Here is a 72,089-nt window from a genome sequence, read left to right on the forward strand (position 1 = left end):
GCTTCAATTTCGACCAGTTTCAGGCATTAAAATGACTCTAAACACACCTATTTAAGTTCCAAAAGTGATAATTCACATACAATAGTCGTTTACAGTCAAAATATTTAACATTAAAAAATTGCCATTTCTGACCATCTGGAGAAAGTTCGACAGGTCACGGGTCATCGTTTTTCATCAGAAAATTGATTTTTTGGACTGTAGAACAATTGATTCAAAATGTCATTTGGATTGTGCCTCATGTTGAATAACTACTTTTTGAAGCCTCAATGTGACCAAAATAGCCATTTTTACAGCCTTTTTCTACTACTCAGAAGCTTCTATTTTGACCAATTTCAGGCATTAAAATGACTCTAAACACACTTATTTTAGTTTCATAAGTGATAATTTGCACGCAATAGTCATTTACAGTCAAAATATTTAACATAAAAAAATTACTATTTCTGACGATCTGGAGAAAGTTCGACAGGTCACGGGTCATCGTTTTTCACCAGAAAATTGATTTTTGGGACTGTAGAAAAATTGATTCAAAATGTCATTTGGATTGTACCTCATGTTGAATAACTACTTTTTTAAGCCTCAATGTGACCAAAATTGCCACTTTTACAGACTTTTTCTACTACTCAGAAGCTTCAATTTCGACCAATTTCATGCATTAAAATAACTCTAAACACACTTACTTTAGTTCCAAAAGTGATAATTCACATGCAATGGTCATTTACAATCAAAAAATTAAACATTAAAAAAATACCATTTCTGACCATCTGGAGAAAGTTCTACAAGTCACGGGTCATCGTTTTTCATCAGAAAATCGATTTTTTGGTCTGTTGAAAAATTGATTCAAAATGTGATTTGGATTGTGCCTCATGTTGCATAACTACTTTTTTAAGCCTCAATGTGACCAAAATTGCCACTTTTACAGACTTTCTCTCCTACTAAAAGCTTCAATTTCGACCAATTTCAGGCATTAAAATGACTCTAAACACACTTATTTGAGTTCCAAAAGTGATAATTCACATGCAATAGTCATTTACAGTCAAAAAACTTAAACATTAAAAAACTTACCATTTCTGACTATCTGGAGAAAGGTTCGACAGGTCACGGGTCATCGTTTTTTATCAGAAAATTGCTATTTGGACTAGAAAAATTGATTCAAAATGTCATTTGGATTGTGCCTCTTGTTGAATAACTACTTTTTAAAGCCTCAATGTGACCAAAATTGCCATTTTTACAGACTTTTTCTCCTACTCAGAAGCTTCAAATTCGACCAATTTCAGGCAATATAATGACTCTAAACACAGTTATTTTAGTTCCAAAAGTGATAATTCACATGCAATGGTCATTTACAGTCAAAAAATTAAACATTACAAAATAACCACCTCTGACCATCTGGAGAAAGTTCGACAAGTCACAGGTCATCTTTTTTCATCAGAAAATGGATTTTTTGGTCCGTAGAAAAATTGATTCAAAATGTGATTTGGATTGTGCCTCGTGTTGCATAACTACTTTTTGAAGCCTCAATGTGACCAAAAGTGCCACTTTTACAGACTTTTTCTACTACTCAGAAGCTTCCATTTTGACCAATTTCAGGCATTAAAATGACTCTAAACACACTTATTATAGTTCAAAAAGTAATAATTCACATGCAATTGTCATTTACAGTCAAAATATTCAACATTAAAAAATTACCATTTCTGACCAGCTGGAGAAAGTTCGACAGGTCACCGGTCATCGTTTTTCATCAGAAAATTGATTTTTTGGAATGTAGAAAAATTGATTCAAAATGTCATTTGGATTGTACCTCATGTTGAATAATTACTTTTTAAAGCCTCAATGTGACCAAAATTGCCATTTTTACAGACTTTTTCTCCTACTCAGAAGCTTCAATTTAGACCAGTATCAGCCATCAAAATGACTCTAAACACACTTATTTTAGTTCCAAAAGTGATAATTCACATGCAATAGTCATTTACAGTCAATATATTTAACATTAACAAATTACCATTTCTGACCATCTGGAGAAAGTTCGACAGGTCACGGGTCATCGTTTTTAATCAGAAAATTGATTTTTTGGACTGTAGAAAAATGTATTCAAAATGTCATTTGGATTGTGCCTCATGTTGAATAACTACTTTTTAAAGCGTCAATGTGACCAAAATTGCCGTTTTTACAGACTTTTTCTCCTACTCAGAAGCTTCTATTTCAACCAATTTCAGGCATTAAAATGACTCTAAACACACTTATTATAGTTCCAAAAGTAATAATTCACATGCAATTATAATTTACAGTCAAAATATTGAACATTAAAAAATTACCATTTCTGACCAGCTGGAGAAAGTTCGACAGGTCACCGGTCATCGTTTTTCATCAGAAAATTGATTTTTTGCACTGTAGAAAAATTGATTCAAAATGTCATTTGGATTGTACCTCATGTTGAATAACTACTTTTTAAAGCCTCAATGTGACCAAAATTGCCATTTTTACAGACTTTTTCTCCTACTCAGAAGCTTCAATTTCGACCAGTTTCAGGCATTAAAATGACTCTAAACACACCTATTTAAGTTCCAAAAGTGATAATTCACATACAATAGTCGTTTACAGTCAAAATATTTAACATTAAAAAATTGCCATTTCTGACCATCTGGAGAAAGTTCGACAGGTCACGGGTCATCGTTTTTCATCAGAAAATTGATTTTTTGGACTCTAGAACAATTGATTCAAAATGTCATTTGGATTGTGCCTCATGTTGAATAACTACTTTTTGAAGCCTCAATGTGACCAAAATAGCCATTTTTACAGCCTTTTTCTACTACTCAGAAGCTTCTATTTTGACCAATTTCAGGCATTAAAATGACTCTAAACACACTTATTTTAGTTTCATAAGTGATAATTTGCACGCAATAGTCATTTACAGTCAAAATATTTAACATAAAAAAATTACTATTTCTGACGATCTGGAGAAAGTTCGACAGGTCACGGGTCATCGTTTTTCACCAGAAAATTGATTTTTGGGACTGTAGAAAAATTGATTCAAAATGTCATTTGGATTGTACCTCATGTTGAATAACTACTTTTTTAAGCCTCAATGTGACCAAAATTGCCACTTTTACAGACTTTTTCTACTACTCAGAAGCTTCAATTTCGACCAATTTCATGCATTAAAATAACTCTAAACACACTTACTTTAGTTCCAAAAGTGATAATTCACATGCAATGGTCATTTACAATCAAAAAATTAAACATTAAAAAAATACCATTTCTGACCATCTGGAGAAAGTTCTACAAGTCACGGGTCATCGTTTTTCATCAGAAAATCGATTTTTTGGTCTGTTGAAAAATTGATTCAAAATGTGATTTGGATTGTGCCTCATGTTGCATAACTACTTTTTTAAGCCTCAATGTGACCAAAATTGCCACTTTTACAGACTTTCTCTCCTACTAAAAGCTTCAATTTCGACCAATTTCAGGCATTAAAATGACTCTAAACACACTTATTTGAGTTCCAAAAGTGATAATTCACATGCAATAGTCATTTACAGTCAAAAAACTTAAACATTAAAAAACTTACCATTTCTGACTATCTGGAGAAAGGTTCGACAGGTCACGGGTCATCGTTTTTTATCAGAAAATTGCTATTTGGACTAGAAAAATTGATTCAAAATGTCATTTGGATTGTGCCTCTTGTTGAATAACTACTTTTTAAAGCCTCAATGTGACCAAAATTGCCATTTTTACAGACTTTTTCTCCTACTCAGAAGCTTCAAATTCGACCAATTTCAGGCAATATAATGACTCTAAACACAGTTATTTTAGTTCCAAAAGTGATAATTCACATGCAATGGTCATTTACAGTCAAAAAATTAAACATTACAAAATAACCACCTCTGACCATCTGGAGAAAGTTCGACAAGTCACAGGTCATCTTTTTTCATCAGAAAATGGATTTTTTGGTCCGTAGAAAAATTGATTCAAAATGTGATTTGGATTGTGCCTCGTGTTGCATAACTACTTTTTGAAGCCTCAATGTGACCAAAAGTGCCACTTTTACAGACTTTTTCTACTACTCAGAAGCTTCCATTTTGACCAATTTCAGGCATTAAAATGACTCTAAACACACTTATTATAGTTCAAAAAGTAATAATTCACATGCAATTGTCATTTACAGTCAAAATATTCAACATTAAAAAATTACCATTTCTGACCAGCTGGAGAAAGTTCGACAGGTCACCGGTCATCGTTTTTCATCAGAAAATTGATTTTTTGGAATGTAGAAAAATTGATTCAAAATGTCATTTGGATTGTACCTCATGTTGAATAATTACTTTTTAAAGCCTCAATGTGACCAAAATTGCCATTTTTACAGACTTTTTCTCCTACTCAGAAGCTTCAATTTAGACCAGTATCAGCCATCAAAATGACTCTAAACACACTTATTTTAGTTCCAAAAGTGATAATTCACATGCAATAGTCATTTACAGTCAATATATTTAACATTAACAAATTACCATTTCTGACCATCTGGAGAAAGTTCGACAGGTCACGGGTCATCGTTTTTAATCAGAAAATTGATTTTTTGGACTGTAGAAAAATGTATTCAAAATGTCATTTGGATTGTGCCTCATGTTGAATAACTACTTTTTAAAGCGTCAATGTGACCAAAATTGCCGTTTTTACAGACTTTTTCTCCTACTCAGAAGCTTCTATTTCAACCAATTTCAGGCATTAAAATGACTCTAAACACACTTATTATAGTTCCAAAAGTAATAATTCACATGCAATTATAATTTACAGTCAAAATATTGAACATTAAAAAATTACCATTTCTGACCAGCTGGAGAAAGTTCGACAGGTCACCGGTCATCGTTTTTCATCAGAAAATTGATTTTTTGCACTGTAGAAAAATTGATTCAAAATGTCATTTGGATTGTACCTCATGTTGAATAACTACTTTTTAAAGCCTCAATGTGACCAAAATTGCCATTTTTACAGACTTTTTCTCCTACTCAGAAGCTTCAATTTCGACCAGTTTCAGGCATTAAAATGACTCTAAACACACCTATTTAAGTTCCAAAAGTGATAATTCACATACAATAGTCGTTTACAGTCAAAATATTTAACATTAAAAAATTGCCATTTCTGACAATCTGGAGAAAGTTCGACAGGTCACGGGTCGTTTTTCATCAGAAAATTGATTTTTTGGACTGTAGAAAAATTGATTCAAAATGTCATTTGGATTGTGCCTCATGTTGAATAACTACTTTTTGAAGCCTCAATGTGACTAAAATAGCCATTTTTACAGACTTTTTCTACTACTCAGAAGCTTCTATTTTGACCAATTTCAGGCATTAAAATGACTCTAAACACACTTATTTTAGTTTCATAAGTGATAATTTGCACGCAATAGTCATTTACAGTCAAAATATTTAACATAAAAAAATTACTATTTCTGACGATCTGGAGAAAGTTCGACAGGTCACGGGTCATCGTTTTTCACCAGAAAATTGATTTTTGGGACTGTAGAAAAATTCATTCAAAATGTCATTTGGATTGTCCCTGATGTTGAATAACTACTTTTTAAACCTCAATGTGACCAAAATTGTCACTATTACAGACTTTTTCTCCTACTCAGAATCTTCAATTTCGACCAGTTTCAGGCATTAAAATGACTCTAAACACACTTATTTTAGTTCCAAAAGTGATAATTCACATGCAATAGTCATTTACAGTAAAAAAATTTAACAATAAAAAATTACCATTTCTGACCATCTGGAGAAAGTTTGACAAGTCACGGGTCATCGTTTTTCATCAGAAAATCGATTTTTTGGACTGTAGAAAAACTTGATTCAAAATGTCATTTGGATTGTGCCTCGTGTTGCATAACTACTTTTTGAAGCCTCAATGTGACCAAAATTGCCACTTTTACAGACTTTTTCTCCTACTCAGAAGCTTCCATTTTGACCAATTTCAGGCATTAAAATGACTCTAAACACACTGATTATAGTTCCAAAAGTAATAATTCACATGCAATTGTCATTTACAGTCAAAATATTTAACATTAAAAAATTACCATTTCTGACCATCTGGAGAAAGTTCGACAAGTCACGGGTCATCGTTTTTCATCAGAAAATCTATTTTTTGGTCTGTAGAAAAATTGATTCAAAATGTGATTTGGATTGTGCCTCATGTTGCATAACTACTTTTTTAAGCCTCAATGTGACCAAAATTGCCACTTTTACAGACTTTCTCTCCTACTGAGAAGCTCCAATTTCGACCAATTTCAGGCATTAAAATGACTCTAAACACACTTATTTGAGTTCCAAAAGTGATAATTCACATGCAATAGTCATTTACAGTCAAAAAACTTAAACATTAAAAATTGCCATTTCTGACCATCTGGAGAAAGTTCGACAGGTCACGGGTCATCGTTTTTCATCAGAAAATTGATTTTTTGGACTGTAGAAAAATTGATTCAAAACGTCATTTGGATTGTGCCTCATGTTGAATAAATACTTTTTGAAGCCTCAATGTGACCAAAATAGCCATTTTTACAGACTTTTTCTACTACTCAGAAGCTTCTATTTTGACCAATTTCAGGCATTAAAATGACTCTAAACACACTTATTTTAGTTTCATAAGTGATAATTTGCATGCAATAGTCATTTACAGTCAAACTTTTTAACATAAAAAAATTACTATTTCTGACGATCTGGAGAAAGTTCGACAGGTCACGGGTCATCGTTTTTCACCAGAAAATTGATTTTTGGGACTGTAGAAAAATTCATTCAAAATGTCATTTGGATTGTCCCTGATGTTGAATAACTACTTTTTGAAGCCTCAATGTGACCAAAATAGCCATTTTTACAGACTTTTTCAACTACTCAGAAGCTTCTATTTTGACCAATTTCAGGCATTAAAATGACTCTAAACACACTTATTTTAGTTTCATAAGTGATAATTTGCACGCAATAGTCATTTACAGTCAAAATATTTAACATAAAAAAATACTATTTCTGACGATCTGGAGAAAGTTCGACAGGTCACGGGTCATCGTTTTTCACCAGAAAATTGATTTTTGGGACTGTAGAAAAATTCATTCAAAATGTCATTTGGATTGTCCCTGATGTTGAATAACTACTTTTTAAACCTCAATGTGACCAAAATTGCCACTTTTACAGACTTTTTCTACTACTCAGAAGCTTCAATTTCGACCAATTTCATGCATTAAAATAACTCTAAACACACTTACTTTAGTTCCAAAAGTGATAATTCACATGCAATGGTCATTTACAATCAAAAAATTAAACATTAAAAAATGACCATTTCTGACCATCTGGAGAAAGTTCGACAAGTCACGGGTCATCGTTTTTCATCAGAAAATCGATTTTTTGGTCTGTTGAAAAATTGATTCAAAATGTGATTTGGATTGTGCCTCATGTTGCATAACTACTTTTTTAAGCCTCAATGTGACCAAAATTGCCACTTTTACAGACTTTCTCTCCTACTAAGAAGCTTCAATTTCGACCAATTTCAGGCAATAAAATGACTCTAAACACACTTATTTGAGTTCCAAAAGTGATAATTCACATGCAATTGTCATTTAAAGTCAAAAAACTTAAACATTAAAAAACTTACCATTTCTGACCATCTGGAGAAAGGTTCGACAGGTCACGGGTCATCGTTTTTTATCAGAAAAATGCTATTTGGACTAGAAAAATTGATTCAAAATGTCATTTGGATTGTGCCTCTTGTTGAATAACTACTTTTTAAAGCCTCAATGTGACCAAAATTGCCATTTTTACAGACTTTTTCTCCAACTCAGAAGCTTCAATTTCGACCAATTTCAGGCAATAAAATGACTCTAAACACAGTTATTTTAGTTCCAAAAGTGATAATTCACATGCAATGGTCATTTACAGTCAAAAAATTAAACATTACAAAATAACCACTTCTGACCATCTGGAGAAAGTTCGACAAGTCACAGGTCATCTTTTTTCATCAGAAAATGGATTTTTTGGTCCGTAGAAAAATTGATTCAAAATGTGATTTGGATTGTGCCTCGTGTTGCATAACTACTTTTTGAAGCCTCAATGTGACCAAAATTGCCACTTTTACAGACTTTTTCTCCTACTCAGAAGCTTCCATTTTGACCAATTTCAGGCATTAAAATGACTCTAAACACACTTATTATAGTTCAAAAAGTAATAATTCACATGCAATTGTCATTTACAGTCAAAATATTCAACATTAAAAAATTACCATTTCTGACCAGCTGGAGGAAGTTCGACAGGTCACCGGTCATCGTTTTTCATCAGAAAATTGATTTTTTGGAATGTAGAAAAATTGATTCAAAATGTCATTTGGATTGTACCTCATGTTGAATAACTACTTTTTAAAGCCTCAATGTGACCAAAATTGCCATTTTTACAGACTTTTTCTCCTACTCAGAAGCTTCAATTTAGACCAGTTTCAGCCATCAAAATGACTCTAAACACACTTATTTTAGTTCCAAAAGTGATAATTCACATGCAATAGTCATTTACAGTCAATATATTTAACATTAACAAATTACCATTTCTGACCATCTGGAGAAAGTTCGACAGGTCACGGGTCATCGTTTTTAATCAGAAAATTGATTTTTTGGACTGTAGAAAAATGTATTCAAAATGTCATTTGGATTGTGCCTCATGTTGAATAACTACTTTTTAAAGCGTCAATGTGACCAAAATTGCCATTTTTACAGACTTTTTCTCCTACTCAGAAGCTTCAATTTCGACCAGTTTCAGGCATTAAAATGACTCTAAACACACCTATTTAAGTTCCAAAAGTGATAATTCACATACAATAGTCGTTTACAGTCAAAATATTTAACATTAAAAAATTGCCATTTCTGACCATCTGGAGAAAGTTCGACAGGTCACGGGTCATCGTTTTTCATCAGAAAATTGATTTTTTGGACTGTAGAAAAATTGATTCAAAATGTCATTTGGATTGTGCCTCATGTTGAATAACTACTTTTTGAAGCCTCAATGTGACCAAATTAGCCATTTTTACAGACTTTTTCTACTACTCAGAAGCTTCTATTTTGACCAATTTCAGGCATTAAAATGACTCTAAACACACTTATTTTAGTTTCATAAGTGATAATTTGCACGCAATAGTCATTTACAGTCAAAATATTTAAAATAAAAAAATTACTATTTCTGACGATCTGGAGAAAGTTCGACAGGTCACGGGTCATCGTTTTTCACCAGAAAATTGATTTTTGGGACTGTAGAAAAATTCATTCAAAATGTCATTTGGATTGTCCCTGATGTTGAATAACTACTTTTTAAACCTCAATGTGACCAAAATTGTAACTATTACAGACTTTTTCTCCTACTCAGAATCTTCAATTTCGACCAGTTTCAGGCATTAAAATGACTCTAAACACACTTATTTTAGTTCCAAAAGTGATAATTCACATGCAATAGTCATTTACAGTAAAAAAATGTAACAATAAAAAATTACCATTTCTGACCATCTGGAGAAAGTTCGACAAGTCACGGGTCATCGTTTTTCATCAGAAAATCTATTTTTTGGTCTGTAGAAAAATTGATTCAAAATGTGATTTGGATTGTGCCTCATGTTGCATAACTACTTTTTTAAGCCTCAATGTGACCAAAATTGCCACTTTTACAGACTTTCTCTCCTACTAAGAAGCTTCAATTTCGACCAATTTCAGGCATTAAAAGGACTCTAAACACACTTATTTGAGTTCCAAAAGTGATAATTGACATGCAATAGTCATTTACAGTCAAAAAACTTAAACATTAAAAAATTGCCATTTCTGACCATCTGGAGAAAGTTCGACAGGTCACGGGTCATCGTTTTTCATCAGAAAATTGATTTTTTGGACTGTAGAAAAATTGATTCAAAACGTCATTTGGATTGTGCCTTATGTTGAATAACTAATTTTTGAAGCCTCAATGTGACCAAAATAGCCATTTTTACAGACTTTTTCTACTACTCAGAAGCTTCTATTTTGACCAATTTCAGGCATTAAAATGACTCTAAACACACTTATTTTAGTTTCATAAGTGATAATTTGCATGCAATAGTCATTTACAGTCAAACTTTTTAACATAAAAAAATTACTATTTCTGACGATCTGGAGAAAGTTCGACAGGTCACGGGTCATCGTTTTTCACCAGAAAATTGATTTTTGGGACTGTAGAAAAATTCATTCAAAATGTCATTTGGATTGTCCCTGATGTTGAATAACTACTTTTTAAACCTCAATGTGACCAAAATTGTCACTATTACAGACTTTTTCTCCTACTCAGAATCTTCAATTTCGACCAGTTTCAGGCATTAAAATGACTCTAAACACACTTGTTTTAGTTCCAAAAGTGATAATTCACTTGCTATAGTCATTTACAGTCAAAAAATTTAACAATAAAAAATTACCATTTCTGACCATCTGGAGAAAGTTTGACAAGTCACGGGTCATTGTTTTTCATCAGAAAATCGATTTTTTGGACTGTAGAAAAACTTGATTCAAAATGTCATTTGGATTGTGCCTCGTGTTGCATAACTACTTTTTGAAGCCTCAATGTGACCAAAATTGCCACTTTTACAGACTTTTTCTCCTACTCAGAAGCTTCCATTTTGACCAATTTCAGGCATTAAAATGACTCTAAACACACTTATTATAGTTCCAAAAGTAATAATTCACATGCAATTGTCATTTACAGTCAAAATATTTAACATTAAAAAATTACCATTTCTGACCAGCTGGAGAAAGTTCGACAGGTCACCGGTCATCGTTTTTCATCAGAAAATTGATTTTTTGCACTGTAGAAAAATTGATTCAAAATGTCATTTGGATTGTACCTCATGTTGAATAACTACTTTTTAAAGCCTCAATGTGACCAAAATTGCCATTTTTACAGACTTTTTCTCCTACTCAGAAGCTTCAATTTCGACCAGTTTCAGGCATTAAAATGACTCTAAACACACTTATTTGAGTTCCAAAAGTGATAATTCACATGCAATAGTCATTTACAGTCACAAAACTTAAACATTAAAAAATTGCCATTTCTGACCATCTGGAGAAAGTTCGACAGGTCAAGGGTCATCGTTTTTCATCAAAAAATTGATTTTTTGGACTGTAGACAAATTGATTCAAAATGTCATTTGGATTGTGCCTCATGTTGAATAACTACTTTTTGAAGCCTCAATGTGACCAAAATAGCCATTTTTACAGACTTTTTCTACTACTCAGAAGCTTCTATTTTGACCAATTTCAGGCATTAAAATGACTCTAAACACACTTATTTTAGTTTCATAAGTGATAATTTGCATGCAATAGTCATTTACAGTCAAAATATTTAACATAAAAAAATTACTATTTCTGACGATCTGGAGAAAGTTCGACAGGTCACGGGTCATCGTTTTTCACCAGAAAATTGATTTTTGGGACTGTAGAAAAATTCATTCAAAATGTCATTTGGATTGTCCCTGATGTTGAATAACTACTTTTTAAACCTCAATGTGACCAAAATTGTCACTATTACAGACTTTTTCTCCTACTCAGAATCTTCAATTTCGACCAGTTTCAGGCATTAAAATGACTCTAAACACACTTATTTGAGTTCCAAAAGTGATAATTCACATGCAATAGTCATTTACAGTCAAAAAATTTAACAATAAAAAATTACCATTTCTGACCATCTGGAGAAAGTTCGACAAGTCACGGGTCATCGTTTTTCATCAGAAAATCGATTTTTTGGACTGTAGAAAAACTTGATTCAAAATGTCATTTGGATTGTGCCTCGTGTTGCATAACTACTTTTTGAAGCCTCAATGTGACCAAAATTGCCACTTTTACAGACTTTTTCTCCTACTCAGAAGCTTCCATTTTGACCAATTTCAGGCATTAAAATGACTCTAAACACACTTATTATAGTTCCAAAAGTAATAATTCACATGCAATTGTCATTTACAGTCAAAATATTTAACATTAAAAAATTACCATTTCTGACCATCTGGAGAAAGTTCGACAAGTCACGGGTCATCGTTTTTCATCAGAAAATCTATTTTTTGGTCTGTAGAAAAATTGATTCAAAATGTGATTTGGATTGTGCCTCATGTTGCATAACTACTTTTTTAAGCCTTAATGTGACCAAAATTGCCACTTTTACAGACTTTCTCTCCTACTAAGAAGCTTCAATTTCGACCAATTTCAGGCATTAAAATGACTCTAAACACACTTATTTGAGTTCCAAAAGTGATAATTCACATGCAATAGTCATTTACAGTCAAAAAATTTAAACATTAAAAAACTTACCATTTCTGACCATCTGGAGAAAGTTCGACAGGTCACGGGTCATCGTTTTTTATCAGAAAATTGATATTTGGACTAGAAAAATTGATTCAAAATGTCATTTGGATTGTGCCTCTTGTTGAATAACTACTTTTTAAAGCCTCAATGTGACCAAAACTGCCATTTTTACAGACTTTTTCTCCTACTCAGAAGCTTCAATTTCGACCAATTTCAGGCAATAAAATGACTCTAAACACAATTATTTTAGTTCCAAAAGTGATAATTCACATGCAATGGTCATCTACAGTCAAAAAATTAAACATTACAAAATATCCATTTCTGACCATCTGGAGAAAGTTCGACAAGTCACGGGTCATCTTTTTTCATCAGAAAATGGATTTTTTGGTCTGTAGAAAAATTGATTCAAAATGTGATTTGGATTGTGCCTCGTGTTGCATAACTACTTTTTGAAGCCTCAATGTGACCAAAATTGCCACTTTTACAGACTTTTTCTCCTACTCAGAAGCTTCCATTTTGACCAATTTCAGGCATTACAATGACTCTAAACACACTTATTATAGTTCCAAAAGTGATAATTCACATGCAATAGTCATTAACAGTCAATATATTTAACATAAAAAAATTACCATTTCTGACCATCTGGAGAAAGTTCGACAGGTCACGGGTCATCGTTTTTCATCAGAAAATGGATTTTTGGGACTGTAGAAAAATGTATTCAAAATGTCATTTGGATTGTGCCTCATGTTAAATAACTACTTTTTAAAGCCTTAATGTGACCAAAATTGCCACTTTTACAGACTTTTTCTCCTACTCAGAAGCTTCCATTTTGACCAATTTCAGGCATTAAAATGACTCTAAACACACTTATTTTAGTTCCAAAAGTGATAATTCACATACAATAGTCATTTACAGTGAAAATATTTAACATTAAAAAATTACCATTTCTGACCATCTGGACAAAGTTCGACAGGTCACGGGTCATCGTTTTTCATCAGAAAATTTATTTTTTGGACTTTAGAAAAATTGATTCAAAATGTCATTTGTATTGTGCCTCATGTTGAATAACTACTTTTTAAAGCCTCAATGTTACCAAAATTGCCATTTTTACAGACTTTTTCTCCTACTCAGAGGCTTCTATTTCGACCAATTTCAGGCATTAAAATGACTCTAAACACACTTATTTTAGTTTCAGAAGTGATAATTCACATGCAATAGGCATTTACAGTCCAAAAATTAAACATTAAAAAATTACCATTTCTGACCATCTGGACAAAGTTTGACAGGTCACGGATCATCGTTTTTCATCAGAAAATAGATTTTTTGGACTGTAGAAAAATTGATTCAAAATGTCATTTGGATTGTGCCTCATGTTGAAAAATTACTTTTTAAAGCCTCAATGTGACCAAAATTGCCATTTTTACAGACTTTTTCTCCTACTCGGAAGCTTCTATTTCAACCAATTTCAGGCATTAAAATGACACTAAACACACTTATTTTAGTTCCAAAAGTGATCATTCACATGCAATAGTCATTTACAGTCAAAATATTTAACATTAAAAAATTACCATTTCTGACCATCTGGACAAAGTTCGACAGGTCACGGGTCATCGTTTTTCATCAGAAAATAGATTTTTTGGACTGTAGAAAAATTGATTCAAAATGTCATTTGTATTGTGCCTCATGTTGAATAACTACTTTTTAAAGCCTCAATGTGACCAAAATTGCAATTTTTACAGACTTTTTCTCCTACTCAGAAGCTTCTATTTCGCCAATTTCAGGCATTAAAATGACTCTAAACACACCTATTTTAGTTCCAAAAGTTATAACTCACATGCAATAGTCATTTACAGTCCAAAAATTAAACATTAAAAAATTGCCTTTTCTGACCATCTGGAGAAAGTTCGACAGGTCACGGATCATCGTTTTTCATCAGAAAATGTATTTTTTGGACTGTAGAAAAATTGATTCAAAATGTCATTTGGATTGTGCCTCATGTTGAAAAATTACTTTTTAAAGCCTCAATGTGACCAAAAATGCCATTTTTACAGACTTTTTCTCCTACTCAGAAGCTTCTATTTCGACCAATTTCAGGCATTAAAATAACTCTAAAAACACTTATTTTAGTTCCAGAAGTGATAATTCACATGCAATAGTCATTTACAGTCATAATATTTAACATTAAAAAATTACCATTTCTGACCATCTGGACAAAGTTCGACAGGTCACGGATCATCGTTTTTCATCAGAAAATTGATTTTTTGGACTGTAGAAAAATTGATTCAAAATGTCATTTGTATTGTGCCTCATGTTGAATAACTACTTTTTAAAGCCTCAATGTGACCAAAATTGCAATTTTTACAAACTTTTTCTCCTACTCAGAGGCTTCTATTTCGACCAATTTCAGGCATTAAAATGACTCTAAACACACTTATTTTAGTTTCAGAAGTGATAATTCACATGCAATAGTCATTTACAGTCATAATATTTAACATTAAAAAATTACCATTTCTGACCATCTGGACAAAGTTCGACAGGTCACGGATCATCGTTTTTCATCAGAAAATTGATTTTTTGGACTGTAGAAAAATTGATTCAAAATGTCATTTGTATTGTGCCTCATGTTGAATAACTACTTTTTAAAGCCTCAATGTGACCAAAACTGCCATTTTTACAGACTTTTTCTCCTACTCAGAGGCTTCTATTTCGACCAATTTCAGGCATTAAAATGACTCTAAACACACTTATTTTAGTTTCAGAAGTGATAATTCACATGCAATAGTCATTTACAGTCAAAATATTTAACATTAAAAAATTACCCCATTTCTGACCATTTGGACAAAGTTCGACAGCTCACGGATCATCGTTTTTCATTAGAAAATAGATTTTTTGGACTGTAGAAAAATTGATTCAAAATGTCATTTGGATTGTGCCTCATGTTGAAAAATTACTTTTTAAAGCCTCAATGTGACCAAAATTGCCATTTTTACAGACTTTTTCTCCTACTCAGAAGCTTCTCTTTCGACCAATTTCAGCCATTAAAATGACTCTAAACACACTTATTTAAGTTCCAAAAGTGATAATTCACATGCAATAGTCATTTACAATCAAAATATTTAGCATTAACAAATTACCATTTCTGACCATCTGGAGAAAGTTCGACAGGTCACGGGTCATCGTTTTTCATCAGAAAATAGATTTTTTGGACTGTAGAAAAATTGATTCAAAATGTCATTTGTATTGTGCCTCATGTTGAATAACTACTTTTTAAAGCCTCAATGTGACCAAAATTGCCATTTTTACAGACTTTTTCTCCTACTCAGAAGCTTCTATTTCGCCAATTTCAGGTTTTAAAATGACTCTAAACACACTTATTTTAGTTCCAAAAGTTATAACTCACATGCAATAGTCATTTACAGTCCAAAAATTAAACATTAAAAAATTACCATTTCTGACCATCTGGAGAAAGTTCGACAGGTCACGGATCATCGTTTTTCATCAGAAAATAGATTTTTTGGACTTTACAAAAATTGATTCAAAATGTCATTTGTATTGTGCCTCATGTTGAATAACGACTTTTTAAAGCCTCAATGTGACCAAAATTGCAATTTTTACAGACTTTTTCTCCTACTCAGAAGCTTCTATTTCGCCAATTTCAGGTTTTAAAATGACTCTAAACACACTTATTTTAGTTTCAGAAGTGATAACTCACATGCAATAGTCATTGACAGTCAAAATATTTAACATTAAAAAATTCCCATTTCTGAACATCTGGACAAAGTTAGACAGGTCACGGATCATCGTTTTTCATCCGAAAATGTATTTTTTGGACTGTAGAAAAATTGATTCAAAATGTCATTTGGATTGTGCCTCATGTTGAAAAATTACTTTTTAAAGCCTCAATGTGACCAAAAATGCCATTTTTACAGACTTTTTCTCCTACTCAGAGGCTTCTATTTCGACCAATTTCAGGCATTAAAATCACTCTAAACACACTTATTTTAGTTTCAGAAGTGATAATTCACATGCAATAGTCATTTACAGTCAAAATATTTAACATTAAAAAATTACCCCATTTCTGACCATTTGGACAAAGTTCGACAGCTCACGGATCATCGTTTTTCATTAGAAAATAGATTTTTTGGACTGTAGAAAAATTGATTCAAAATGTCATTTGGATTGTGCCTCATGTTGAAAAATTACTTTTTAAATCCTCAATGTGACCAAAATTGCTATTTTTACAGACTTTTTCTCCTACTCAGAAGCTTCTCTTTCGACCAATTTCAGCCATTAAAATGACTCTAAACACACTTATTTAAGTTCCAAAAGTGATAATTCACATGCAATAGTCGTTTACAATCAAAATATTTAACATTAACAAATTACCATTTCTGACCATCTGGAGAAAGTTCGACAGGTCACGGGTCATCGTTTTTCATCAGAAAATGTATTTTTTGGACTTTAGAAAAATTGATTCAAAATGTCATTTGTATTGTGCCTCATGTTGAATAACTACTTTTTAAAGCCTCAATGTGACCAAAATTGCCATTTTTACAGACTATTCTCCTACTCAGAGGCTTCAATTTCGACCAATTTCAGGCATTAAAATGACTCTAAACACACTTATTTTAGTTTCAGAAGTGATAATTCACATGCAATAGTCATTTACAGTCATAATATTTAACATTAAAAAATTACCATTTCTGACCATCTGGAGAAAGTTCGACAGGTCACGGATCATCGTTTTTCATCAGAAAATAGATTTTTTGGACTTTACAAAAATTGATTCAAAATGTCATTTGTATTGTGCCTCATGTTGAATAACTACTTTTTAAAGCCTCAATGTGACCAAAATTGCCATTTTTACAGACTTTTTCTCCTACTCAGAAGCTTCTATTTCGCCAATTTCAGGTTTTAAAATGACTCTAAACACACTTATTTTAGTTCCAAAAGTTATAACTCACATGCAATAGTCATTTACAGTCCAAAAATTCAACATTAAAAAATTACCATTTCTGACCATCTGGAGAAAGTTCAACAGGTCACGGATCATCGTTTTTCATCAGAAAATAGATTTTTTGGACTTTACAAAAATTGATTGAAAATGTCATTTGTATTGTGCCTCATGTTGAATAACTACTTTTTAAAGCCTCAATGTGACCAAAATTGCCATTTTTACAGACTTTTTCTCTTACTCGGAAGCTTCTATTTCAACCAATTTCAGGCATTAAAATGACTCTAAACACACTTATTTTAGTTTCATAAGTGATAATTTGCATGCAATAGTCATTTACAGTCAAAATATTTAACATAAAAAAATTACTATTTCTGACGATCTGGAGAAAGTTCGACAGGTCACGGGTCATCGTTTTTCACCAGAAAATTGATTTTTGGGACTGTAGAAAAATTCATTCAAAATGTCATTTGGATTGTCCCTGATGTTGAATAACTACTTTTTAAACCTCAATGTGACCAAAATTGTCACTATTACAGACTTTTTCTCCTACTCAGAATCTTCAATTTCGACCAGTTTCAGGCATTAAAATGACTCTAAACACACTTATTTGAGTTCCAAAAGTGATAATTCACATGCAATAGTCATTTACAGTCAAAAAATTTAACAATAAAAAATTACCATTTCTGACCATCTGGAGAAAGTTTGACAAGTCACGGGTCATCGTTTTTCATCAGAAAATCGATTTTTTGGACTGTAGAAAAACTTGATTGAAAATGTCATTTGGATTGTGCCTCGTGTTGCATAACTACTTTTTGAAGCCTCAATGTGACCAAAATTGCCACTTTTATAGACTTTTTCTCCTACTCAGAAGCTTCCATTTTGACCAATTTCAGGCATTAAAATGACTCTAAAAACACTTATTATAGTTCCAAAAGTAATAATTCACATGCAATTGTCATTTACAGTCAAAATATTTAACATTAAAAAATTACCATTTCTGACCATCTGGAGAAAGTTCGACAAGTCACGGGTCATCGTTTTTCATCAGAAAATCTATTTTTTGGTCTGTAGAAAAATTGATTCAAAATGTGATTTGGATTGTGCCTCATGTTGCATAACTACTTTTTTAAGCCTTAATGTGACCAAAATTGCCACTTTTACAGACTTTCTCTCCTACTAAGAAGCTTCAATTTCGACCAATTTCTGGCATTAAAATGACTCTAAACACACTTATTTGAGTTCCAAAAGTGATAATTCACATGCAATAGTCATTTACAGTCAAAAAACTTAAACATTAAAAAACTTACCATTTCTGACCATCTGGAGAAAGTTCGACAGGTCACGGGTCATCGTTTTTCATCAGAAAATTTATTTTTTGGACTTTAGAAAAATTGATTCAAAATGTCATTTGTATTGTGCCTCATGTTGAATAACTACTTTTTAAAGCCTCAATGTGACCAAAATTGCCATTTTTACAGACTATTCTCCTACTCAGAGGCTTCAATTTCGACCAATTTCAGGCATTAAAATGACTCTAAACACACTTATCTTAGTTTCAGAAGTGATAATTCACATGCAATAGTCATTTACAGTCATAATATTTAACATTAAAAAATTACCATTTCTGACCATCTGGAGAAAGTTCGACAGGTCACGGATCATCGTTTTTCATCAGAAAATAGATTTTTTGGACTTTACAAAAATTGATTCAAAATGTCATTTGTATTGTGCCTCATGTTGAATAACTACTTTTTAAAGCCTCAATGTGACCAAAATTGCCATTTTTACAGACTTTTTCTCCTACTCAGAAGCTTCTATTTCGCCAATTTCAGGTTTTAAAATGACTCTAAACACACTTATTTTAGTTCCAAAAGTTATAACTCACATGCAATAGTCATTTACAGCCCAAAAACTAAACATTAAAAAATTACCTTTTCTGACCATCTGGAGAAATTTCGACAGTTCACGGATCATCGTTTTTCATCAGAAAATAGATTTTTTGGACTGTAGAAAAATTGATTCAAAATGTCATTTGGATTGTGCCTCATGTTGAAAAATTACTTTTTAAAGCCTCAATGTGACCAAAAATGCCATTTTTACAGACTTTTTCTCCTACTCAGAGGCTTCTATTTCGACCAATTTTCAGGCATTAAAATGACTCTAAACACACTTATTTTAGTTTCAGAAGTGATAATTCACATGCAATAGTCATTTACAGTCAAAATATTTAACATTAAAAAATTACCCCATTTCTGACCATTTGGACAAAGTTCGACAGCTCACGGATCATCGTTTTTCATTAGAAAATAGATTTTTTGGACTGTAGAAAAATTGATTCAAAATGTCATTTGGATTGTGCCTCATGTTGAAAAATTACTTTTTAAAGCCTCAATGTGACCAAAATTGCCATTTTTACAGACTTTTTCTCCTACTCAGAGGCTTCAATTTCGACCAATTTCAGGCATTAAAATGACTCTAAACACACTTATTTTAGTTTCAGAAGTGATAATTCACATGCAATAGTCATTTACAGTCATAATATTTAACATAAAAAAATTACCATTTCTGACCATCTGGACAAAGTTCGACAGGTCACGGATCATCGTTTTTCATCAGAAAATTGATTTTTTGGACTGTAGAAAAATTGATTCAAAATGTCATTTGTATTGTGCCTCATGTTGAATAACTACTTTTTAAAGCCTCAATGTGACCAAAATTGCCATTTTTACAGACTTTTTCTCCCACTCAGAGGCATCTATTTCGACCAATTTCAGGCATTAAAATGACTCTAAACACACTTATTTTAGTTCCAAAAGTGATAATTCACATGCAATAGTCATTTACAGACAAAGTATTTAACATTAAAAAATTCCCATTTCTGACCATCTGGACAAAGTTCGACAGGTCACAGATCATCGTTTTTCATCAGAAAATAGATTTTTTGGACTGTAGAAAAATTGATTCAAAATGTCATTTGTATTGTGCCTCATGTTGATTAACTACTTTTTAAATCCTCAATGTGACCAAAATTGCCATTTTTACAGACTTTTTCTCTTACTCGGAAGCTTGTATTTCAACCAATTTCAGGCATTAAAATGACTCTAAACACACTTATTTTAGTTCCAAAAGTTATAATTCACATGCAATAGTCATTTACAGTCAAAATATTTAACATTAAAAAATTACCATTTCTGACCATCTGGAGAAAGTTCGACAGGTCACGGATCATCGTTTTTCATCAGAAAATAGATTTTTTGGACTTTACAAAAATTGATTCAAAATGTCATTTGTATTGTGCCTCATGTTGAATAACTACTTTTTAAAGCCTCAATGTGACCAAAATTGCCATTTTTACAGACTTTTTCTCCTACTCATTAGCTTCTATTTCGCCAATTTCAGGTTTTAAAATGACTCTAAACACACTTATTTTAGTTCCAAAAGTTATAACTCACATGCAATAGTCATTTACAGTCCAAAAATTAAACATTAAAAAATTACCATTTCTGACCATCTGGAGAAAGTTCGACAGGTCACGGATCATCGTTTTTCATCAGAAAATGTATTTTTTGGACTGTAGAAAAATTGATTCAAAATGTCATTTGGATTGTGCCTCATGTTGCATAACTACTTTTTTAAGCCTTAATGTGACCAAAATTGCCACTTTTACAGACTTTCTCTCCTACTAAGAAGCTTCAATTTCGACCAATTTCTGGCATTAAAATGACTCTAAACACACTTATTTGAGTTCCAAAAGTGATAATTCACATGCAATAGTCATTTACAGTCAAAAAACTTAAACATTAAAAAACTTACCATTTCTGACCATCTGGAGAAAGTTCGACAGGTCACGGGTCATCGTTTTTTATCAGAAAATTGATATTTGGACTAGAAAAATTGATTCAAAATGTCATTTGGATTGTGCCTCTTGTTGAATAACTATTTTTTAAAGCCTCAATGTGACCAAAATTGCCATTTTTACAGACTTTTTCTCCTACTCAGAAGCTTCAATTTCGACCAATTTCAGGCAATAAAATGACTCTAAACACAATTATTTTAGTTCCAAAAGTGATAATTCACATGCAATGGTCATCTACAGTCAAAAAATTAAACATTACAAAATATCCATTTCTGACCATCTGGAGAAAGTTCGACAAGTCACGGGTCATCTTTTTTCATCAGAAAATTGATTTTTTGGTCTGTAGAAAAATTGATTCAAAATGTGATTTGGATTGTGCCTCGTGTTGCATAACTACTTTTTGAAGCCTCAATGTGACCAAAATTACCACTTTTACAGACTTTTTCTCCTACTCAGAAGCTTCCATTTTGACCAATTTCAGGCATTAAAATGACTCTAAACACACTTATTATAGTTCCAAAAGTGATAATTCACATGCAATAGTCATTAACAGTCAATATATTTAACATAAAAAAATTACCATTTCTGACCATCTGGAGAAAGTTTGACAGGTCACGGGTCATCGTTTTTCATCAGAAAATGGATTTTTGGGACTGTAGAAAAATGTATTCAAAATGTCATTTGGATTGTGCCTCATGTTAAATAACTACTTTTTAAAGCCTTAATGTGACCAAAATTGCCACTTTTACAGACTTTTTCTCCTACTCAGAAGCTTCCATTTTGACCAATTTCAGGCATTAAAATGACTCTAAACACACTTATTTTAGTTCCAAAAGTGATAATTCACATACAATAGTCATTTACAGTGAAAATATTTAACATTAAAAAATTACCATTTCTGACCATCTGGACAAAGTTCGACAGGTCACGGGTCATCGTTTTTCATCAGAAAATTTATTTTTGGGACTTTAGAAAAATTGATTCAAAATGTCATTTGTATTGTGCCTCATGTTGAATAACTACTTTTTAAAGCCTCAATGTGACCAAAATTGCCATTTTTACAGACTTTTTCTCCTACTCAGAGGCTTCTATTTCGACCAATTTCAGGCATTAAAATGACTCTAAACACACTTATTTTAGTTTCAGAAGTGATAATTCACATACAATAGGCATTTACAGTCCAAAAATTAAACATTAAAAAATTACCATTTCTGACCATCTGGAGAAAGTTCAACAGGTCACGGATCATCGTTTTTCATCAGAAAATAGATTTTTTGGACTTTACAAAAATTGATTCAAAATGTCATTTGTATTGTGCCTCATGTTGAATAACTACTTTTTAAAGCCTCAATGTGACCAAAATTGCCATTTTTACAGACTTTTTCTCCTACTCAGAAGCTTCTATTTCGCCAATTTCAGGCATTAAAATGACTCTAAACACACTTATTTTAGTTCCAAAAGTTATAACTCACATGCAATAGTCATTTACAGTCCAAAAATTAAACATTAAAAAATTACCTTTTCTGACCATCTGGAGAAAGTTCGACAGGTCACGGATCATCGTTTTTCATCAGAAAATGTATTTTTTGGACTGTAGAAAAATTGATTCAAAATGTCATTTGGATTGTGCCTCATGTTGAATAACTACTTTTTAAAGCCTCAATGTGACCAAAATTGCCATTTTTACAGACTTTTTCTCTTACTCGGAAGCTTCTATTTCAACCAATTTCAGGCATTAAAATGACTCTAAACACACTTATTTTAGTTCCAAAACTTATAACTCACATGCAATAGTCATTTACAGCCCAAAAATTAAACATTAAAAAATTACCTTTTCTGACCATCTGGAGAAAGTTCGACAGGTCACGGATCATCGTTTTTCATCAGAAAATAGATTTTTTGGACTGTAGAAAAATTGATTCAAAATGTCATTTGGATTGTGCCTCATATTGAAAAATTACTTTTTAAAGCCTCAATGTGACCAAAAATGCCATTTTTACAGACTTTTTCTCCTACTCAGAGGCTTCTATTTCGACCAATTTTCAGGCATTAAAATGACTCTAAACACACTTATTTTAGTTTCAGAAGTGATAATTCACATGCAATAGTCATTTACAGTCAAAATATTTAACATTAAAAAATTACCCCATTTCTGACCATTTGGACAAAGTTCGACAGCTCACGGATCATCGTTTTTCATTAGAAAATAGATTTTTTGGACTGTAGAAAAATTGATTCAAAATGTCATTTGGATTGTGCCTCATGTTGAAAAATTACTTTTTAAAGCCTCAATGTGACCAAAATTGCCATTTTTACAGACTTTTTCTCCTACTCAGAGGCTTCAATTTCGACCAATTTCAGGCATTAAAATGACTCTAAACACACTTATTTTAGTTTCAGAAGTGATAATTCACATGCAATAGTCATTTACAGTCATAATATTTAACATAAAAAAATTACCATTTCTGACCATCTGGACAAAGTTCGACAGGTCACGGATCATCGTTTTTCATCAGAAAATTGATTTTTTGGACTGTAGAAAAATTGATTCAAAATGTCATTTGTATTGTGCCTCATGTTGAATAACTACTTTTTAAAGCCTCAATGTGACCAAAATTGCCATTTTTACAGACTTTTTCTCTTACTCGGAAGCTTCTATTTCAACCAATTTCAGGCATTAAAATGACTCTAAACACACTTACTTTAGTTCCAAAACTTATAACTCACATGCAATAGTCATTTACAGCCCAAAAATTAAACATTAAAAAATTACCTTTTCTGACCATCTGGAGAAAGTTCGACAGGTCACGGATCATCGTTTTTCATCAGAAAATAGATTTTTTGGACTGTAGAAAAATTGATTCAAAATGTCATTTGGATTGTGCCTCATGTTGAAAAATTACTTTTTAAAGCCTCAATGTGACCAAAAATGCCATTTTTACAGACTTTTTCTCCTACTCAGAGGCTTCTATTTCGACCAATTTTCAGGCATTAAAATGACTCTAAACACACTTATTTTAGTTTCAGAAGTGATAATTCACATGCAATAGTCATTTACAGTCAAAATATTTAACATTAAAAAATTACCCCATTTCTGACCATTTGGACAAAGTTCGACAGCTCACGGATCATCGTTTTTCATTAGAAAATAGATTTTTTGGACTGTAGAAAAATTGATTCAAAATGTCATTTGGATTGTGCCTCATGTTGAAAAATTACTTTTTAAAGCCTCAATGTGACCAAAATTGCCATTTTTACAGACTTTTTCTCCTACTCAGAGGCTTCAATTTCGACCAATTTCAGGCATTAAAATGACTCTAAACACACTTATTTTAGTTTCAGAAGTGATAATTCACATGCAATAGTCATTTACAGTCATAATATTTAACATAAAAAAATTACCATTTCTGACCATCTGGACAAAGTTCGACAGGTCACGGATCATCGTTTTTCATCAGAAAATTGATTTTTTGGACTGTAGAAAAATTGATTCAAAATGTCATTTGTATTGTGCCTCATGTTGAATAACTACTTTTTAAAGCCTCAATGTGACCAAAATTGCCATTTTTACAGACTTTTTCTCTTACTCGGAAGCTTCTATTTCAACCAATTTCAGGCATTAAAATGACTCTAAACACACTTATTTTAGTTCCAAAACTTATAACTCACATGCAATAGTCATTTACAGTCCAAAAATTAAACATTAAAAAATTACCTTTTCTGACCATCTGGAGAAAGTTCGACAGGTCACGGATCATCGTTTTTCATCAGAAAATAGATTTTTTGGACTGTAGAAAAATTGATTCAAAATGTCATTTGTATTGTGCCTCATGTTGAATAACTACTTTTTAAAGCCTCAATGTGACCAAAATTGCCATTTTTACAGACTATTCTCCTACTCAGAGGCTTCAATTTCGACCAATTTCAGGCATTAAAATGACTCTAAACACACTTATTTTAGTTTCAGAAGTGATAATTCACATGCAATAGTCATTTACAGTCATAATATTTAACATTAAAAAATTACCATTTCTGACCATCTGGAGAAAGTTCGACAGGTCACGGATCATCGTTTTTCATCAGAAAATAGATTTTTTGGACTTTACAAAAATTGATTCAAAATGTCATTTGTATTGTGCCTCATGTTGAATAACTACTTTTTAAAGCCTCAATGTGACCAAAATTGCCATTTTTACAGACTTTTTCTCCTACTCAGAAGCTTCTATTTCGCCAATTTCAGGTTTTAAAATGACTCTAAACACACTTATTTTAGTTCCAAAAGTTATAACTCACATGCAATAGTCATTTACAGTCCAAAAATTCAACATTAAAAAATTACCATTTCTGACCATCTGGAGAAAGTTCAACAGGTCACGGATCATCGTTTTTCATCAGAAAATAGATTTTTTGGACTTTACAAAAATTGATTGAAAATGTCATTTGTATTGTGCCTCATGTTGAATAACTACTTTTTAAAGCCTCAATGTGACCAAAATTGCCATTTTTACAGACTTTTTCTCTTACTCGGAAGCTTCTATTTCAACCAATTTCAGGCATTAAAATGACTCTAAACACACTTATTTTAGTTTCATAAGTGATAATTTGCATGCAATAGTCATTTACAGTCAAAATATTTAACATAAAAAAATTACTATTTCTGACGATCTGGAGAAAGTTCGACAGGTCACGGGTCATCGTTTTTCACCAGAAAATTGATTTTTGGGACTGTAGAAAAATTCATTCAAAATGTCATTTGGATTGTCCCTGATGTTGAATAACTACTTTTTAAACCTCAATGTGACCAAAATTGTCACTATTACAGACTTTTTCTCCTACTCAGAATCTTCAATTTCGACCAGTTTCAGGCATTAAAATGACTCTAAACACAATTATTTGAGTTCCAAAAGTGATAATTCACATGCAATAGTCATTTACAGTCAAAAAATTTAACAATAAAAAATTACCATTTCTGACCATCTGGAGAAAGTTTGACAAGTCACGGGTCATCGTTTTTCATCAGAAAATCGATTTTTTGGACTGTAGAAAAACTTGATTGAAAATGTCATTTGGATTGTGCCTCGTGTTGCATAACTACTTTTTGAAGCCTCAATGTGACCAAAATTGCCACTTTTATAGACTTTTTCTCCTACTCAGAAGCTTCCATTTTGACCAATTTCAGGCATTAAAATGACTCTAAAAACACTTATTATAGTTCCAAAAGTAATAATTCACATGCAATTGTCATTTACAGTCAAAATATTTAACATTAAAAAATTGCCATTTCTGACCATCTGGAGAAAGTTCGACAAGTCACGGGTCATCGTTTTTCATCAGAAAATCTATTTTTTGGTCTGTAGAAAAATTGATTCAAAATGTGATTTGGATTGTGCCTCATGTTGCATAACTACTTTTTTAAGCCTTAATGTGACCAAAATTGCCACTTTTACAGACTTTCTCTCCTACTAAGAAGCTTCAATTTCGACCAATTTCTGGCATTAAAATGACTCTAAACACACTTATTTGAGTTCCAAAAGTGATAATTCACATGCAATAGTCATTTACAGTCAAAAAACTTAAACATTAAAAAACTTACCATTTCTGACCATCTGGAGAAAGTTCGACAGGTCACGGGTCATCGTTTTTCATCAGAAAATTTATTTTTTGGACTTTAGAAAAATTGATTCAAAATGTCATTTGTATTGTGCCTCATGTTGAATAACTACTTTTTAAAGCCTCAATGTGACCAAAATTGCCATTTTTACAGACTATTCTCCTACTCAGAGGCTTCAATTTCGACCAATTTCAGGCATTAAAATGACTCTAAACACACTTATTTTAGTTTCAGAAGTGATAATTCACATGCAATAGTCATTTACAGTCATAATATTTAACATTAAAAAATTACCATTTCTGACCATCTGGAGAAAGTTCGACAGGTCACGGATCATCGTTTTTCATCAGAAAATAGATTTTTTGGACTTTACAAAAATTGATTCAAAATGTCATTTGTATTGTGCCTCATGTTGAATAACTACTTTTTAAAGCATCAATGTGACCAAAATTGCCATTTTTACAGACTTTTTCTCCTACTCAGAAGCTTCTATTTCGCCAATTTCAGGTTTTAAAATGACTCTAAACACACTTATTTTAGTTCCAAAAGTTATAACTCACATGCAATAGTCATTTACAGCCCAAAAATTAAACATTAAAAAATTACCTTTTCTGACCATCTGGAGAAATTTCGACAGTTCACGGATCATCGTTTTTCATCAGAAAATAGATTTTTTGGACTGTAGAAAAATTGATTCAAAATGTCATTTGGATTGTGCCTCATGTTGAAAAATTACTTTTTAAAGCCTCAATGTGACCAAAAATGCCATTTTTACAGACTTTTTCTCCTACTCAGAGGCTTCTATTTCGACCAATTTTCAGGCATTAAAATGACTCTAAACACACTTATTTTAGTTTCAGAAGTGATAATTCACATGCAATAGTCATTTACAGTCAAAATATTTAACATTAAAAAATTACCCCATTTCTGACCATTTGGACAAAGTTCGACAGCTCACGGATCATCGTTTTTCATTAGAAAATAGATTTTTTGGACTGTAGAAAAATTGATTCAAAATGTCATTTGGATTGTGCCTCATGTTGAAAAATTACTTTTTAAAGCCTCAATGTGACCAAAATTGCCATTTTTACAGACTTTTTCTCCTACTCAGAGGCTTCAATTTCGACCAATTTCAGGCATTAAAATGACTCTAAACACACTTATTTTAGTTTCAGAAGTGATAATTCACATGCAATAGTCATTTACAGTCATAATATTTAACATAAAAAAATTACCATTTCTGAACATCTGGACAAAGTTCGACAGGTCACGGATCATCGTTTTTCATCAGAAAATTGATTTTTTGGACTGTAGAAAAATTGATTCAAAATGTCATTTGTATTGTGCCTCATGTTGAATAACTACTTTTTAAAGCCTCAATGTGACCAAAATTGCCATTTTTACAGACTTTTTCTCTTACTCTGAAGCTTCTATTTCAACCAATTTCAGGCATTAAAATGACTCTAAACACACTTATTTTAGTTCCAAAACTTATAACTCACATGCAATAGTCATTTACAGTCCAAAAATTAAACATTAAAAAATTACCTTTTCTGACCATCTGGAGAAAGTTCGACAGGTCACGGATCATCGTTTTTCATCAGAAAATAGATTTTTTGGACTGTAGAAAAATTGATTCAAAATGTCATTTGTATTGTGCCTCATGTTGAATAACTACTTTTTAAATCCTCAATGTGACCAAAATTGCCCTTTTTACAGACTTTTTCTCCCACTCAGAGGCATCTATTTCGACCAATTTCAGGCATTAAAATGACTCTAAACACACTTATTTTAGTTCCAAAAGTGATAATTCACATGCAATAGTCATTTACAGACAAAGTATTTAACATTAAAAAATTCCCATTTCTGACCATCTGGACAAAGTTCGACAGGTCACAGATCATCGTTTTTCATCAGAAAATAGATTTTTTGGACTGTAGAAAAATTGATTCAAAATGTCATTTGTATTGTGCCTCATGTTGATTAACTACTTTTTAAATCCTCAATGTGACCAAAATTGCCATTTTTACAGACTTTTTCTCTTACTCGGAAGCTTGTATTTCAACCAATTTCAGGCATTAAAATGACTCTAAACACACTTATTTTAGTTCCAAAAGTTATAATTCACATGCAATAGTCATTTACAGTCAAAATATTTAACATTAAAAAATTACCATTTCTGACCATCTGGAGAAAGTTCGACAGGTCACGGATCATCGTTTTTCATCAGAAAATAGATTTTTTGGACTTTACAAAAATTGATTCAAAATGTCATTTGTATTGTGCCTCATGTTGAATAACTACTTTTTAAAGCCTCAATGTGACCAAAATTGCCATTTTTACAGACTTTTTCTCCTACTCATTAGCTTCTATTTCGCCAATTTCAGGTTTTAAAATGACTCTAAACACACTTATTTTAGTTCCAAAAGTTATAACTCACATGCAATAGTCATTTACAGTCCAAAAATTAAACATTAAAAAATTACCATTTCTGACCATCTGGAGAAAGTTCGACAGGTCACGGATCATCGTTTTTCATCAGAAAATGTATTTTTTGGACTGTAGAAAAATTGATTCAAAATGTCATTTGGATTGTGCCTCATGTTGCATAACTACTTTTTTAAGCCTTAATGTGACCAAAATTGCCACTTTTACAGACTTTCTCTCCTACTAAGAAGCTTCAATTTCGACCAATTTCTGGCATTAAAATGACTCTAAACACACTTATTTGAGTTCCAAAAGTGATAATTCACATGCAATAGTCATTTACAGTCAAAAAACTTAAACATTAAAAAACTTACCATTTCTGACCATCTGGAGAAAGTTCGACAGGTCACGGGTCATCGTTTTTTATCAGAAAATTGATATTTGGACTAGAAAAATTGATTTAAAATGTCATTTGGATTGTGCCTCTTGTTGAATAACTATTTTTTAAAGCCTCAATGTGACCAAAATTGCCATTTTTACAGACTTTTTCTCCTACTCAGAAGCTTCAATTTCGACCAATTTCAGGCAATAAAATGACTCTAAACACAATTATTTTAGTTCCAAAAGTGATGATTCACATGCAATGGTCATCTACAGTCAAAAAATTAAACATTACAAAATATCCATTTCTGACCATCTGGAGAAAGTTCGACAAGTCACGGGTCATCTTTTTTCATCAGAAAATTGATTTTTTGGTCTGTAGAAAAATTGATTCAAAATGTGATTTGGATTGTGCCTCGTGTTGCATAACTACTTTTTGAAGCCTCAATGTGACCAAAATTGCCACTTTTACAGACTTTTTCTCCTACTCAGAAGCTTCCATTTTGACCAATTTCAGGCATTAAAATGACTCTAAACACACTTATTATAGTTCCAAAAGTGATAATTCACATGCAATAGTCATTAACAGTCAATATATTTAACATAAAAAAATTACCATTTCTGACCATCTGGAGAAAGTTCGACAGGTCACGGGTCATCGTTTTTCATCAGAAAATGGATTTTTGGGACTGTAGAAAAATGTATTCAAAATGTCATTTGGATTGTGCCTCATGTTAAATAACTACTTTTTAAAGCCTTAATGTGACCAAAATTGCCACTTTTACAGACTTTTTCTCCTACTCAGAAGCTTCCATTTTGACCAATTTCAGGCATTAAAATGACTCTAAACACACTTATTTTAGTTCCAAAAGTGATAATTCACATACAATAGTCATTTACAGTGAAAATATTTAACATTAAAAAATTACCATTTCTGACCATCTGGACAAAGTTCGACAGGTCACGGGTCATCGTTTTTCATCAGAAAATTTATTTTTTGGACTTTAGAAAAATTGATTCAAAATGTCATTTGTATTGTGCCTCATGTTGAATAACTACTTTTTAAAGCCTCAATGTGACCAAAATTGCCATTTTTACAGACTTTTTCTCCTACTCAGAGGCTTCTATTTCGACCAATTTCAGGCATTAAAATGACTCTAAACACACTTATTTTAGTTTCAGAAGTGATAATTCACATGCAATAGGCATTTACAGTCCAAAAATTAAACATTAAAAAATTACCATTTCTGACCATCTGGAGAAAGTTCAACAGGTCACGGATCATCGTTTTTCATCAGAAAATAGATTTTTTGGACTTTACAAAAATTGATTCAAAATGTCATTTGTATTGTGCCTCATGTTGAATAACTACTTTTTAAAGCCTCAATGTGACCAAAATTGCCATTTTTACAGACTTTTTCTCCTACTCAGAAGCTTCTATTTCGCCAATTTCAGGCATTAAAATGACTCTAAACACACTTATTTTAGTTCCAAAAGTTATAACTCACATGCAATAGTCATTTACAGTCCAAAAATTAAACATTAAAAAATTACCTTTTCTGACCATCTGGAGAAAGTTCGACAGGTCACGGATCATCGTTTTTCATCAGAAAATGTATTTTTTGGACTGTAGAAAAATTGATTCAAAATGTCATTTGTATTGTGCCTCATGTTGAATAACTACTTTTTAAAGCCTCAATGTGACCAAAATTGCCATTTTTACAGACTTTTTCTCTTACTCGGAAGCTTCTATTTCAACCAATTTCAGGCATTAAAATGACTCTAAACACACTTATTTTAGTTCCAAAACTTATAACTCACATGCAATAGTCATTTACAGCCCAAAAATTAAACATTAAAAAATTACCTTTTCTGACCATCTGGAGAAAGTTCGACAGGTCACGGATCATCGTTTTTCATCAGAAAATAGATTTTTGGACTGTAGAAAAATTGATTCAAAATGTCATTTGGATTGTGCCTCATGTTGAAAAATTACTTTTTAAAGCCTCAATGTGACCAAAAATGCCATTTTTACAGACTTTTTCTCCTACTCAGAGGCTTCTATTTCGACCAATTTTCAGGCATTAAAATGACTCTAAACACACTTATTTTAGTTTCAGAAGTGATAATTCACATGCAATAGTCATTTACAGTCAAAATATTTAACATTAAAAAATTACCCCATTTCTGACCATTTGGACAAAGTTCGACAGCTCACGGATCATCGTTTTTCATTAGAAAATAGATTTTTGGGACTGTAGAAAAATTGATTCAAAATGTCATTTGGATTGTGCCTCATGTTGAAAAATTACTTTTTAAAGCCTCAATGTGACCAAAATTGCCATTTTTACAGACTTTTTCTCCTACTCAGAGGCTTCAATTTCGACCAATTTCAGGCATTAAAATGACTCTAAACACACTTATTTTAGTTTCAGAAGTGATAATTCACATGCAATAGTCATTTACAGTCATAATATTTAACATAAAAAAATTACCATTTCTGACCATCTGGACAAAGTTCGACAGGTCACGGATCATCGTTTTTCATCAGAAAATTGATTTTTTGGACTGTAGAAAAATTGATTCAAAATGTCATTTGTATTGTGCCTCATGTTGAATAACTACTTTTTAAAGCCTCAATGTGACCAAAATTGCCATTTTTACAGACTTTTTCTCTTACTCGGAAGCTTCTATTTCAACCAATTTCAGGCATTAAAATGACTCTAAACACACTTATTTTAGTTCCAAAACTTATAACTCACATGCAATAGTCATTTACAGTCCAAAAATTAAACATTAAAAAATTACCTTTTCTGACCATCTGGAGAAAGTTCGACAGGTCACGGATCATCGTTTTTCATCAGAAAATAGATTTTTTGGACTGTAGAAAAATTGATTCAAAATGTCATTTGTATTGTGCCTCATGTTGAATAACTACTTTTTAAATCCTCAATGTGACCAAAATTGCCCTTTTTACAGACTTTTTCTCCCACTCAGAGGCATCTATTTCGACCAATTTCAGGCATTAAAATGACTCTAAACACACTTATTTTAGTTCCAAAAGTGATAATTCACATGCAATAGTCATTTACAGACAAAGTATTTAACATTAAAAAATTCCCATTTCTGACCATCTGGACAAAGTTCGACAGGTCACAGATCATCGTTTTTCATCAGAAAATAGATTTTTTGGACTGTAGAAAAATTGATTCAAAATGTCATTTGTATTGTGCCTCATGTTGATTAACTACTTTTTAAATCCTCAATGTGACCAAAATTGCCATTTTTACAGACTTTTTCTCTTACTCGGAAGCTTGTATTTCAACCAATTTCAGGCATTAAAATGACTCTAAACACACTTATTTTAGTTCCAAAAGTTATAATTCACATGCAATAGTCATTTACAGTCAAAATATTTAACATTAAAAAATTACCATTTCTGACCATCTGGAGAAAGTTCGACAGGTCACGGATCATCGTTTTTCATCAGAAAATAGATTTTTGGGACTTTACAAAAATTGATTCAAAATGTCATTTGTATTGTGCCTCATGTTGAATAACTACTTTTTAAAGCCTCAATGTGACCAAAATTGCCATTTTTACAGACTTTTTCTCCTACTCAGAAGCTTCTATTTCGCCAATTTCAGGTTTTAAAATGACTCTAAACACACTTATTTTAGTTCCAAAAGTTATAACTCACATGCAATAGTCATTTACAGTCCAAAAATTAAACATTAAAAAATTACCATTTCTGACCATCTGGAGAAAGTTCGACAGGTCACGGATCATCGTTTTTCATCAGAAAATGTATTTTTTGGACTGTAGAAAAATTGATTCAAAATGTCATTTGGATTGTGCCTCATGTTGCATAACTACTTTTTTAAGCCTTAATGTGACCAAAATTGCCACTTTTACAGACTTTCTCTCCTACTAAGAAGCTTCAATTTCGACCAATTTCTGGCATTAAAATGACTCTAAACACACTTATTTGAGTTCCAAAAGTGATAATTCACATGCAATAGTCATTTACAGTCAAAAAACTTAAACATTAAAAAACTTACCATTTCTGACCATCTGGAGAAAGTTCGACAGGTCACGGGTCATCGTTTTTTATCAGATAATTGATATTTGGACTAGAAAAATTGATTCAAAATGTCATTTGGATTGTGCCTCTTGTTGAATAACTATTTTTTAAAGCCTCAATGTGACCAAAATTGCCATTTTTACAGACTTTTTCTCCTACTCAGAAGCTTCAATTTCGACCAATTTCAGGCAATAAAATGACTCTAAACACAATTATTTTAGTTCCAAAAGTGATAATTCACATGCAATGGTCATCTACAGTCAAAAAATTAAACATTACAAAATATCCATTTCTGACCATCTGGAGAAAGTTCGACAAGTCACGGGTCATCTTTTTTCATCAGAAAATTGATTTTTTGGTCTGTAGAAAAATTGATTCAAAATGTGATTTGGATTGTGCCTCGTGTTGCATAACTACTTTTTGAAGCCTCAATGTGACCAAAATTGCCACTTTTACAGACTTTTTCTCCTACTCAGAAGCTTCCATTTTGACCAATTTCAGGCATTAAAATGACTCTAAACACACTTATTATAGTTCCAAAAGTGATAATTCACATGCAATAGTCATTAACAGTCAATATATTTAACATAAAAAAATTACCATTTCTGACCATCTGGAGAAAGTTCGACAGGTCACGGGTCATCGTTTTTCATCAGAAAATGGATTTTTGGGACTGTAGAAAAATGTATTCAAAATGTCATTTGGATTGTGCCTCATGTTAAATAACTACTTTTTAAAGCCTTAATGTGACCAAAATTGCCACTTTTACAGACTTTTTCTCCTACTCAGAAGCTTCAATTTCGACCAATTTCAGGCAATAAAATGACTCTAAACACAATTATTTTAGTTCCAAAAGTGATAATTCACATGCAATGGTCATCTACAGTCAAAAAATTAAACATTACAAAATATCCATTTCTGACCATCTGGAGAAAGTTCGACAAGTCACGGGTCATCTTTTTTCATCAGAAAATTGATTTTTTGGTCTGTAGAAAAATTGATTCAAAATGTGATTTGGATTGTGCCTCGTGTTGCATAACTACTTTTTGAAGCCTCAATGTGACCAAAATTGCCACTTTTACAGACTTTTTCTCCTACTCAGAAGCTTCCATTTTGACCAATTTCAGGCATTAAAATGACTCTAAACACACTTATTATAGTTCCAAAAGTGATAATTCACATGCAATAGTCATTAACAGTCAATATATTTAACATAAAAAAATTACCATTTCTGACCATCTGGAGAAAGTTCGACAGGTCACGGGTCATCGTTTTTCATCAGAAAATGGATTTTTGGGACTGTAGAAAAATGTATTCAAAATGTCATTTGGATTGTGCCTCATGTTAAATAACTACTTTTTAAAGCCTTAATGTGACCAAAATTGCCACTTTTACAGACTTTTTCTCCTACTCAGAAGCTTCCATTTTGACCAATTTCAGGCATTAAAATGACTCTAAACACACTTATTTTAGTTTCAGAAGTGATAATTCACATGCAATAGGCATTTACAGTCCAAAAATTAAACATTAAAAAATTACCATTTCTGACCATCTGGAGAAAGTTCAACAGGTCACGGATCATCGTTTTTCATCAGAAAATAGATTTTTTGGACTTTACAAAAATTGATTCAAAATGTCATTTGTATTGTGCCTCATGTTGAATAACTACTTTTTAAAGCCTCAATGTGACCAAAATTGCCATTTTTACAGACTTTTTCTCCTACTCAGAAGCTTCTATTTCGCCAATTTCAGGCATTAAAATGACTCTAAACACACTTATTTTAGTTCCAAAAGTTATAACTCACATGCAATAGTCATTTACAGTCCAAAAATTAAACATTAAAAAATTACCTTTTCTGACCATCTGGAGAAAGTTCGACAGGTCACGGATCATCGTTTTTCATCAGAAAATGTATTTTTTGGACTGTAGAAAAATTGATTCAAAATGTCATTTGGATTGTGCCTCATGTTGAATAACTACTTTTTAAAGCCTCAATGTGACCAAAATTGCCATTTTTACAGACTTTTTCTCTTACTCGGAAGCTTCTATTTCAACCAATTTCAGGCATTAAAATGACTCTAAACACACTTATTTTAGTTCCAAAACTTATAACTCACATGCAATAGTCATTTACAGCCCAAAAATTAAACATTAAAAAATTACCTTTTCTGACCATCTGGAGAAAGTTCGACAGGTCACGGATCATCGTTTTTCATCAGAAAATAGATTTTTTGGACTGTAGAAAAATTGATTCAAAATGTCATTTGGATTGTGCCTCATATTGAAAAATTACTTTTTAAAGCCTCAATGTGACCAAAAATGCCATTTTTACAGACTTTTTCTCCTACTCAGAGGCTTCTATTTCGACCAATTTTCAGGCATTAAAATGACTCTAAACACACTTATTTTAGTTTCAGAAGTGATAATTCACATGCAATAGTCATTTACAGTCAAAATATTTAACATTAAAAAATTACCCCATTTCTGACCATTTGGACAAAGTTCGACAGCTCACGGATCATCGTTTTTCATTAGAAAATAGATTTTTTGGACTGTAGAAAAATTGATTCAAAATGTCATTTGGATTGTGCCTCATGTTGAAAAATTACTTTTTAAAGCCTCAATGTGACCAAAATTGCCATTTTTACAGACTTTTTCTCCTACTCAGAGGCTTCAATTTCGACCAATTTCAGGCATTAAAATGACTCTAAACACACTTATTTTAGTTTCAGAAGTGATAATTCACATGCAATAGTCATTTACAGTCATAATATTTAACATAAAAAAATTACCATTTCTGACCATCTGGACAAAGTTCGACAGGTCACGGATCATCGTTTTTCATCAGAAAATTGATTTTTTGGACTGTAGAAAAATTGATTCAAAATGTCATTTGTATTGTGCCTCATGTTGAATAACTACTTTTTAAAGCCTCAATGTGACCAAAATTGCCATTTTTACAGACTTTTTCTCTTACTCGGAAGCTTCTATTTCAACCAATTTCAGGCATTAAAATGACTCTAAACACACTTATTTTAGTTCCAAAACTTATAACTCACATGCAATAGTCATTTACAGCCCAAAAATTAAACATTAAAAAATTACCTTTTCTGACCATCTGGAGAAAGTTCGACAGGTCACGGATCATCGTTTTTCATCAGAAAATAGATTTTTTGGACTGTAGAAAAATTGATTCAAAATGTCATTTGGATTGTGCCTCATGTTGAAAAATTACTTTTTAAAGCCTCAATGTGACCAAAAATGCCATTTTTACAGACTTTTTCTCCTACTCAGAGGCTTCTATTTCGACCAATTTTCAGGCATTAAAATGACTCTAAACACACTTATTTTAGTTTCAGAAGTGATAATTCACATGCAATAGTCATTTACAGTCAAAATATTTAACATTAAAAAATTACCCCATTTCTGACCATTTGGACAAAGTTCGACAGCTCACGGATCATCGTTTTTCATTAGAAAATAGATTTTTTGGACTGTAGAAAAATTGATTCAAAATGTCATTTGGATTGTGCCTCATGTTGAAAAATTACTTTTTAAAGCCTCAATGTGACCAAAATTGCCATTTTTACAGACTTTTTCTCCTACTCAGAGGCTTCAATTTCGACCAATTTCAGGCATTAAAATGACTCTAAACACACTTATTTTAGTTTCAGAAGTGATAATTCACATGCAATAGTCATTTACAGTCATAATATTTAACATAAAAAAATTACCATTTCTGACCATCTGGACAAAGTTCGACAGGTCACGGATCATCGTTTTTCATCAGAAAATTGATTTTTTGGACTGTAGAAAAATTGATTCAAAATGTCATTTGTATTGTGCCTCATGTTGAATAACTACTTTTTAAAGCCTCAATGTGACCAAAATTGCCATTTTTACAGACTTTTTCTCTTACTCGGAAGCTTCTATTTCAACCAATTTCAGGCATTAAAATGACTCTAAACACACTTATTTTAGTTCCAAAACTTATAACTCACATGCAATAGTCATTTACAGTCCAAAAATTAAACATTAAAAAATTACCTTTTCTGACCATCTGGAGAAAGTTCGACAGGTCACGGATCATCGTTTTTCATCAGAAAATAGATTTTTTGGACTGTAGAAAAATTGATTCAAAATGTCATTTGTATTGTGCCTCATGTTGAATAACTACTTTTTAAATCCTCAATGTGACCAAAATTGCCCTTTTTACAGACTTTTTCTCCCACTCAGAGGCATCTATTTCGACCAATTTCAGGCATTAAAATGACTCTAAACACACTTATTTTAGTTCCAAAAGTGATAATTCACATGCAATAGTCATTTACAGACAAAGTATTTAACATTAAAAAATTCCCATTTCTGACCATCTGGACAAAGTTCGACAGGTCACAGATCATCGTTTTTCATCAGAAAATAGATTTTTTGGACTGTAGAAAAATTGATTCAAAATGTCATTTGTATTGTGCCTCATGTTGATTAACTACTTTTTAAATCCTCAATGTGACCAAAATTGCCATTTTTACAGACTTTTTCTCTTACTCGGAAGCTTGTATTTCAACCAATTTCAGGCATTAAAATGACTCTAAACACACTTATTTTAGTTCCAAAAGTTATAATTCACATGCAATAGTCATTTACAGTCAAAATATTTAACATAAAAAAATTACCATTTCTGACCATCTGGAGAAAGTTCGACAGGTCACGGATCATCGTTTTTCATCAGAAAATAGATTTTTTGGACTTTACAAAAATTGATTCAAAATGTCATTTGTATTGTGCCTCATGTTGAATAACTACTTTTTAAAGCCTCAATGTGACCAAAATTGCCATTTTTACAGACTTTTTCTCCTACTCAGAAGCTTCTATTTCGCCAATTTCAGGTTTTAAAATGACTCTAAACACACTTATTTTAGTTCCAAAACTTATAACTCACATGCAATAGTCATTTACAGTCCAAAAATTAAACATTAAAAAATTACCTTTTCTGACCATCTGGAGAAAGTTCGACAGGTCACGGATCATCGTTTTTCATCAGAAAATAGATTTTTTGGACTGTAGAAAAATTGATTCAAAATGTCATTTGTATTGTGCCTCATGTTGAATAACTACTTTTTAAATCCTCAATGTGACCAAAATTGCCCTTTTTACAGACTTTTTCTCCCACTCAGAGGCATCTATTTCGACCAATTTCAGGCATTAAAATGACTCTAAACACACTTATTTTAGTTTCAGAAGTGATAATTCACATGCAATAGTCATTTACAGTCATAATATTTAACATTAAAAAATTACCATTTCTGACCATCTGGACAAAGTTCGACAGGTCACGGATCATCGTTTTTCATCAGAAAATTGATTTTTTGGACTGTAGAAAAATTGATTCAAAATGTCATTTGTATTGTGCCTCATGTTGATTAACTACTTTTTAAATCCTCAATGTGACCAAAATTGCCATTTTTACAGACTTTTTCTCTTACTCGGAAGCTTGTATTTCGACCAATTTCTGGCATTAAAATGACTCTAAACACACTTATTTGAGTTCCAAAAGTGATAATTCACATGCAATAGTCATTTACAGTCAAAAAACTTAAACATTAAAAAACTTACCATTTCTGACCATCTGGAGAAAGTTCGATAGGTCACGGGTCATCGTTTTTTATCAGAAAATTGATATTTGGACTAGAAAAATTGATTCAAAATGTCATTTGGATTGTGCCTCTTGTTGAATAACTATTTTTTAAAGCCTCAATGTGACCAAAATTGCCATTTTTACAGACTTTTTCTCCTACTCAGAAGCTTCAATTTCGACCAATTTCAGGCAATAAAATGACTCTAAACACAATTATTTTAGTTCCAAAAGTGATAATTCACATGCAATGGTCATCTACAGTCAAAAAATTAAACATTACAAAATATCCATTTCTGACCATCTGGAGAAAGTTCGACAAGTCACGGGTCATCTGTTTTCATCAGAAAATTGATTTTTTGGTCTGTAGAAAAATTGATTCAAAATGTGATTTGGATTGTGCCTCGTGTTGCATAACTACTTTTTGAAGCCTCAATGTGACCAAAATTGCCACTTTTACAGACTTTTTCTCCTACTCAGAAGCTTCCATTTTGACCAATTTCAGGCATTAAAATGACTCTAAACACACTTATTATAGTTCCAAAAGTGATAATTCACATGCAATAGTCATTAACAGTCAATATATTTAACATAAAAAAATTACCATTTCTGACCATCTGGAGAAAGTTCGACAGGTCACGGGTCATCGTTTTTCATCAGAAAATGGATTTTTGGGACTGTAGAAAAATGTATTCAAAATGTCATTTGGATTGTGCCTCATGTTAAATAACTACTTTTTAAAGCCTTAATGTGACCAAAATTGCCACTTTTACAGACTTTTTCTCCTACTCAGAAGCTTCCATTTTGACCAATTTCAGGCATTAAAATGACTCTAAACACACTTATTTTAGTTCCAAAAGTGATAATTCACATACAATAGTCATTTACAGTGAAAATATTTAACATTAAAAAATTACCATTTCTGACCATCTGGACAAAGTTCGACAGGTCACGGGTCATCGTTTTTCATCAGAAAATTTATTTTTTGGACTTTAGAAAAATTGATTCAAAATGTCATTTGTATTGTGCCTCATGTTGAATAACTACTTTTTAAAGCCTCAATGTGACCAAAATTGCCATTTTTACAGACTTTTTCTCCTACTCAGAGGCTTCTATTTCGACCAATTTCAGGCATTAAAATGACTCTAAACACACTTATTTTAGTTTCAGAAGTGATAATTCACATGCAATAGGCATTTACAGTCCAAAAATTAAACATTAAAAAATTACCATTTCTGACCATCTGGAGAAAGTTCAACAGGTCACGGATCATCGTTTTTCATCAGAAAATAGATTTTTTGGACTTTACAAAAATTGATTCAAAATGTCATTTGTATTGTGCCTCATGTTGAATAACTACTTTTTAAAGCCTCAATGTGACCAAAATTGCCATTTTTACAGACTTTTTCTCCTACTCAGAAGCTTCTATTTCGCCAATTTCAGGCATTAAAATGACTCTAAACACACTTATTTTAGTTCCAAAAGTTATAACTCACATGCAATAGTCATTTACAGTCCAAAAATTAAACATTAAAAAATTACCTTTTCTGACCATCTGGAGAAAGTTCGACAGGTCACGGATCATCGTTTTTCATCAGAAAATGTATTTTTTGGACTGTAGAAAAATTGATTCAAAATGTCATTTGGATTGTGCCTCATGTTGAATAACTACTTTTTAAAGCCTCAATGTGACCAAAATTGCCATTTTTACAGACTTTTTCTCTTACTCGGAAGCTTCTATTTCGACCAATTTTCAGGCATTAAAATGACTCTAAACACACTTATTTTAGTTTCAGAAGTGATAATTCACATGCAATAGTCATTTACAGTCAAAATATTTAACATTAAAAAATTACCCCATTTCTGACCATTTGGACAAAGTTCGACAGCTCACGGATCATCGTTTTTCATTAGAAAATAGATTTTTTGGACTGTAGAAAAATTGATTCAAAATGTCATTTAGATTGTGCCTCATGTTGAAAAATTACTTTTTAAAGCCTCAATGTGACCAAAATTGCCATTTTTACAGACTTTTTCTCCTACTCAGAGGCTTCAATTTCGACCAATTTCAGGCATTAAAATGACTCTAAACACACTTATTTTAGTTTCAGAAGTGATAATTCACATGCAATAGTCATTTACAGTCAAAATATTTAACATTAAAAAATTACCCCATTTCTGACCATTTGGACAAAGTTCGACAGCTCACGGATCATCGTTTTTCATTAGAAAATAGATTTTTTGGACTGTAGAAAAATTGATTCAAAATGTCATTTGTATTGTGCCTCATGTTGAATAACTACTTTTTAAATCCTCAATGTGACCAAAATTGCCCTTTTTACAGACTTTTTCTCCCACTCAGAGGCATCTATTTCGACCAATTTCAGGCATTAAAATGACTCTAAACACACTTATTTTAGTTCCAAAAGTGATAATTCACATGCAATAGTCATTTACAGACAAAGTATTTAACATTAAAAAATTCCCATTTCTGACCATCTGGACAAAGTTCGACAGGTCACAGATCATCGTTTTTCATCAGAAAATAGATTTTTTGGACTGTAGAAAAATTGATTCAAAATGTCATTTGTATTGTGCCTCATGTTGATTAACTACTTTTTAAATCCTCAATGTGACCAAAATTGCCATTTTTACAGACTTTTTCTCTTACTCGGAAGCTTGTATTTCAACCAATTTCAGGCATTAAAATGACTCTAAACACACTTATTTTAGTTCCAAAAGTTATAATTCACATGCAATAGTCATTTACAGTCAAAATATTTAACATTAAAAAATTACCATTTCTGACCATCTGGAGAAAGTTCGACAGGTCACGGATCATCGTTTTTCATCAGAAAATAGATTTTTTGGACTTTACAAAAATTGATTCAAAATGTCATTTGTATTGTGCCTCATGTTGAATAACTACTTTTTAAAGCCTCAATGTGACCAAAATTGCCATTTTTACAGACTTTTTCTCCTACTCAGAAGCTTCTATTTCGCCAATTTCAGGTTTTAAAATGACTCTAAACACACTTATTTTAGTTCCAAAAGTTATAACTCACATGCAATAGTCATTTACAGCCCAAAAATTAAACATTAAAAAATTACCATTTCTGACCATCTGGAGAAAGTTCAACAGGTCACTGATCATCGTTTTTCATCAGAAAATAGATTTTTTGGACTTTACAAAAATTGATTCAAAATGTCATTTGTATTGTGCCTCATGTTGAATAACTACTTTTTAAAGCCTCAATGTGACCAAAATTGCCATTTTTACAGACTTTTTCTCCTACTCAGAAGCTTCTATTTCGCTAATTTCAGGTTTTAAAATGACTCTAAACACACTTATTTTAGTTTCAGAAGTGATAATTCACATGCAATAGTCATTGACAGTCAAAATATTTAACTTAAAAAAATTCCCATTTCTGACCATCTGGACAAAGTTAGACAGGTCACGGATCATCGTTTTTCATCAGAAAATGTATTTTTTGGACTGTAGAAAAATTGATTCAAAATGTCATTTGGATTGTGCCTCATGTTGAAAAATTACTTTTTAAAGCCTCAATGTGACCAAAAATGCCATTTTTACAGACTTTTTCTGCTACTCAGAAGCTTCTATTTCGACCAATTTCAGGCATTAAAATAACTCTAAACACACTTATTTTAGTTCCAGAAGTGATAATTCACATGCAATAGTCATTTACAATCAAAATATTTAACATTAAAAAATTACCATTTCTGACCATCTGGAGAAAGTTCGACAGGTCACGGGTCATCGTTTTTCATCAGAAAATATATTTTTTGGACTGTAGAAAAATTGATTCAAAATGTCATTTGTATTGTGCCTCATGTTGAATAACTACTTTTTAAAGCCTCAATGTGACCAAAATTGCCATTTTTACAGACTTTTTCTCCTACTCAGAGGCTTCTATTTCGACCAATTTCAGGCATTAAAATGACTCTAAACACACTTATTTTAGTTTCAGAAGTGATAATTCACATGCAATAGTCATTTACAGTCAAAATATTTAACATTAAAAAATTACCATTTCTGACCATCTGGACAAAGTTCGACAGGTCACAGATCATCGTTTTTCATCAAAAAATAGATTTTTTGGACTGTAGAAAAATTGATTCAAAATGTCATTTGTATTGTGCCTCGTGTTGAATAACTACTTTTTAAATCCTCAATGTGACCAAAATTGCCATTTTTTTTTTTTTTTTTGAAAAACCTTTATTGACATTTCAACCAATAACAAGTATGGGCCTACAACCCCCGGGGCCGGCCGCTAAGCAGTCAGAGTAACAGAAATCAATATTTATCACAGGCAGCACCTCGGGGAGCGGAATCTCCATGCTATTAAACTGTCGGCCACTGAACAGCCCAAGTAGGTGACCAGGATACAAAAGGTTTTCATTTTATAATAAGGGAGGATGGAAGGATCAGGTGCCAAACAGTTTCCCAGCAGCAAGAAATGGCAGGCAGAATAATAAACGTCAACAAGAAAGCAATTTATCTAGTCAATGGCGCTGAAACAGGAAAGTCAGGATGTGGAGGAATATCACGGCCATTAGCGCCTGCAGTCCCCTGCCCTAAAACCCAGAAAACACCACGGAAATTGTGGCACACATGAAAACGCAGCGATTAACAACGAAGGAGTTTTACCATGCTGATCCCAGAAAAGAAGGACAAAGAAGAATAAGAGAAGAAAAAGGAGGCCATGGAAAAAAAGGGTTAAAGACTAAAGGATCCCCTCCCCCAACCCCCCACCCTGCACCTCTGCAGATGAGTACGGCCCCCCCCCCAGCAGTGTGCCTGTCGCCCCGGAACCAGACCCGAAATATAGAAGAAACAGAGAAAGAGGAGTAAGAAAAGAAACCCCACCAGACGGGGGGGTAGAGAGAATATTAATAAACTGGAGGAGGGCCTTCAAAACATGCCCCCGGCTTCTCCCTCCCGCACAGTATGTTTTCCCCCAAAGCAAACAATAAGCAACACAGAATCGACCATGTCAAAGAAGAATGGGGAGCATTATGCGCCTATTACACTACCAGTTATGCCGTGAGAGCACGCAACCCCTGAGCCCACCCGCCTATTAGATGACCACCTCTGAAGGATCAACCTTATCCTTGGCCACTCTTTGCGAATCTACCCATGCATACCCATCGACCCAGTACCATGTCCAATGTTACAAAGAAGAGGAGCGTCCAAAAAAGAGCAGGAAGCGACACATACAGGCAGGGTGGAAGTCTCTGAATACCAACACAGTCAGCAGTATGGAGAGTCGTCTTTCCCAGTGCTGCCCCAGGATCTGCACTGCACACAAGGTCCAAGAAGGCGAGATCAGCCAGAACAGGCGACCGTTGCTTGAATATTGCCTGGGTCGCCGGAGGCCGCGCACGGGACAAGGCCACCACCCCCCACTCAGGTCCAAGACCTCCGGAACAGACCAGACCCACAGCCTGCCGATCACACGTTAATATACTGTCCGGAGTTTCCAGCTGGTCACTATCCACAGGGCCGGCCACGACACTGTCCTCCTGTGTGCAGTGTAGGAAGTCCCCGTGTACCTGGGGACAGGCAGGCAGCAACTGTTCCGATGCTGATGCCACCCCATCAAGCTTACTCCCCAATACCCAGGCGCCGTGAACCAAGGCGGAATGAAGGGCACCGAGAGCCTCGAGAAGATCACCATACCCCAGCACAGCTCTCGGCGCTCGCTCCGCTACGCTCCTCATAGTCGCACACTTCCAATCGTGCTGCGACCCAGTGTACAGGATGGTAGACTTCGTCCTGTCAAGATGGCCGCCGGGTAAGTCCAACCCAGATTGGGACCAGGACTCAGGGACAAGCGCCGCAGGTTCCATGTCACTGGAATCAGGGTTTCGGGGGCAGGCAAAAAATATATCCGGTATGTGGTCACAGGCAACAGTCATCCCCACCACGGACCTGCGCCCGCGAAAATCCGGGAGCAGGCCGCAAGAATCAAGGCGAGTTACGGGCGGCGGCCGGGCAGCTCACCGGCGAAGGCTGAGGCAATCACCGGGGAATCTTGGATTAGCCACCTCGGGCCTGCACTCGTTCCGCTACGCTTAGTGGTAGGAACGGTCACGGCGAAATGTAGGCCGATATTCGCACCGCTTCGGTTAGTCCGACTCCACCCAGTCACCAAAGGCCGCTGTTGTTTAACTGCCGCCCGGCCATGTTATCCACTCGAGGTCCCGGTTCCAGGGTTGCACAGGCCGCAATCTTCAAACGGACATTTCTCCGGCGATACCGCCGCCAGAAACTTCAGAGTCACACGATCGGTTGCCGCTCTCATTCACCAACACGGGCATATAGCGCAGGCGAAGGATCTCATACAGGATATCTGTGCGGGATGCGGAGGTTCACGGAGCCGGGAGCCTACGCTGCCGTCCCGGTCGCCATCTTGGCTCCTCCCCCAAAATTGCCATTTTTACAGACTTTTTCTCTTACTCGGAAGCTTCTATTTCAACCAATTTCAGGCATTAAAATGACTCTAAACACACTTATTTTAGTTCCAAAACTTATAACTCACATGCAATACTCATTTACAGTCCAAAAATTAAACATTAAAAAATTACCTTTTCTGACCATCTGGAGAAAGTTCGACAGGTCACGGATCATCGTTTTTCATCAGAAAATAGATTTTTTGGACTGTAGAAAAATTGATTCAAAATGTCATTTGTATTGTGCCTCATGTTGAATAACTACTTTTTAAAGCCTCAATGTGACCAAAATTGCCATTTTTACAGACTTTTTCTCCTACTCAGAAGCTTCTATTTCGCCAATTTCAGGCATTAAAATGACTCTAAACACACTTATTTTAGTTCCAAAAGTTATAACTCACATGCATTAGTCATTTACAGTCCAAAAATTAAACATTAAAAAATTACCTTTTCTGACCATCTGGAGAAAGTTCGACAGGTCACGGATCATCGTTTTTCATCAGAAAATGTATTTTTTGGACTGTAGAAAAATTGATTCAAAATGTCATTTGGATTGTGCCTCATGTTGAATAACTACTTTTTAAAGCCTCAATGTGACCAAAAATGCAATTTTTACAGACTTTTTCTCCTACTCAGAAGCTTCTATTTCGACCAATTTCAGGCATTAAAATAACTCTAAACACACTTATTTTAGTTCCAGAAGTGATAATTCACATGCAATAGTCATTTACAATCAAAATATTTAACATTAAAAAATTACCATTTCTGACCATCTGGAGAAAGTTCGACAGGTCACGGATCATCGTTTTTCATCAGAAAATAGATTTTTTGGACTTTACAAAAATTGATTCAAAATGTCATTTGTATTGTGCCTCATGTTGAATAACTACTTTTTAAAGCCTCAATGTGACCAAAATTGCCATTTTTACAGACTTTTTCTCCTACTCAGAAGCTTCTATTTTGCCGATTTCAGGTTTTAAAATGACTCTAAACACACTTATTTTAGTTTCAGAAGTGATAATTCACATGCAATAGTCATTGACAGTCAAAATATTTAACATTAAAAAATTCCCATTTCTGAACATCTGGACAAAGTTAGACAGGTCACGGATCATCGTTTTTCATCAGAAAATGTATTTTTTGGACTGTAGAAAAATTGATTCAAAATGTCATTTGGATTGTGCCTCATGTTGAAAAATTACTTTTTAAAGCCTCAATGTGACCAAAAATGCCATTTTTACATACTTTTTCTCCTACTCAGAGGCTTCTATTTCGACCAATTTCAGGCATTAAAATGACTCTAAACACACTTATTTTAGTTTCAGAAGTGATAATTCACATGCAATAGTCATTTACAGACAAAGTATTTAACATTAAAAAATTCCCATTTCTGACCATCTGGACAAAGTTCGACAGGTCACAGATCATCGTTTTTCATCAGAAAATAGATTTTTTGGACTGTAGAAAAATTGATTCAAAATGTCATTTGTATTGTGCCTCATGTTGATTAACTACTTTTTAAAGCCTCAATGTGACCAAAATTGCCATTTTTACAGACTTTTTCTATTACTCGGAAGCTTGTATTTCAACCAATTTCAGGCATTAAAATGACTCTAAACACACTTATTTTAGTTCCAAAAGTTATAATTCACATGCAATAGTCATTTACAGTCAAAATATTTAACATTAAAAAATTACCATTTCTGACCATCTGGAGAAAGTTCGACAGGTCACGGATCATCGTTTTTCATCAGAAAATAGATTTTTTGGACTTTACAAAAATTGATTCAAAATGTCATTTGTATTGTGCCTCATGTTGAATAACTACTTTTTAAAGCCTCAATGTGACCAAAATTGCCATTTTTACTGACTTTTTCTCCTACTCAGAAGCTTCTATTTCGCCAATTTCAGGTTTTAAAATGACTCTAAACACACTTATTTTAGTTCCAAAAGTTATAACTCACATGCAATAGTCATTTATAGTCCAAAAATTAAACATTAAAAAATTACCATTTCTGACCATCTGGAGAAAGTTCAACAGGTCACGGATCATCGTTTTTCATCAGAAAATAGATTTTTTGGACTTTACAAAAATTGATTCAAAATGTCATTTGTATTGTGCCTCATGTTGAATAACTACTTTTTAAAGCCTCAATGTGACCAAAATTGCCATTTTTACAGACTTTTTCTCCCACTCAGAAGCTTCTATTTCGCTAATTTCAGGTTTTAAAATGACTCTAAACACACTTATTTTAGTTTCAGAAGTGATAATTCACATGCAATAGTCATTGACAGTCAAAATATTTAACTTAAAAAAATTCCCATTTCTGACCATCTGGACAAAGTTAGACAGGTCACGGATCATCGTTTTTCATCAGAAAATGTATTTTTTGGACTGTAGAAAAATTGATTCAAAATGTCATTTGGATTGTGCCTCATGTTGAAAAATTACTTTTTAAAGCCTCAATGTGACCAAAAATGCCATTTTTATAGACTTTTTCTCCTACTCAGAAGCTTCTATTTCGACCAATTTCAGGCATTAAAATAACTCTAAACACACTTATTTTAGTTCCAGAAGTGATAATTCGCATGCAATAGTCATTTACAATCAAAATATTTAACATTAAAAAATTACCATTTCTGACCATCTGGAGAAAGTTCGACAGGTCACGGGTCATCGTTTTTCATCAGAAAATTTATTTTTGGGACTTTAGAAAAATTGATTCAAAATGTCATTTGTATTGTGCCTCATGTTGAATAACTACTTTTTAAAGCCTCAATGTGACCAAAATTGCCATTTTTACAGACTTTTTCTCCTACTCAGAGGCTTCTATTTCGACCAATTTCAGGCATTAAAATGACTCTAAACACACTTATTTTAGTTTCAGAAGTGATAATTCACATGCAATAGTCATTTACAGTCAAAATATTTAACATTAAAAAATTACCATTTCTGACCATCTGGACAAAGTTCGACAGGTCACAGATCATCGTTTTTCATCAGAAAATAGATTTTTTGGACTGTAGAAAAATTGATTCAAAATGTCATTTGTATTGTGCCTCGTGTTGAATAACTACTTTTTAAATCCTCAATGTGACCAAAATTGCCATTTTTACAGACTTTTCCTCTTACTCGGAAGCTTCTATTTCAACCAATTTCAGGCATTAAAATGACTCTAAACACACTTATTTTAGTTCCAAAACTTTTAACTCACATGCAATAGTCATTTACAGTCCAAAAATTAAACATTAAAAAATTACCTTTTCTGACCATCTGGAGAAAGTTCGACAGGTCACGGATCATCGTTTTTCATCAGAAAATAGATTTTTTGGACTGTAGAAAAATTGATTCAAAATGTCATTTGGATTGTGCCTCATGTTGAAAAATTACTTTTTAAAGCCTCAATGTGACCAAAAATGCCATTTTTACAGACTTTTTCTCCTACTCAGAGGCTTCTATTTCGACCAATTTCAGGCATTAAAATGACTCTAAACACACTCATTTAGTTTCAGAAGTGATAATTCACATGCAATAGTCATTTACAGTCAAAATATTTAACATTAAAAAATTACCATTTCTGACCATCTGGACAAAGTTCGACAGGTCACAGATCATCGTTTTTCATCAGAAAATAGATTTTTTGGACTGTAGAAAAATTGATTCAAAATGTCATTTGTATTGTGCCTCGTGTTGAATAACTACTTTTTAAATCCTCAATGTGACCAAAATTGCCATTTTTACAGACTTTTTCTCTTACTCGGAAGCTTCTATTTCAACCAATTTCAGGCATTAAAATGACTCTAAACACACTTATTTTAGTTCCAAAACTTATAACTCACATGCAATAGTCATTTACAGTCCAAAAATTAAACATTAAAAAATTACCTTTTCTGACCATCTGGAGAAAGTTCGACAGGTCACGGATCATCGTTTTTCATCAGAAAATAGATTTTTTGGACTGTAGAAAAATTTATTCAAAATGTCATTTGGATTGTGCCTCATGTTGAAAAATTACTTTTTAAAGCCTCAATGTGACCAAAAATGCCATTTTTACAGACTTTTTCTCCTACTCAGAGGCTTCTATTTCGACCAATTTTCAGACATTAAAATGACTCTAAACACACTTATTTTAGTTTCAGAAGTGATAATTCACATGCAATAGTCATTTACAGTCAAAATATTTAACATTAAAAAATTACCCCATTTCTGACCATTTGGACAAAGTTCGACAGCTCACGGATCATCGTTTTTCATTAGAAAATAGATTTTTTGGACTGTAGAAAAATTGATTCAAAATGTCATTTGGATTGTGCCTCATGTTGAAAAATTACTTTTTAAAGCCTCAATGTGACCAAAATTGCCATTTTTACAGACTTTTTCTCCTACTCAGAGGCTTCAATTTCGACCAATTTCAGGCATTAAAATGACTCTAAACACACTTATTTTAGTTTCAGAAGTGATAATTCACATGCAATAGTCATTTACAGTCATAATATTTAACATAAAAAAATTACCATTTCTGACCATCTGGACAAAGTTCGACAGGTCACGGATCATCGTTTTTCATCAGAAAATTGATTTTTTGGACTGTAGAAAAATTGATTCAAAATGTCATTTGTATTGTGCCTCATGTTGAATAACTACTTTTTAAAGCCTCAATGTGACCAAAATTGCCATTTTTACAGACTTTTTCTCTTACTCGTAAGCTTCTATTTCAACCAATTTCAGGCATTAAAATGACTCTAAACACACTTATTTTAGTTCCAAAACTTATAACTCACATGCAATAGTCATTTACAGTCCAAAAATTAAACATTAAAAAATTACCTTTTCTGACCATCTGGAGAAAGTTCGACAGGTCACGGATCATCGTTTTTCATCAGAAAATAGATTTTTTGGACTGTAGAAAAATTGATTCAAAATGTCATTTGTATTGTGCCTCGTGTTGAATAACTACTTTTTAAATCCTCAATGTGACCAAAATTGCCATTTTTACAGACTTTTTCTCTTACTCGGAAGCTTCTATTTCAACCAATTTCAGGCATTAAAATGACTCTAAACACACTTATTTTAGTTCCAAAACTTATAACTCACATGCAATAGTCATTTACAGTCCAAAAATTAAACATTAAAAAATTACCTTTTCTGACCATCTGGAGAAAGTTCGACAGGTCACGGATCATCATTTTTCATCAGAAAATAGATTTTTTGGACTGTAGAAAAATTGATTCAAAATGTCATTTGGATTGTGCCTCATGTTGAAAAATTACTTTTTAAAGCCTCAATGTGACCAAAAATGCCATTTTTACAGACTTTTTCTCCTACTCAGAGGCTTCTATTTCGACCAATTTCAGGCATTAAAATGACTCTAAACACACTTATTTTAGTTTCAGAAGTGATAATTCACATGCAATAGTCATTTACAGTCATAATATTTAACATAAAAAAATTACCATTTCTGACCATCTGGACAAAGTTCGACAGGTCACGGATCATCGTTTTTCATCAGAAAATTGATTTTTTGGACTGTAGAAAAATTGATTCAAAATGTCATTTGTATTGTGCCTCATGTTGAATAACTACTTTTTAAAGCCTCAATGTGACCAAAATTGCCATTTTTACAGACTTTTTCTCTTACTCGTAAGCTTCTATTTCAACCAATTTCAGGCATTAAAATGACTCTAAACACACTTATTTTAGTTCCAAAACTTATAACTCACATGCAATAGTCATTTACAGTCCAAAAATTAAACATTAAAAAATTACCTTTTCTGACCATCTGGAGAAAGTTCGACAGGTCACGGATCATCGTTTTTCATCAGAAAATGTATTTTTTGGACTGTAGAAAAATTGATTCAAAATGTCATTTGTATTGTGCCTCATGTTGAATAACTACTTTTTAAATCCTCAATGTGACCAAAATTGCCCTTTTTACAGACTTTTTCTCCCACTCAGAGGCATCTATTTCGACCAATTTCAGGCATTAAAATGACTCTAAACACACTTATTTTAGTTCCAAAAGTGATAATTCACATGCAATAGTCATTTACAGACAAAGTATTTAACATTAAAAAATTCCCATTTCTGACCATCTGGACAAAGTTCGACAGGTCACAGATCATCGTTTTTCATCAGAAAATAGATTTTTTGGACTGTAGAAAAATTGATTCAAAATGTCATTTGTATTGTGCCTCATGTTGATTAACTACTTTTTAAATCCTCAATGTGACCAAAATTGCCATTTTTACAGACTTTTTCTCTTACTCGGAAGCTTGTATTTCAACCAATTTCAGGCATTAAAATGACTCTAAACACACTTATTTTAGTTCCAAAAGTTATAATTCACATGCAATAGTCATTTACAGTCAAAATATTTAACATTAAAAAATTACCATTTCTGACCATCTGGAGAAAGTTCGACAGGTCACGGATCATCGTTTTTCATCAGAAAATAGATTTTTTGGACTTTACAAAAATTGATTCAAAATGTCATTTGTATTGTGCCTCATGTTGAATAACTACTTTTTAAAGCCTCAATGTGACCAAAATTGCCATTTTTACAGACTTTTTCTCCTACTCAGAAGCTTCTATTTTGCCAATTTCAGGTTTTAAAATGACTCTAAACACACTTATTTTAGTTCCAAAAGTTATAACTCACATGCAATAGTCATTTACAGTCCAAAAATTAAACATTAAAAAATTACCATTTCTGACCATCTGGAGAAAGTTCAACAGGTCACGGATCATCGTTTTTCATCAGAAAATAGATTTTTTGGACTTTACAAAAATTGATTCAAAATGTCATTTGTATTGTGCCTCATGTTGAATAACTACTTTTTAAAGCCTCAATGTGACCAAAATTGCCATTTTTACAGACTTTTTCTCCTACTCAGAAGCTTCTATTTCGCTAATTTCAGGTTTTAAAATGACTCTAAACACACTTATTTTAGTTTCAGAAGTGATAATTCACATGCAATAGTCATTGACAGTCAAAATATTTAACTTAAAAAAATTCCCATTTCTGACCATCTGGACAAAGTTAGACAGGTCACGGATCATCGTTTTTCATCAGAAAATGTATTTTTTGGACTGTAGAAAAATTGATTCAAAATGTCATTTGTATTGTGCCTCATGTTGAATAACTACTTTTTAAAGCCTCAATGTGACCAAAATTGCCATTTTTACAGACTTTTTCTCCTACTCAGAGGCTTCTATTTCGACCAATTTCAGGCATTAAAATGACTCTAAACACACTTATTTTAGTTTCAGAAGTGATAATTCACATGCAATAGTCATTTACAGTCAAAATATTTAACATTAAAAAATTACCATTTCTGACCATCTGGACAAAGTTCGACAGGTCACAGATCATCGTTTTTCATCAGAAAATAGATTTTTTGGACTGTAGAAAAATTGATTCAAAATGTCAATTGTATTGTGCCTCGTGTTGAATAACTACTTTTTAAATCCTCAATGTGACCACAATTGCCATTTTTACAGACTTTTTCTCTTACTCGGAAGCTTCTATTTCAACCAATTTCAGGCATTAAAATGACTCTAAACACACTTATTTTAGTTCCAAAACTTATAACTCACATGCAATACTCATTTACAGTCCAAAAATTAAACATTAAAAAATTACCTTTTCTGACCATCTGGAGAAAGTTCGACAGGTCACGGATCATCGTTTTTCATCAGAAAATAGATTTTTTGGACTGTAGAAAAATTGATTCAAAATGTCATTTGTATTGTGCCTCATGTTGAATAACTACTTTTTAAAGCCTCAATGTGACCAAAATTGCCATTTTTACAGACTTTTTCTCCTACTCAGAAGCTTCTATTTCGCTAATTTCAGGTTTTAAAATGACTCTAAACACACTTATTTTAGTTTCAGTAGTGATAATTCACATGCAATAGTCATTGACAGTCAAAATATTTAACTTAAAAAAATTCCCATTTCTGACCATCTGGACAAAGTTAGACAGGTCACGGATCATCGTTTTTCATCAGAAAATGTATTTTTTGGACTGTAGAAAAATTGATTCAAAATGTCATTTGTATTGTGCCTCATGTTGAAATATTACTTTTTAAAGCCTCAATGTGACCAAAAATGCCATTTTTACAGACTTTTTCTCATACTCAGAAGCTTCTATTTCGACCAATTTCAGGCATTAAAATAACTCTAAACACACTTATTTTAGTTCCAGAAGTGATAATTCACATGCAATAGTCATTTACAATCAAAATATTTAACATTAAAAAATTACCATTTCTGACCATCTGGACAAAGTTCGACAGGTCACAGATCATCGTTTTTCATCAGAAAATAGATTTTTTGGACTGTAGAAAAATTGATTCAAAATGTCATTTGTATTGTGCCTCGTGTTGAATAACTACTTTTTAAATCCTCAATGTGACCACAATTGCCATTTTTACAGACTTTTTCTCTTACTCGGAAGCTTCTATTTCAACCAATTTCAGGCATTAAAATGACTCTAAACACACTTATTTTAGTTCCAAAACTTATAACTCACATGCAATACTCATTTACAGTCCAAAAATTAAACATTAAAAAATTACCTTTTCTGACCATCTGGAGAAAGTTCGACAGGTCACGGATCATCGTTTTTCATCAGAAAATAGATTTTTTGGACTGTAGAAAAATTGATTCAAAATGTCATTTGTATTGTGCCTCATGTTGAATAACTACTTTTTAAAGCCTCAATGTGACCAAAATTGCCATTTTTACAGACTTTTTCTCCTACTCAGAAGCTTCTATTTCGCTAATTTCAGGTTTTAAAATGACTCTAAACACACTTATTTTAGTTTCAGTAGTGATAATTCACATGCAATAGTCATTGACAGTCAAAATATTTAACTTAAAAAAATTCCCATTTCTGACCATCTGGACAAAGTTAGACAGGTCACGGATCATCGTTTTTCATCAGAAAATGTATTTTTTGGACTGTAGAAAAATTGATTCAAAATGTCATTTGGATTGTGCCTCATGTTGAAATATTACTTTTTAAAGCCTCAATGTGACCAAAAATGCCATTTTTACAGACTTTTTCTCATACTCAGAAGCTTCTATTTCGACCAATTTCAGGCATTAAAATAACTCTAAACACACTTATTTTAGTTCCAGAAGTGATAATTCACATGCAATAGTCATTTACAATCAAAATATTTAACATTAAAAAATTACCATTTCTGACCATCTGGAGAAAGTTCGACAGGTCACGGGTCATCGTTTTTCATCAGAAAATTTATTTTTGGGACTTTAGAAAAATTGATTCAAAATGTCATTTGGATTGTGCCTCATGTTGAATAACTACTTTTTAAAGCCTCAATGTGACCAAAATTGCCATTTTTACAGACTTTTTCTCCTACTCAGAGGCTTCTATTTCGACCAATTTCAGGCATTAAAATGACTCTAAACACACTTATTTTAGTTTCAGAAGTGATAATTCACATGCAATAGTCATTTACAGTCAAAATATTTAACATTAAAAAATTACCATTTCTGACCATCTGGACAAAGTTTGACAGGTCACAGATCATCGTTTTTCATCAGAAAATAGATTTTTTGGACTGTAGAAAAATTTATTCAAAATGTCATTTGTATTGTGCCTCATGCTGAATAACTACTTTTTAAAGCCTCAATGTGACCAAAATTGCCATTTTTACAGACTTTTTCTCCTACTCAGAGGCTTTTATTTCGGCCAATTTCAGGCATTAAAATGACTCTAAACACACTTATTTTAGTTCCAAAACTTATAACTCACATGCAATAGTCATTTACAGTCCAAAAATTAAACATTAAAAAATTACGTTTTCTGACCATCTGGAGAAAGTTCGACAGGTCACGGATCATCGTTTTTCATCAGAAAATAGATTTTTTGGACTGTAGAAAAATTGATTCAAAATGTAATTTGTATTGTGCCTCATGTTGAATAACTACTTTTTAAAGCCTCAATGTGACCAAAATTGCCATTTTTACACACTTTTTCTCCTACTCAGAAGCTTCTATTTCGCCAATTTCAGGTTTTAAAATGACTCTAAACACACTTATTTTAGTTTCAGAAGTGATAATTCACATGCAATAGTCATTTACAGTCATAATATTTAACATTAAAAAATTACCATTTCTGACCATCTGGACAAAGTTCGACAGGTCACGGATCATCGTTTTTCATCAGAAAATTGATTTTTTGGACTGTAGAAAAATTGATTCAAAATGTCATTTGTATTGTGCCTCATGTTGAATAACTACTTTTTAAAGCCTCAATGTGACCAAAATTGCCATTTTTACACACTTTTTCTCCTACTCAGAAGCTTCTATTTCGCCAATTTCAGGTTTTAAAATGACTCTAAACACACTTATTTTAGTTTCAGAAGTGATAATTCACATGTAATAGTCATTTACAGTCATAATATTTAACATTAAAAAATTACCATTTCTGACCATCTGGACAAAGTTCGACAGGTCACGGATCATCGTTTTTCATCAGAAAATTGATTTTTTGGACTGTAGAAAAATTGATTCAAAATGTCATTTGGATTGTGCCTCATGTTGAAATATTACTTTTTAAAGCCTCAATGTGACCAAAAATGCCATTTTTACAGACTTTTTCTCATACTCAGAAGCTTCTATTTCGACCAATTTCAGGCATTAAAATAACTCTAAACACACTTATTTTAGTTCCAGAAGTGATAATTCACATGCAATAGTCATTTACAATCAAAATATTTAACATTAAAAAATTACCATTTCTGACCATCTGGAGAAAGTTCGACAGGTCACGGGTCATCGTTTTTCATCAGAAAATTTATTTTTGGGACTTTAGAAAAATTGATTCAAAATGTCATTTGGATTGTGCCTCATGTTGAATAACTACTTTTTAAAGCCTCAATGTGACCAAAATTGCCATTTTTACAGACTTTTTCTCCTACTCAGAGGCTTCTATTTCGACCAATTTCAGGCATTAAAATGACTCTAAACACACTTATTTTAGTTTCAGAAGTGATAATTCACATGCAATAGTCATTTACAGTCAAAATATTTAACATTAAAAAATTACCATTTCTGACCATCTGGACAAAGTTTGACAGGTCACAGATCATCGTTTTTCATCAGAAAATAGATTTTTTGGACTGTAGAAAAATTTATTCAAAATGTCATTTGTATTGTGCCTCATGCTGAATAACTACTTTTTAAAGCCTCAATGTGACCAAAATTGCCATTTTTACAGACTTTTTCTCCTACTCAGAGGCTTTTATTTCGGCCAATTTCAGGCATTAAAATGACTCTAAACACACTTATTTTAGTTCCAAAACTTATAACTCACATGCAATAGTCATTTACAGTCCAAAAATTAAACATTAAAAAATTACGTTTTCTGACCATCTGGAGAAAGTTCGACAGGTCACGGATCATCGTTTTTCATCAGAAAATAGATTTTTTGGACTGTAGAAAAATTGATTCAAAATGTAATTTGTATTGTGCCTCATGTTGAATAACTACTTTTTAAAGCCTCAATGTGACCAAAATTGCCATTTTTACACACTTTTTCTCCTACTCAGAAGCTTCTATTTCGCCAATTTCAGGTTTTAAAATGACTCTAAACACACTTATTTTAGTTTCAGAAGTGATAATTCACATGCAATAGTCATTTACAGTCATAATATTTAACATTAAAAAATTACCATTTCTGACCATCTGGACAAAGTTCGACAGGTCACGGATCATCGTTTTTCATCAGAAAATTGATTTTTTGGACTGTAGAAAAATTGATTCAAAATGTCATTTGTATTGTGCCTCATGTTGAATAACTACTTTTTAAAGCCTCAATGTGACCAAAATTGCCATTTTTACACACTTTTTCTCCTACTCAGAAGCTTCTATTTCGCCAATTTCAGGTTTTAAAATGACTCTAAACACACTTATTTTAGTTTCAGAAGTGATAATTCACATGCAATAGTCATTTACAGTCATAATATTTAACATTAAAAAATTACCATTTCTGACCATCTGGACAAAGTTCGACAGGTCACGGATAATCGTTTTTCATCAGAAAATTGATTTTTTGGACTGTAGAAAAATTGATTCAAAAAGTCATTTGTATTGTGCCTCATGTTGAATAACTACTTTTTAAAGCCTCAATGTGACCAAAATTGCCATTTTTACAGACTTTTTCTCCTACTCAGAGGCTTTTATTTCGGCCAATTTCAGGCATTAAAATGACTCTAAACACACTTATTTTAGTTCCAAAAGTTATAATTCACATGCAATAGTCATTTACAGTCAAAATATTTAACATTAAAAAATTACCATTTCTGACCATCTGGAGAAAGTTCGACAGGTCACGGATCATCGTTTTTCATCAGAAAATAGATTTTTTGGACTTTACAAAAATTGATTCAAAATGTCATTTGTATTGTGCCTCATGTTGAATAACTACTTTTTAAAGCCTCAATGTGACCAAAATTGCCATTTTTACAGACTTTTTCTCCTACTCAGAAGCTTCTATTTCGCCAATTTCAGGTTTTAAAATGACTCTAAACACACTTATTTTAGTTCCAAAAGTTATAACTCACATGCAATAGTCATTTACAGTCCAAAAATTAAACATTAAAAAATTACCTTTTCTGACCATCTGGAGAAAGTTCAACAGGTCACGGATCATCGTTTTTCATCAGAAAATAGATTTTTTGGACTTTACATAAATTGATTCAAAATGTCAATTGTATTGTGCCTCATGTTGAATAACTACTTTTTAAAGCCTCAATGTGACCAAAATTGCCATTTTTACAGACTTTTTCTCCTACTCAGAAGCTTCTATTTCGCTAATTTCAGGTTTTAAAATGACTCTAAACACACTTATTTTAGTTTCAGTAGTGATAATTCACATGCAATAGTCATTGACAGTCAAAATATTTAACTTAAAAAAATTCCCATTTCTGACCATCTGGACAAAGTTAGACAGGTCACGGATCATCGTTTTTCATCAGAAAATGTATTTTTTGGACTGTAGAAAAATTGATTCAAAATGTCATTTGGATTGTGCCTCATGTTGAAATATTACTTTTTAAAGCCTCAATGTGACCAAAAATGCCATTTTTACAGACTTTTTCTCATACTCAGAAGCTTCTATTTCGACCAATTTCAGGCATTAAAATAACTCTAAACACACTTATTTTAGTTCCAGAAGTGATAATTCACATGCAATAGTCATTTACAATCAAAATATTTAACATTAAAAAATTACCATTTCTGACCATCTGGAGAAAGTTCGACAGGTCACGGGTCATCGTTTTTCATCAGAAAATTTATTTTTGGGACTTTAGAAAAATTGATTCAAAATGTCATTTGGATTGTGCCTCATGTTGAATAACTACTTTTTAAAGCCTCAATGTGACCAAAATTGCCATTTTTACAGACTTTTTCTCCTACTCAGAGGCTTCTATTTCGACCAATTTCAGGCATTAAAATGACTCTAAACACACTTATTTTAGTTTCAGAAGTGATAATTCACATGCAATAGTCATTTACAGTCAAAATATTTAACATTAAAAAATTACCATTTCTGACCATCTGGACAAAGTTTGACAGGTCACAGATCATCGTTTTTCATCAGAAAATAGATTTTTTGGACTGTAGAAAAATTTATTCAAAATGTCATTTGTATTGTGCCTCATGCTGAATAACTACTTTTTAAAGCCTCAATGTGACCAAAATTGCCATTTTTACAGACTTTTTCTCCTACTCAGAGGCTTTTATTTCGGCCAATTTCAGGCATTAAAATGACTCTAAACACACTTATTTTAGTTCCAAAACTTATAACTCACATGCAATAGTCATTTACAGTCCAAAAATTAAACATTAAAAAATTACGTTTTCTGACCATCTGGAGAAAGTTCGACAGGTCACGGATCATCGTTTTTCATCAGAAAATAGATTTTTTGGACTGTAGAAAAATTGATTCAAAATGTAATTTGTATTGTGCCTCATGTTGAATAACTACTTTTTAAAGCCTCAATGTGACCAAAATTGCCATTTTTACACACTTTTTCTCCTACTCAGAAGCTTCTATTTCGCCAATTTCAGGTTTTAAAATGACTCTAAACACACTTATTTTAGTTTCAGAAGTGATAATTCACATGCAATAGTCATTTACAGTCATAATATTTAACATTAAAAAATTACCATTTCTGACCATCTGGACAAAGTTCGACAGGTCACGGATCATCGTTTTTCATCAGAAAATTGATTTTTTGGACTGTAGAAAAATTGATTCAAAATGTCATTTGTATTGTGCCTCATGTTGAATAACTACTTTTTAAAGCCTCAATGTGACCAAAATTGCCATTTTTACACACTTTTTCTCCTACTCAGAAGCTTCTATTTCGCCAATTTCAGGTTTTAAAATGACTCTAAACACACTTATTTTAGTTTCAGAAGTGATAATTCACATGCAATAGTCATTTACAGTCATAATATTTAACATTAAAAAATTACCATTTCTGACCATCTGGACAAAGTTCGACAGGTCACGGATCATCGTTTTTCATCAGAAAATTGATTTTTTGGACTGTAGAAAAATTGATTCAAAAAGTCATTTGTATTGTGCCTCATGTTGAATAACTACTTTTTAAAGCCTCAATGTGACCAAAATTGCCATTTTTACAGACTTTTTCTCCTACTCAGAGGCTTTTATTTCGGCCAATTTCTGGCATTAAAATGACTCTAAACACACTTATTTTAGTTCCAAAAGTTATAATTCACATGCAATAGTCATTTACAGTCAAAATATTTAACATTAAAAAATTACCATTTCTGACCATCTGGAGAAAGTTCGACAGGTCACGGATCATCGTTTTTCATCAGAAAATAGATTTTTTGGACTTTACAAAAATTGATTCAAAATGTCATTTGTATTGTGCCTCATGTTGAATAACTACTTTTTAAAGCCTCAATGTGACCAAAATTGCCATTTTTACAGACTTTTTCTCCTACTCAGAAGCTTCTATTTCGCCAATTTCAGGTTTTAAAATGACTCTAAACACACTTATTTTAGTTCCAAAAGTTATAACTCACATGCAATAGTCATTTACAGTCCAAAAATTAAACATTAAAAAATTACCTTTTCTGACCATCTGGAGAAAGTTCAACAGGTCACGGATCATCGTTTTTCATCAGAAAATAGATTTTTTGGACTTTACATAAATTGATTCAAAATGTCAATTGTATTGTGCCTCATGTTGAATAACTACTTTTTAAAGCCTCAATGTGACCAAAATTGCCATTTTTACAGACTTTTTCTCCTACTCAGAAGCTTCTATTTCGCTAATTTCAGGTTTTAAAATGACTCTAAACACACTTATTTTAGTTTCAGAAGTGATAATTCACATGCAATAGTCATTGACAGTCAAAATATTTAACTTAAAAAAATTCCCATTTCTGACCATCTGGACAAAGTTAGACAGGTCACGGATCATCGTTTTTCATCAGAAAATGTATTTTTTGGACTGTAGAAAAATTGATTCAAAATGTCATTTGGATTGTGCCTCATGTTGAAAAATTACTTTTTATAGCCTCAATGTGACCAAAAATGCCATTTTTACAGACTTTTTCTCCTACTCAGAAGCTTCTATTTCGACCAATTTCAGGCATTAAAATAGCTCTAAACACACTTATTTTAGTTCCAGAAGTGATAATTTGCATGCAATAGTCATTTACAATCAAAATATTTAACATTAAAAAATTACCATTTCTGACCATCTGGAGAAAGTTCGACAGGTCACGGGTCATCGTTTTTCATCAGAAAATTTATTTTTGGGACTTTAGAAAAATTGATTCAAAATGTCATTTGTATTGTGCCTCATGTTGAATAACTACTTTTTAAAGCCTCAATGTGACCAAAATTGCCATTTTTACAGACTTTTTCTCCTACTCAGAGGCTTCTATTTCGACCAATTTCAAGCATTAAAATGACTCTAAACACACTTATTTTAGTTTCAGAAGTGATAATTCACATGCAATAGTCATTTACAGTCAAAATATTTAACATTAAAAAATTACCATTTCTGACCATCTGGACAAAGTTCGACAGGTCACAGATCATCGTTTTTCATCAGAAAATAGATTTTTGGGACTGTAGAAAAATTGATTCAAAATGTCATTTGTATTGTGCCTCGTGTTGAATAACTACTTTTTAAATCCTCAATGTGACCAAAATTGCCATTTTTACAGACTTTTTCTCTTACTCGGAAGCTTCTATTTTAACCAATTTCAGGCATTAAAATGACTCTAAACACACTTATTTTAGTTCCAAAACTTTTAACTCACATGTAATAGTCATTTACAGTCCAAAAATTAAACATTAAAAAATTACCTTTTCTGACCATCTGGAGAAAGTTCGACAGGTCACGGATCATCGTTTTTCATCAGAAAATAGATTTTTTGGACTGTAGAAAAATTGATTCAAAATGTCATTTGGATTGTGCCTCATGTTGAAAAATTACTTTTTAAAGCCTCAATGTGACCAAAAATGCCATTTTTACAGACTTTTTCTCCTACTCAGAGGCTTCTATTTCGACCAATTTCAGGCATTAAAATGACTCTAAACACACTCATTTAGTTTCAGAAGTGATAATTCACATGCAATAGTCATTTACAGTCAAAATATTTAACATTAAAAAATTACCATTTCTGACCATCTGGACAAAGTTCGACAGGTCACAGATCATCGTTTTTCATCAGAAAATAGATTTTTTGGACTGTAGAAAAATTGATTCAAAATGTCATTTGTATTGTGCCTCGTGTTGAATAACTACTTTTTAAATCCTCAATGTGACCAAAATTGCCATTTTTACAGACTTTTTCTCTTACTCGGAAGCTTCTATTTCAACCAATTTCAGGCATTAAAATGACTCTAAACACACTTATTTTAGTTCCAAAACTTATAACTCACATGCAATAGTCATTTACAGTCCAAAAATTAAACATTAAAAAATTACCTTTTCTGACCATCTGGAGAAAGTTCGACAGGTCACGGATCATCGTTTTTCATCAGAAAATAGATTTTTTGGACTGTAGAAAAATTGATTCAAAATGTCATTTGGATTGTGCCTCATGTTGAAAAATTACTTTTTAAAGCCTCAATGTGACCAAAAATGCCATTTTTACAGACTTTTTCTCCTACTCAGAGGCTTCTATTTCGACCAATTTTCAGGCATTAAAATGACTCTAAACACACTTATTTTAGTTTCAGAAGTGATAATTCACATGCAATAGTCATTTACAGTCAAAATATTTAACATTAAAAAATTACCCCATTTCTGACCATTTGGACAAAGTTCGACAGCTCACGGATCATCGTTTTTCATTAGAAAATAGATTTTTTGGACTGTAGAAAAATTGATTCAAAATGTCATTTGGATTGTGCCTCATGTTGAAAAATTACTTTTTAAAGCCTCAATGTGACCAAAATTGCCATTTTTACAGACTTTTTCTCCTACTCAGAGGCTTCAATTTCGACCAATTTCGGGCATTAAAATGACTCTAAACACACTTATTTTAGTTTCAGAAGTGATAATTCACATGCAATAGTCATTTACAGTCATAATATTTAACATAAAAAAATTACCATTTCTGACCATCTGGACAAAGTTCGACAGGTCACGGATCATCGTTTTTCATCAGAAAATTGATTTTTTGGACTGTAGAAAAATTGATTCAAAATGTCATTTGTATTGTGCCTCATGTTGAATAACTACTTTTTAAAGCCTCAATGTGACCAAAATTGCCATTTTTACAGACTTTTTCTCTTACTCGGAAGCTTCTATTTCAACCAATTTCAGGCATTAAAATGACTCTAAACACACTTATTTTAGTTCCAAAACTTATAACTCACATTCAATAGTCATTTACAGTCCAAAAATTAAACATTAAAAAATTACCTTTTCTGACCATCTGGAGAAAGTTCGACAGGTCACGGATCATCGTTTTTCATCAGAAAATAGATTTTTTGGACTGTAGAAAAATTGATTCAAAATGTCATTTGTATTGTGCCTCATGTTGAATAACTACTTTTTAAATCCTCAATGTGACCAAAATTGCCCTTTTTACAGACTTTTTCTCCCACTCAGAGGCATCTATTTCGACCAATTTCAGGCATTAAAATGACTCTAAACACACTTATTTTAGTTCCAAAAGTGATAATTCACATGCAATAGTCATTTACAGACAAAGTATTTAACATTAAAAAATTCCCATTTCTGACCATCTGGACAAAGTTCGACAGGTCACAGATCATCGTTTTTCATCAGAAAATAGTTTTTTGGACTGTAGAAAAATTGATTCAAAATGTCATTTGTATTGTGCCTCATGTTGATTAACTACTTTTTAAATCCTCAATGTGACCAAAATTGCCATTTTTACAGACTTTTTCTCTTACTCGGAAGCTTGTATTTCAACCAATTTCAGGTTTTAAAATGACTCTAAACACACTTATTTTAGTTCCAAAAGTTATAACTCACATGCAATAGTCATTTACAGTCCAAAAATTAAACATTAAAAAATTACCATTTCTGACCATCTGGAGAAAGTTCAACAGGCCACGGATCATCGTTTTTCATCAGAAAATAGATTTTTTGGACTTTACAAAAATTGATTCAAAATGTCATTTGTATTGTGCCTCATGTTGAATAACTACTTTTTAAAGCCTCAATGTGACCAAAATTGCCATTTTTACAGACTTTTTCTCCTACTCAGAAGCTTCTATTTCGCTAATTTCAGGTTTTAAAATGACTCTAAACACACTTATTTTAGTTTCAGAAGTGATAATTCACATGCAATAGTCATTGACAGTCAAAATATTTAACTTAAAAAAATTCCCATTTCTGACCATCTGGACAAAGTTAGACAGGTCACGGATCATCGTTTTTCATCAGAAAATGTATTTTTTGGACTGTAAAAAAATTGATTCAAAATGTCATTTGGATTGTGCCTCATGTTGAAAAATTACTTATTAAAGCCTCAATGTGACCAAAAATGCCATTTTTACAGACTTTTTCTCCTACTCAGAAGCTTCTATTTCGACCAATTTCAGGCATTAAAATAACTCTAAACAAACTTATTTTTGTTTCAGAAGTGATAATTCACATGCAATAGTCATTTACAGTCAAAATATTTAACATTAAAAAATTACCATTTCTGACCATCTGGACAAAGTTCGACAGGTCACAGTTCATCGTTTTTCTTCAGAAAATAGATTTTTTGCTCTGTAGAAAAATTGATTCAAAATGTCATTTGTATTGTGCCTCGTGTTGAATAACTACTTTTTAAATCCTCAATGTGACCAAAATTGCCATTTTTACAGACTTTTTCTCTTACTCGGAAGCTTCTATTTCAACCAATTTCAGGCATTAAAATGACTCTAAACACACTTATTTTAGTTCCAAAACTTATAACTCACATGCAATACTCATTTACAGTCCAAAAATTAAACATTAAAATATTACCTTTTCTGACCATCTGGAGAAAGTTCGACAGGTCACGGATCATCGTTTTTCATCAGAAAATAGATTTTTTGGACTGTAGAAAAATTGATTCAAAATGTCATTTGTATTGTGCCTCATGTTGAATAACTACTTTTTAAAGCCTCAATGTGACCAAAATTGCCATTTTTACAGACTTTTTCTCCTACTCAGAAGCTTCTATTTCGCTAATTTCAGGTTTTAAAATGACTCTAAACACACTTATTTTAGTTTCAGAAGTGATAATTCACATGCAATAGTCATTGACAGTCAAAATATTTAACTTAAAAAAATTCCCATTTCTGACCATCTGGACAAAGTTAGACAGGTCACGGATCATCGTTTTTCATCAGAAAATGTATTTTTTGGACTGTAGAAAAATTGATTCAAAATGTCATTTGGATTGTGCCTCATGTTGAAATATTACTTTTTAAAGCCTCAATGTGACCAAAAATGCCATTTTTACAGACTTTTTCTCCTACTCAGAAGCTTCTATTTCGACCAATTTCAGGCATTAAAATAACTCTAAACACACTTATTTTAGTTCCAGAAGTGATAATTCACATGCAATAGTCATTTACAATCAAAATATTTAACATTAAAAAATTACCATTTCTGACCATCTGGAGAAAGTTCGACAGGTCACGGGTCATCGTTTTTCATCAGAAAATTTATTTTTGGGACTTTAGAAAAATTGATTCAAAATGTCATTTGTATTGTGCCTCATGTTGAATAACTACTTTTTAAAGCCTCAATGTGACCAAAATTGCCATTTTTACAGACTTTTTCTCCTACTCAGAGGCTTCTATTTCGACCAATTTCAGGCATTAAAATGACTCTAAACACACTTATTTTAGTTTCAGAAGTGATAATTCACATGCAATAGTCATTTACAGTCAAAATATTTAACATTAAAAAATTACCATTTCTGACCATCTGGACAAAGTTCGACAGGTCACAGATCATCGTTTTTCATCAGAAAATAGATTTTTTGGACTGTAGAAAAATTGATTCAAAATGTCATTTGTATTGTGCCTCGTGTTGAATAACTACTTTTTAAATCCTCAATGTGACCAAAATTGCCATTTTTACAGACTTTTTCTCTTACTCGGAAGCTTCTATTTCAACCAATTTCAGGCATTAAAATGACTCTAAACACACTTATTTTAGTTCCAAAACTTATAACTCACATGCAATAGTCATTTACAGTCCAAAAATTAAACATTAAAAAATTACCTTTTCTGACCATCTGGAGAAAGTTCGACAGGTCACGGATCATCGTTTTTCATCAGAAAATAGATTTTTTGGACTGTAGAAAAATTGATTCAAAATGTCATTTGTATTGTGCCTCATGTTGAATAACTACTTTTTAAAGCCTCAATGTGACCAAAATTGCCATTTTTACACACTTTTTCTCCTACTCAGAAGCTTCTATTTCGCCAATTTCAGGTTTTAAAATGACTCTAAACACACTTATTTTAGTTTCAGAAGTGATAATTCACATGCAATAGTCATATACAGTCATAACATTTAACATTAAAAAATTACCATTTCTGACCATCTGGACAAAGTTCGACAGGTTTTTCATCAGAAAATTGATTTTTTGGACTGTAGAAAAATTGATTCAAAATGTCATTTGTATTGTGCCTCATGTTGAATAACTACTTTTTAAAGCCTCAATGTGACCAAAATTACCATTTTTACAGACTTTTTCTCCTACTCAGAGGCTTTTATTTCGGCCAATTTCAGGCATTAAAATGACTCTAAACACACTTATTTTAGTTTCAGAAGTGATAATTCACATGCAATAGTCATTTACAGTCAAAATATTTAACATTAAAACATTACCCCATTTCTGACCATTTGGACACAGTTCGACAGCTCACGGATCATCGTTTTTCATTAGAAAATAGATTTTTTGGACTGTAGAAAAATTGATTCAAAATGTCATTTGGATTGTGCCTCATGTTGAAAAATTACTTTTTAAAGCCTCAATGTGACCAAAATTGCCATTTTTACAGACTTTTTCTCCTACTCAGAAGCTTCTCTTTCGACCAATTTCAGCCATTAAAATGACTCTAAACACACTTATTTAAGTTCCAAAAGTGATAATTCACATGCAATAGTCATTTACAATCAAAATATTTAACATTAACAAATTACCATTTCTGACCATCTGGAGAAAGTTCGACAGGTCACGGGTCATCGTTTTTCATCAGAAAATTTATTTTTTGGACTTTAGAAAAATTGATTCAAAATGTCATTTGTATTGTGCCTCATGTTGAATAACTACTTTTTAAAGCCTCAATGTGACCAAAATTGCCATTTTTACAGACTTTTTCTCCTACTCAGAGGCTTCAATTTCGACCAATTTCAGGCATTAAAATAACTCTAAACACACTTATTTTAGTTTCAGAAGTGATAATTCACATGCAATAGTCATTTACAGTCATCATATTTAACATTAAAAAATTACCATTTCTGACCATCTGGACAAAGTTCGACAGGTCACGGATCATCGTTTTTCATCAGAAAATAGATTTTTTGGACTTTACAAAAATTGATTCAAAATGTCATTTGTATTGTGCCTCATGTTGAATAACTACTTTTTAAAGCCTCAATGTGACCAAAATTGCCATTTTTACAGACTTTTTCTCCTACTCAGAAGCTTCTATTTCGCCAATTTCAGGTTTTAAAATGACTCTAAACACACTTATTTTAGTTTCAGAAGTGATAATTCACATGCAATAGTCATTGACAGTCAAAATATTTAACATTAAAAAATTCCCATTTCTGAACATCTGGACAAAGTTAGACAGGTCACGGATCATCGTTTTTCATCAGAAAATGTATTTTTTGGACTGTAGAAAAATTGATTCAAAATGTCATTTGGATTGTGCCTCATGTTGAAAAATTACTTTTTAAAGCCTCAATGTGACCAAAAATGCCATTTTTACATACTTTTTCTCCTACTCAGAGGCTTCTATTTCGACCAATTTCAGGCATTAAAATGACTCTAAACACACTTATTTTAGTTTCAGAAGTGATAATTCACATGAAATAGTCATTTACAGTCAAAATATTTAACATTAAAAAATTACCCCATTTCTGACCATTTCGACAAAGTTCGACAGCTCACGGATCATCGTTTTTCATTAGAAAATAGATTTTTTGGACTGTAGAAAAATTGATTCAAAATGTCATTTGGATTGTGCCTCATGTTGAAAAATTACTTTTTAAAGCCTCAATGTGACCAAAATTGCCATTTTTACAGACTTTTTCTCCTACTCAGAAGCTTCTCTTTCGACCAATTTCAGCCATTAAAATGACTCTAAACACACTTATTTAAGTTCCAAAAGTGATAATTCACAAGCAATAGTCATTTACAGTCAAAATATTTAACATTAAAAAATTACCATTTCTGACCATCTGGACAAAGTTAGACAGGTCACGGATCATCGTTTGTCATCAGAAAATTGATTTTTTGGACTGTAGAAAAATTGATTCAAAATGTCATTTGGATTGTGCCTCATGTTGAATAACTACTTTTTAAAGCCTCAATGTGACCAAAATTGCCATATTTACAGACTTTTTCTCCTACTCAAAAGCTTCTATTTCGACCAATTTCAGGCATTAAAATGACTCTAAACACACTTATTTTAGTTCCAAAAGTGATAATTCACATGCAATAGTCATTTACAGTCAAAATATTTAACATTAAAAAAGTACCATTTCTGACCATCTGGACAAAGTTCGACAGGTCACGGGTGATCCTTATTCATCAGAAAATAGATTTTTTGGACTGTAGAAAAATTGATTCAAAATGTCATTTGTATTGTGCCTCATGTTGAATAACTACTTTTTAAAGCCGCAATGTGACCAAAATTGCCACTTTTACAGACTTTTTCTCCTACTCAGAAGTTTCAATTTCAGGCATTAAAATAACTCTAAACACACTTATTTTAGTTTCAAAAGTGATAATTCACACTCAATAGTCATTTACAGTCCAAACATTTAACATAAAACAATTACCATTTCCGACCATCTGGAGAAAGTTCGACAGGTCACGCACGGGTCATCGTTTTTCATCAGAAAATCGGTTTTTTGGACTCTAGAAAAATTGATTCAAAATGTCATTTGGATTGTGCCTCATTTTGAATAACTACTATTTAAAGCCTCAATGTGACCAAAATTGCCATTTTTACAGACTTTTTCTCTTACTCGGAAGCTTCTATTTCAACGAATTTCAGGCATTAAAATGACTCTAAACACACTTATTTTAGTTCCAAAAGTTATAACTCACATGCAATAGTCATTTACAGTCCAAAAATTAAACATTAAAAAATTACCATTTCTGACCATCTGGAGAAAGTTCGACAGGTCACGGATCATCGTTTTTCATCAGAAAATAGATTTTTTGGACTTTAGAAAAATTGATTCAAAATGTCATTTGTATTGTGCCTCATGTTGAATAACTACTTTTTAAAGCCTCAATGTGACCAAAATTGCCATTTTTACAGACTTTTTCTCCTACTCAGAGGCTTCTATTTCGACCAATTTCAGGCATTAAAATGACTCTAAACACACTTAGTTCAGTTTCAGAAGCGATAATTCACATGCAATAGTCATTTACAGTCAAAATATTTAACATTAAAAAATTACCATTTCTGACCATCTGGACAAAGTTAGACAGGTCACGGATCATCGTTTGTCATCAGAAAATTGATTTTTTGGACTGTAGAAAAATTGATTCAAAATGTCATTTGGATTGTGCCTCATGTTGAATAACTACTTTTTAAAGCCTCAATGTGACCAAAATTGCCATATTTACAGACTTTTTCTCCTACTCAAAAGCTTCTATTTCGACCAATTTCAGGCATTAAAATGACTCTAAACACACGTATTTTAGTTCCAAAAGTTATAACTCACATGCAATAGTCATTTACAGTCCAAAAATTAAACATTAAAAAATTACCATTTCGGACCATCTGGAGAAAGTTCGACAGGTCACGGATCATCGTCTTTCATCAGAAAATTGATTTTTTGGACTGTAGAAAAATTGATTCAAAATGTCATTTGGATTGTGCCTCATGTTGAATAACTACTTTTTAAAGCCTCAATGTGACCAAAAATGCCATTTTTACAGACTTTTTCTCCTACTCAGAAGCTTCTATTTCGACCAATTTCAGGGATTAAAATGACTCTAAACACACTTATTTTAGTTCCAAAAGTTATAATTCACATGCAATAGTCATTTACAGTCCAAAAATTAAACATTAAAAAATTACCATTTCTGACCATCTGGAGAAAGTTCGACAGGTTACGGATCATCGTTTTTCATCAGAAAATAGATTTTTTGGACTTTAGAAAAATTGATTCAAAATGTCATTTGGATTGTGCCTCATGTTGAATAACTACTTTTTAAAGCCTCAATGTGACCAAAATTGCCATATTTACAGACTTTTTCTCCTACTCAGAAGCTTCTATTTCAACCAATTTCAGGCATTAAAATGACTCCAAACACACTTATTTTAGTTCCAAAAGTGATAATTCACATGCAACAGTCATTTACAGTCAAAATATTTACCATTAAAATATCACCATTTCTGACCATCTGGACAAAGTTCGACAGGTCACGGGTCATCCTTTTTCATCAGAAAATAGATTTTTTGGACTGTAGAAAAATTGATTCAAAATGTCATTTGTATTGTGCCTCATGTTGAATAACTACTTTTTAAATCCTCAATGTGAACAAAATTGCCATTTTTACAGACTTTTTCTCTTAATAGGAAGCTTCTATTTCAACCAATTTCAGGCATTAAAATGACACTAAACACACTTATTTTAGTTCCAAAAGTTATAATTCACATGCAATAGTCATTTACAGTCCAAAAATTAAACATGAAAAAATTACCATTTCTGACCATCTGGAGAAAGTTCAACAGGTCACGGTTCATCGTTTTTCATCAGAAAATTGATTTTTTGGACTGTAGAAAAATTGATTCAAAATGTCATTTGGATTGTGCCTCATGTTGAATAACTACTTTTTAAAGCCTCAATGTGACCAAAATTGCCATATTTACAGACTTTTTCTCCTACTCAGAAGCTTCTATTTCAACCAATTTCAGGCATTAAAATGACTCTAAACACACTTATTTTAGTTCCAAAAGTGATAATTCACATGCAATAGTCATTTACTGTCAAAATATTTACCATTAAAATATCACCATTTCTGACCATCTGGACAAAGTTCGACAGGTCACGGGTCATCCTTTTTTTATCAGAAAATAGATTTTTTGGACTGTAGAAAAATTGATTCAAAATGTCATTTGTATTGTGCCTCATGTTGAATAACTACTTTTTAAAGCCTCAATGTGACCAAAATTGCCATTTTTACAGACTTTTTCTCCTACTCAGAAGCTTCTATTTCGCTAATTTCAGGTTTTAAAATGACTCTAAACACACTTATTTTAGTTTCAGAAGTGATAATTCACATGCAATAGTCATTGACAGTCAAAATATTTAACTTAAAAAAATTCCCATTTCTGACCATCTGGACAAAGTTAGACAGGTCACGGATCATCGTTTTTCATCAGAAAATGTATTTTTTGGACTGTAGAAAAATTGATTCAAAATGTCATTTGGATTGTGCCTCATGTTGAAATATTACTTTTTAAAGCCTCAATGTGACCAAAAATGCCATTTTTACAGACTTTTTCTCCTACTCAGAAGCTTCTATTTCGACCAATTTCAGGCATTAAAATAACTCTAAACACACTTATTTTAGTTCCAGAAGTGATAATTCAC

This window comes from Triturus cristatus, chromosome 2_2, assembly GCF_964204655.1.
Source record: "Triturus cristatus chromosome 2_2, aTriCri1.1, whole genome shotgun sequence".
In the NCBI taxonomy this organism is placed as follows: domain Eukaryota; kingdom Metazoa; phylum Chordata; class Amphibia; order Caudata; family Salamandridae; genus Triturus; species Triturus cristatus.